Here is a 72,089-nt window from a genome sequence, read left to right as displayed (position 1 = left end):
AAGAGAACGCTACACTTTCTTTTCGACCATAGTAAAGCACAGAACAGAATAACATATGCACTGGTTTACAGAGGGAAAGTGGTGTCATAGGAATAGAGAGGGCTCGGATGAAAATGAGGCTGAGAATGAAATGGAATGAGAAGTAGGTTTGTTTGGGTTCCACAGAAGCAAAGCCTACCACAAGCATTCCCACAAACATACCTAAAGCCTGGAAGCCACTTCATACCTATTCTTGAGCCCAGATGAAATAAAGATGGAACTTCAGGGAACAAGACAAAGAGACTGAGCAGAAATGAAACTGCCAAGGGAAATAGAACTGATTTTGTGAAGGTCAGTGCTGTGCAGGTTGAGTTTCAACTAAACCATACAGCAGCGTAATTCGCAATGTATTTCAGTAGTTCAGAACAAGTCTTTCTAGCTACTTTTAATACTAGCTCTGAGCCATGACTATCTAAATAGACAGTGGGCATTAAAGTTCACAGGGCTTGATATTGCCTATAAAAATGGAACCCAGCAGAATTTGATTTTATTACCCGCCTTTTATTAGGCCGTAGCCAATGGCGATTAAAGTGTTGTGCCGTATCTACCAGCATGCATGGATGCCTAGGGATTATTTGTAACAGAATTTAAGTCCAGGATCCAAATTCCTCAGCCCTAAGTCTCGAATACTAATTCTCCTTTTCATCCCCTCTGCCATAACTATGACACTCTCTTGATCATGGAAGGAACTGGTACCAGAATTCAGACATTTTGTGTAGAACTGGGATTCATGAAGAGAAAATGATCACACCAGAAACAAAGTCTGGGGTTTGTTTGACATTTGTAGTTTTGTTCCTTTAATGGTATACAAACTCCTATAACATCTCATTCTCCCTTTGGAGAAAGGCTATATTAAATCTAATCTGCACGGGCAGAATTTCCAAAGTCTGATTTAAAATCCTGTTTCCATGCTCTGCTTGGAAGCATGCATGTGCATCCAGGGAGGGAGGACATGTTCAGGCTCATTACGGTCTTAGTACTTTGGATCTTGAGGAAGAAATATAAAGACTACTGAAACGGAAAACATTTACTTATTTTAATATGTAGAAAACATATAGAGTCACTAGGATCTGTTAATGGTGTTTTTGTTTTGTTTCTTTGTTTTGCAAAAACATCTGCATGGTTAACATATGTGTGTATGCATAGATGTGTGCACATTTGCATGTGTGTATGTACACGTTTGTACATGTATACATGATGGTATACATGAATGTCTGTGAGTGTGCGTGTGGATGCTCCGGGTTGATGCCATGAGTCTTCCTCTGTTGGTCTCTACCTTATTCATTGTTACAGAGTCTCTCAGCTGAAGTTAAAGGATATTGATCTGGCTGGTTAAAGAAGCCAGTTTGTACTGGGCATCCTGTCTCCACTTTCTGACTGCTGAAATGATAAATGGGCTATCGCTACCTGACGCTTCAGTATGTTCCGAGGATCTGAACTCCAGGCTTCACGCTGTACAGCAAGTATTGTATCCACTCAGCTATCTCCCCAGAACTGCCAATAGTTTCAAGCTACTAAAAGTTGACTGAAGTTGCTTCATTCCAGGTCTGTTTTATTATTCTCGTTCTTTAGGCTTGTTTTGGTTCGTTATCACATTATCTCTTGAGAGCTTATATTTTTCACCTGAATCCATATTCTGATACTTGTCTCTTTTTTTGATAGAATACTGTAGTACCTGGGCAAGTGAATTATTGAAACAGGCATGATAAACACATGCCAAAGTCACTGAAAACTGTTTTGAGCAAATTCACTCCTTTAGCCATCAATTCCAACTCTGGCTTTTCTACACATAATGGATATCTTCTTTGCTCTAACCCTTTTGCCTTCACTGATTTGAATTTTCTTTGTGTTGGACTGGGTTTAACAAAACATTACATAACAATGCCCCCCATTGTTGTCTTTGGTCTGTTGTCTTCGGGGGAGGTCCATACCCAGCTTCCAAATGAATCGCACACAGAGGTTTATTCTTTCTTATAAATGCCTGGCTTAAGCTTGACTTTTTTCTAGCCAGCTTTTCTTAATTTAAATTATCCCATCTACCTTTTGCCTTTTTCCTTTTAGTACTTCTGTGTATTTTATTTTCAGTCTTACTCCATGACCAGCTGGGTGGTTGAGTGGCTGGGTGACTAGCCCCTGATGACTTTCTCTCCTTCTCCTCTCTTGCTTTTATTTTCTTTCTATCCATTCTTTCTGCCTGCTGGTCCCAGTTATCCTTTTCCTGCCACACCATTGGTCATTCAGCTCTTTATTAGACCCCCAGGTGTTTTAGACAGGCAAAGAATCACAGCTTCACAGAGTTAAACAAATGCAGCATAAACAAAAGCAACACACCTTAAAATAATATTCTACAAGAACACACACATATACACATGGCTTGAACCCAAAATTCAAGCAAAATAGAAAATTAACAGTTGGCCACAATCTTTCCTTGAAGTCACAGTTTCCATCAAAACTTGTAGAGCTAGGAAGTAAGTCCAGTCAGTACAAGACTTGCCACACAGGCATTAGGCTGTGAGGCTAGATACCTAGAACCCCCCTCCCCCCAAATATTAGGCATAGTAGGGAATGCCAGGCATCTTAGCATTAGGAAGGAACCAAAAGAAGGACTCTTGATATGTGCTGGTTTGCTGGTCTAGACAAAAAAATATGCCTCTGGTTAACCAAATGTGTAGAGATATAAGAAAAAGAATCTCCCGATTTTGACCCTTGGTCTCAACACATGCTCCTGTAAACATATAAATGTGTGTGCCCCACTCCCACTCACACAGAGAACTCTAGAGTTTGATTCTTTTAGTGGTCATTTGTTCATAGATATCAGACATTGCGTTGACTTGAGGCTAAACAGTCCTTAGGTTGAGTTGATAGCACAATACCTCACTACACAATCATCCTGTGTCCTCTGTGGCATATGCAATTCACTTGTGTACAAGATTCCAATGTTCAACAGTTCAGAATCTGAGTTCTAGGAAGAGCAAATAGTGCATACATCTGTCAACGTATTTGGACTCCATTTCTACCTTTATTTAATTGGCAAAATGTTCCTAAAAACCAAGAGATGGTGTTCATTGTAAGTACACTTTGACATCTGAAATACACAGAGCTCTTTAATGATGATTGGGCACAAGTCCAACTTTAATTACATAATGTCTATGTGAGCCAATCCATTTTCTTTGTGTACCTTGAATATAAGTAATGTTTAATAGATGATTATTTTTAAATGAAAGGTAGTAGACATATACTTAGAGTCATACTACTCATCACATACCTAAGGACTTCCATATACTCAACTCTGTTTCATCTGGCCAAGTTCTACTGACATGGCAAGATTTAAATTGCTCATTATGCTGCACAGAAAGCAGCATAATGTAGTTTCATTTTTCCTATACTTGAGAATGAGCTTATACTTGAGAATGAGTTTTTGTGTTTCTATCTCAGAACAAACCTCTGTGCCTTGCACAGATCTTATTTATTCACAGTGTTTAACATCGCTTTCCCGTGAGTGCCTGTTTGGATGTAAATCCTATAACCACAATCCTTCTGCTAATAAAAATAAATTAAGCTTCAATTTCTTCACTTACAAACAAATAAGGTGAGAAAAACTTATTTGCCACATCATTGTTTGGACTAAATAAAAAAGCCCTCAAGTAGCAGTCAAAGTAACATATCTTGAACTCTATAGTTATTATTTTTACTTAGGTTTAATTTTTATAACTATGTGCCAACTTTTTTCAATTTCATAAAGGAAGACTAATTCTTGGACCATTTTATCTAGATGATAAAACATTGCAATTATAAGATAAATTCACTAACCATAAAAATTCAAGCATGAATGTAATTAGTACTTCAAGAGGTCTCAGAATGGATCACAAATACTTACATCTGTCTCTTACATAAGCCTATAAAACTCTCTCTAATGTGCTGGACTATGATATGCCCATTTCTTGCTTTAAAAGTAAAATGAAAGAAATAGAAACATAAAGAAGGGGTAAACCTATACAATTCAAATACTGTCTTAATTGTGAAAACAATCACTTATCTGTCTATTTAGTCTATAACAATGGTGTGTGTGTGTGTGCTAGTATTTACATATGCCATGGAATGTATATGGTGGTCAAAGAACAATTTGCTTAAGTAAGTTCTTCTGTCCTTCTACCATGTAGAGTTTGGGAATAAAACTCAGCTTGTCTGGCTTGGTAGCATGCATGTCAGCCTATTGAGCCAGTTCACCAACCTCTCTAGTTATATTTTAAAAGAAATTTTAAAATTACTCAACAAGATTCATGTGGATAATGTGCATAAAGTTCATGTTTTCTGTGAGTCATCTGTACTAAAATTTCACGGTCAGAGAAAAAAATGGTACTTAATCATGTCATAGATCTCTCTCCAAATATAACCAATGTATGTTAAAGTTATTTAGTAGATCTCTTTCATATTTAAAACATTTAAAAATATTTTTCTGTTACTTATAATAAAATAAAATGCACTGTGCCATATGGTTTAGATACGTGATCATTTTCCAGTATGGAATATTTATACCCTTTAATACAATTCCATGTTTAAAAGTTCATCCTAAGCCGGGCGGTGGTGGTGCATGCCTTTAATCCCAGCACTCAGGAGGCAGAGGCAGGCGGATCTCTGAGTTCGAGGCCAGCATGGTCTACAAGAGCTAGTTCCAGGACAGGCTCTAGAAACTACAGGGAAACCCTGTCTCGAAAAACCAAAAAAAAAAAGTTCATCCTAAAGGAGAAATTGGACATATCTACACAGACAGACACATACTTGGAAATCCAATTTCTGTTTCTTCTACAGAAATTTATAGACATTTTGGAAAATATTGTTTATGGTTAGGTCACACACATGCCTTTATTATTCATAGTTAAGTAATTAAGTCCACATTTTACAATAGGCAGGAAATACTATTTTGAGAAAAGACCTAGAACTGCAAAAGTAGAAACAAAAAATAAGGCAAACATTTTATATCATGCTAGCTCTATCATATACACCATTTCAGTTTTGTCTAAAACGACACTTTCCATCCAGAATACAGTGCAGTCCTTTAGCTGCTTGAACTGTAAGCAGTAGTAATTTATTTTATTTTATTTTATTTTTGCATTTTCTAGCCCCGGGTCTGTGCCTTTTTATTACAAATGAGAAGGGAGCATTTTCAAGAACAATGGTGGTTTGAGTTTGCAATGAACACATTAGAATTAACCTCCCCTTTGTCCACAAAAGAGTTTTTATAAAGTATAAAGTGCTAATACTGGAGAAATGATTCTTTATTACAGATAGGCGAAGGTCTTATTGAAGGAAGCTCAAAATCCTCTCTATATTGAAAATGACTTCATCCCAAAACAAATGAAGAAACAAACAAAAAACCCCTCAGGATTATTTTTCTCAACTGGTTTTAACAGTAACAACAAAAGTATGACTTTTCAGCATTCTATGTTCACATATAGGAAACCAAATATTTCATCTTAGCTGTCCTTACAATCCTCATCATTATTTATTCTTGCTTGGAGATTCTAAACTTCCCCGGCCCAGAGTTTGCTGGTTGTTTGTGAAAACGACGTGCTATTTTTATACCAACACTGAGGCAGCACCTATCCTGCAGACATCTTTAATTGCTCCTGAGCTATTTACAGCCCTTCTCTCATACAAGGTCCGGGTTTCATTTTCATCCGGGAGATTTTGTGCCGTCTCAGTCGGCCTCTTGCCGTGGCCATTACTTAGCCCTCTTGCTCATCTCTCTGTTTCTGATTTTAGTCCTTCTGGACTTGATTTCTTGCTGCTGCTGACACCTGCTCTCCAACCTGATAAACTGACACCTTCGGTTGTAAATCCTACCCCGAAGTTTCCTTTCCCCCAAATGGAAAACAGTGTGCTCCAATGGAGAATAGCACTTTACTGAACACCAGGAATTCTGTCCCTGCGACTTTGGAGCTATATTGTTGAGAAATGAACATTGTGCTCTCTCTGTCTGTGAGGCTTTGCCCTGGATGCCTCTTCACTTTTTCAGCTGTTGACATTTTTACTCTCCAACAAGCTCAATTGACCTCCCCAGGCATCTACCTTGACACGCTCCTAGTAGTATTCCTACAAGTGCACAAAAGCTGATGATGGGGTCTGCTCAGTTCTTCACAGTCCTCTGTCTCATCTCATGACAGTCCCATCTTGGTTGTAATTATTTGTCATTATTTGTCTGAGTCACAGTGTATATTGTATTAGCACCATCTTTTTTTTTTTTTAAAAAAAAATCTTTTTATATAAAGCAACTGGTCAGTGGATGCTGAGGAAATTGCCAATAATTAACTAGGTTTGATTCACAAAGAAAGAGGGAAACTGACCCAATGTGATTCAAGCTGGGGGGGAGGGCGAAATAGCATTCCATACAGCAAATTCTGATCCCGAGTGCTAAAAAAGCAGCCATGCAAATGGAATGTCTAAAAGAGTGTCAGCGTGTATGCAGATCTGAGTATACTTCCTGCACACAGCGAATCCTCCTTGGCAGAAGCACCTGCGTTGGACTCTGACATTGCCCATGAATATTCTGATTATAAAATCCCGACTTTTAGGGACCAGATGTCCTTAGCAGATTTTATTCAATTTAAGTTTTTGATTTACTTCTCCTTTGAAAGTTTCAGCACGGAATTATCACGGATATTTCTAGCTGGGTGTATTCAAGGTCTACAATATAGTCTGGAATGAAGGACACTCCTTGTAAAAGATTCTTGATTTGGATTCTTTTCTGAAGCATGACTGCTTCTCTGCCCCCTCTTTTCCCTTATTAGCAAGACAAATGTACACATGATTCTAGCAATTTTTTCCTGTTTCTTCTTTCCATAAAAATTAATCTCCCTCAGACAACTGACTGGTTTCTTTTTAATTATATGCATGCATTTAAATACATACATTAACTTATTTTAATGATAGGCAGCCCCAGCATTTTAATTGGAACTCTATTTGTTACGTTATATTGCAGAGGATATTTTCATTTTGCATATTTCACTTCAAAATTAGTATATATTCTTATTCTATTAAAATTAGCAAGCTTATGAAATATAACTAGCAATGTATAGAAAACCAGGAGTAAAGTATATACACATATCTATGTAATGCAAATTCAACTATCACTAATAACCTGAAGTTTTCTATCCATTTTCTCTCTTCTACAAAGTTGTTGGTTCTTGGGGACATGTTATATAACAAAGGGAGAATCTTTTCCTTCTGACTTCTTGGGTTAAAACTACACTTTGTTCTTTTGTTAACTAAACGACTTAGGAAGATTCTTAACTTCTTAGCTACCTTCGTCTCCCCTTCTTCACATGTATTTAAATAGAACATGACAAAAATTTATCAAATGATTCAAGTAGACAGTATAGTAAGAATTGTTTCTATGATGATAATATTTATAATTTTGAATTTTAAATGTTCTTAAGGTACTACACGCTGCTTCCTAGGAACTGAAAGAAAATAAAATGTTATGGAAAGATTGAGCCTTCCAGCCAAATATCATCTGGCTTTGTGACTTTATACTGCCACTTTGAATGACCTAGTCTAAATCAGCCCATGAATTTCAACAATTCTTACCACAATTTTCAATGAGACAACAAAAGATATTTTCTGGGTTCACCATATTTATCCAACTATGTCAGTCCCTAATCAGAAGAATTTCTAGCAATTATACTCTGAGTGGATTGCGCTAATGAAGATAAGAACATGAGGTTCCACATGTAGATCCATTGCTGGGACAAAAGGTATATAATTAAACAAAATAATTATAATAAAGCCTGTTTAATGATACGTTGTCATTAGTATTTAACACGTTATTTAGAAGTAAGTATTTGCTTTAAATCTTTGCCTACAAAGCTTTTTTTTCCATTTTATCATGCTGTGTTATTCGCATTTCAAAAGCATATTGTGGAAACGCTATGCTGTCTTTAAAAAAAATCTGTTGCATTTCAAAAGAAAGACTTGCTATATAGAGAAAGAAAAGAACAAGTTAGCAGGGGAAAAGATAAGTTCTCAGAGAAATTTAGAGGAAGGAAAACTGACACAAAATAAGATGAAAAGTAAATGAAACTGTCTGTGGACAACAGCACGACACTGTTGCCAAGGCTGTAGGAGAAAGCTGAACACGGTCAACATGGATGATGACATAAATGTTCAAACACCTCTCAGTCACACAGCAGATCAGAATCCATTGAAATGAAATAAATGAATGCTTGAAAAGCCAACTGATCAGAGAAGGAACAGTGCATTGTAGTGTCCTTCTCCATGAATGGACATATTGGAGTCTTCATAGAAAGTGCTGTAGCAACCAGGAGACATGCTCACAAGAAAAATAATTTATTTTGGTTATTTCAGAAGCAGGTTATTGGTAACCTGCTTCTACCTTATCTCAAGGCTTCCTCTCTTGATGACTTTTCATATTACTTATTACATTCCAGAAACTCTATATCTATCTGTTCTAGTCTTGGGCACAGGGATCTACAGAGACTTTGTAGGAACTTGGGTAAATAAGAATCTTCAGTGTTCAGTCCTCTGTGTAAATAATCCCAAAGCTAAGCATGGTCAATTTTATCATTTTGGTTTGCTTGTCTGTTATTTTGTATTTAGTATGCCTAAGCCATACAGTGTGCCCCTATGTGCATATCTGTGTGCAGTTACACATTTTGCTCATATTCTGAAGATGAAATACATTCCTATTTGATGCTTATCTGATATTCATGTATCCACATTAATTGATATGAATATAATTTAACTGAGTTTAATAGACTACTCCCAATATAAACAGTCAGGTAATTACTCGTTTGGAGGTTTGAAATATTTCTTCATACTTCTTATATGTGTTTTTTAGGAATTAGGAACTTTGTATTTCTGTTGAGAATCTAGTTAGTGATAATGTGCTTGCTTCTATGATGTGTTCAAGTTTACAAAGAAACAAGCATTTTGTTGCTCTTGCAGAGTTCGTGGGCTTGTTCCCATCTCCTACATGCAAGTTCACAACCATGTGTAGCTCTAGTTCCAGGGGATCTCACACCTTCTTCTTGCCTCCATGAACAATAGGGACCTACCTGGTGCACAAACATACATCCAGGCAAAACACTCATATAAATAAAATAAAAATACATTTTTAACAAAGAAAATGGGGATTGTTGGGGTGGATAGAGGACTCAAGATGGTTGAAAGGACATGCTTCTATTGCAGTAGACCTAGTGTGAAACCCAGCAGGTACAACCTGAGGCTCACGATTGATTCCAACTCTAGCTCCATGGAATGCAGTGCTACATTCTGGTCTGCACTCACTTTCACATACATACAGACACAACTTAAAAACTAAAAATTAAAATAATCAAAAACTGAAATATTTCATAAAATCTAGCATTCTAGTGTAATATGAAAATATTCCAGATTTTACACATTCTTTTATTGGTTTAATTTTTATGTTCTAAAGAAGATAAAATCAAAGGATTTTAGACTATAAATAGTATAATAAATCTTCAATTCTTTCCAAAATAATCCCCAGTAAATCATTAAAATTAATGAATCGGTTTTTATAAGATCACTAGAAAGCCAATCTTGTTAGCCAAAACTTCGTAGTTAGAGAATTGAGAACAATAAAGTATCGCATCAGTAATTGATAGAAAAGTAATGTAATAAATGCACAGTAGTAAGAAATTTATGGTGACTGGGAGCTTATGGTACATGATTAAAGAAAAGATATCATCTAAAAATTTTGTGAATAACGATTCTTAAAATAGACAAACTATTGGATATGCAATAAGTATAATTGGATTGTCTAAATGATAACATATACTCATAAATGCCTGGCTTTCAGTGGAATTTGACTTGATTTCTCTAAAATGATTATTATGTCTTATGGTATTCATTAAATTGTCTCTAAAGACTCTACCCACTACAAAGAACTTATGACTAAAGATAACTCTGTGGGGTATACTTAGAGTCATTAAATGACTTGGTTTTGTGAAGATTGTATGCAAAGTCAGTGCAGGTTGTTACCAGAGATGTTGCATTGGATCAAACAAGCAAATGAATGAACAGAAACCCAGGTGGAGAAACTTTTCACAGGAAATAATCAAGTTCAACTACAAATTTATTTGGGAGATGAGTTCTACAATTCTGTTTAGCTACAACGGGCATATTACCTCCACACTGCCATTTAATTACTTTTTAAAAGTACATAAATTATCCTGTTTAACCACTTCGTACTTAAACGGCAGCCCTAGCATCTTTGGTATGCTATTGTAATAAATAGAAGAAAGATAGTACCAAAAAAGAAACCACAAGTTTAAAATCATCACATAACAGGTACACGTGTAGTTAATTCACATGACATATACTGATTTGGTCTTGAATTTTGCAAATATTTTAGATTTGTGATTCATAGTTGACCCTTCTCACGCAAATACAATTTCAAGAAACAAATGCTTATCAAAAAATAAATAGCATATTGGCAATGAACTCTTGCTTCTTATAGTTATAAAAAACAGTATGTATCCTTTTTATTTCACTTTTTGTGACTCGGGGTCCTTTAATTATTATCAGTCACCCCTGTTCTATTGCTCTGGATTTACCTCCTAACATTGTTACTGAAGTCCTCAGGCAGGAATTTCAGTTTTACAGCCACACTTATGTAGGTACCATGGGAATGGGTCAATGATACTCTATGGATGATATCTCTTCTGCCACTGTGGAAAAGGTAAATGAGTCTTCTCCAAGTAACTGTCAGAGGGAACTGCAGAGCATGCTTTATTGTCTTGATTTTCTATTTTTCCAACATATTCTGAAAATAAATTTGAAAAAATCCAATTTTTTGTTCATTTAAATGTATCTCAAATGATTACTTATCCCATAAGAACATAAAGATTATGTTGAAAAAAGTTGGAAAAGACAAAAAACAAATTCAGAAAGTCATATGAATAATATAACTACATCTGTGTTTTATCAATAAAACTTGATGAGGCAGAAATTGTATTTTCTCCCAGAGGCACTGAAACTGGTGTACTCATAATGCTGTGATTGTATTCCTGGTGTCACGGATGAGGTTAAAAACGGCATCTACAGCGGCGCTCTCAGCTTTCTTGATACTAATGTACCAACAGGGGGTTATCTCTTCTGTGCCAGAAGAATTGCATTTGAGAAAATGAGAAGAATGATGGCGTAATTAATCTAGTTCAGACACCTGAAAACTTTTGAAAGCTAAATACCACCTAAGGAAAGTAAGTTTTCTTCTGCCTTGAATTGTCCCTGAAAGTTTCTGTTTGTAGGGTTGATCATGAAGGAAGGGTTTGAACTCCATGCCAGCAGCTTTCTGACTGTGATTCAAAGGTGGGCAATGTATTCTGACGAATGACTCTCTGGCCACATCACACTCGGAACTGCTGAAAAATGTTCGCTATTTTAAATGGCTTCCCTGGTAATCATCATCGACTAAGAAATATAAAATTTTCACCTATACCAGGGACTTTAAATTTATCATCTCAGGTGTTTACATAAGGGGTTTGATTAAGTAGGGGTGGCTAGTTTTTTTCTTTTACACTTTGTGCTATTTAAAGTGAAACCTAGGAATTCGTGTATTTAAGAAATTTAGCATTTAGCATCAAAGGCAGATACAAGCAGCCAAAAACAAAAAGCAAAAGACAAACTAGATATATTTCTTCTCAACTATTTTCAACTCATGTGTGTTTTAGTATTCTGCTGGTGATTTTGTTATAACAAGATTCTAGGACTATATTAGTGTTGACTAGTTGTTCTTGGGGGAAGTTTGGCAACTCCCTTCTCTAACAAGTTGTCTGACTCAGATTGAAGCTATTACTCTTGGGACCCAAAATGTAGGAATGCTGATTTAAATGATCATTATTCCTGTTAAACATTGCTCTATATAATTGCAATAGTTACATTGCTCCTGCTTTGTGTTGGAAGTTTCTACTTCACCAAATTCAGCAAACAACAGCAGCAACAACAAAAAGACTAAAAGGAAAAGGTTTAAAAAATTCTAGTAGCAGCATATTGTTATGAACAAATCATGTTAACAGACAATACTTTAAACCTTTGCTTGTTGTCTTGGAAATCTAGCCTCTTTCCCGTTCCTATATATACCAGTCACAAAATGTCATCCACATTTAGATTTTATTTTATCCAAAGGTTAGAAATGACACAATGCCTATCAACTTAATTTTTTTCATCACATATTAAGTTTTGAAATGTGGGAAAGTATATGGCAGGAAGCATGCTATAGGTTGAGAAATTTTATCTTAATATTTTTATAATTTGTATGTGTGTGTGTGTGTATGCGTCTGTTTGTGTGCACATGTGGGTAGCTGCTCACAATGATCAGGAGAAGTGGAGTCCATAGAAGTAGAGTTACAGGTAATTGTGAATCGTGTGGCATGGTTGCTGGATATTGAAGAAAGCAGCATAACCTGTTAACAGCACAGCCAACTCACCTTGGGAAAGATGTACACAGACACTTTTCGTTCTGCAGATTCTGCGATACTCTTGCACACCTGTTGAGCTGGTGTTGAGTTGCACACAAATGCCCTTGGAATTACTTGCTCATGCAATCTTCTGCGGTGAATACATTCATCCTCTCCTTACTGGATTTGCAGTGATGTCGTTTGTCATGTTTCCTTAGGTCTGCCATCCAAGTGGTAAGGAACCTGTGGCATGAAGAGTGAGAAGACAGAGGATGAAAACTTCTTTCGAGAATGTTCCCCGACAGATGCTTCTTACTGCATGTGGAGCTAACTAGACTGGATGGCAAACAAATCCCAGAAATGGTCCTGTGTCTCCTCCTCTGGCAGTGGAGCTACAGACGCTATCAGGCATGACTTTTTGAGTTGAGTGTTGGTGGTCAAACTCGTGATCTTTATGCTTATATGGGAAGCCTGTCTTGCTGACCAAGATACATCTCTCTTGACCTTTCATTATTATACCTTAGGAACAGAGATGGTTTAATAAGGAAAGTGAGTTATTCTGCCAACAACAAACCTTTCTTTGCGACTAAATCCCAGGCAGTAGTCTGAATGCGACAATTTTCCCAAGCTTGCGGGAGACTCAGTCAGTTTCCACAACACGTTGTCTGGTCTCTGAGGCTGCTTCACTCTTCAAACATTAGCGTTTGAAATTCCATGTCTTTCTCTGAGATTCTATCGGTTGTAAACTCTGCAGCTCCCTTGCTAATTTCAGTTAGTTTCATTGAGTGGCTCTTTCCCAGTACATTATAGATTACCTCACAAATGATATGGAGAAGGATAGGTAGTGGTGAAGAGGTTGTAGGCAAGGGTGAAGAGACTTTGTTTCCCTTCCTGTTCATACCAGCCCCGCAAAACTCCACAGATGCACATCCCTAGAAGTTTTTCATACCTTGTTTTATATTTGCTTAGTTGGTTTGGTTTTTATTTGTTGATCCTTTTTCTTTCATGAAGATTTTGTTCCATATGCATGGTTTCCAAAACACTGGGCCAAAAACTCTGAATTGCCTCGCTGTTTTGGATTTCTTTTTGGACATTATTTTGAGAATGGGGTAATAGCATTCCTAATCCCTAGACGATGTGTTTCTTTCTTTAAGAATTTATTTTTAATATGTTTACTTATGTGTGGGGTAAGTATGTGAATGTAAGTTCAGGTAATCAGGGAAGCAGTCTTTCAATCATCCCCTCTCCTGTTCCTCTACATTCAAGTTTTCAGCCTTATCCCCAGTGCTATAGCACACACCGCACACTTGGATACAAAGCAAGTCTCAACAGTTACAACGAAAATAGAAGTAACTCCTGGCATCCTTTTAGACCATCATGGATGAAAGCTGGATTCTCACAATAGAAACAACAGAAAGCCTACAAACTCATGGAAACTGATGGGAACAACCCTCTAATGATAAAAAATGATCAAGGAAAAATTAAATACTTTCTAGAATTTAATGAAAATGAATATATAGTATATCCAAACTTATTGGACCCAGTGAAGCCAATTATGAGAGGCAAATACATAGCACTAAGATCCTACATTAAAAAACAAACAGACTGGAGAACTGGAGATTCCTTATACTAGTAACTTAACAGTTCACCTTAAAACACTAAATAAATAAATAAATAAATAAATAAATAAATAAATAAATAAACAAACCAAAGAGGAATAGATAAACAATAAATAATCAAACACAGGGATAAAATCAATAAAAGAAATAAAACAATGAGAGCTATAAAAATTAGCCAAAAAAGAGAGAATTGATTCTTTGAGAAAAATCAACCAGATGGACAAACCCTTATTTAGAGTTACTAAAAGATAAGGAAAGAGTGTCCAAATTAACAAAACAAGAAAGAAAATGGAGAATATTACAACAAATACCAAGTAAATCCAAAAATTCAGAAGAATATACATTGAAAGCAGGTTCTCTAACAAATTGGAAAACCTAAAACAATGGATAGTTTTCTTGATAGGTACCACTAAGGACAGTTAAATCAAGATCATATAAGGAAATGAAACAGATCTGTAACCCCTAGTGAAATAGAAGCAACCATTAAAATCCCCAGACCAAGTGGATTTAGTGCAGACTTCCACCATATTTTCAAAGAAGAGTTAACATCAATTCTCCTCAAATTATTCAACAAAATAGAAACAGAAGGAACATCACCCAGTTCATTTTATGAGATCATAGTTACCCTGATACACAAACCACCATAAAGACACAACAATGAGAAAATAATTGTAGACCGATTTCCCTTATGGTCATAGATGTAAAAAATACTCAATAAAACACTTGCAAACACAGTCCAAGAATACATCAAAACCACCACGATCAAGTAGGCATTATTCCATAGATACAGGGATGATTTGATGTATGAAAGTCAATAAATGGAAGCCACTACACAAACAATCTGAAAGAAAAATACATGGTCATCTCAAGAGATGCACAAAATGTCTTTGACAAAACCCAATACTTCTTTGTGGCAAAATTTCTGCAGAGATTAGAAATACAAGGTACATACCAAAGCATAATAAAGGTAATTTACAGTAAGTCCATAACCAACATGAACATAAATGGAGAGAAACTCAAGGCAATTACAATAAAATCATGAATAAGACATAGTTGTCCACACTCTATCTGTTAAATATAGTACTAAATTATTAGCTAGAGCAATAAAATAATAGAAAGAAATTAAGGAGGTGCAAATTGAAAGGAGGAAGTAAAAATATTACTATTTGCAGGTAATATCATATATAAAAGAGGTTCTTTTTTTATTAATTTTAATTTTTCAAGATTTCCATCTCCTCCCCTCCACCTCCCTCTTCCCTCCCCTCCCTTCCACCCATACCCCCACTCCACCCCTCTCCAAAGACAAAGAGCCATCAGGGTTCCCTTCACTATGTTAAGTCCAAGGTCCTCCCAGCTCCCCCTAAGTCCAGGAAGGTGAGCAACCAAACTGACAAGGCTCACAGTGAGCCTGTCCATGCTGTAGAGTTCATGTTCATTGCCATTGTCCTTGGTTCATTGCCACATTCAGAGAGTCCGGTTTGGTCCCCTGTTCCATCAGTCCCATTCCGACTGGACTTGGTGGTCTCCCATTAGATCTGTCCCACTGTCTCAATGGGTAAAAGCACTCCTCGTGGTCCTGGCTTCCTTGCTCATGATCTCCCTCCTTTTGCTCCTCATCAGGACCTTGAGAGCTCAGTCTGGTGCTCCTATGTGGGGCTCTGTCATTTTCTCCATCCAGTGCCAGGTGAAGGTTCTATGGTGATATGCAAGATATTCATAAGTATGACAATAGGATCTGGACATTTCTGGCACCCTCTCCTCAGCTGCACAAGGAACTAGCTGGGGGCGTCTTCCTGGACACCTGGGAACCCCTCTAGAGTCAAGTCTCTGCCAACCCTAGAATGGCTCCCTTAACTAAGATATATAATTCCTTGTTCCCATATCCACCCTTCCTATATCCCAACCATCCTATTCCCCTAAGCTCTTCCATCCTCCACTTCACACTTTTCTCTCCCCATTCCCCCATCCCCCCATCCCACCCCACCCCCATGTTCCCATTTTTTGTCCGGCAATCTTGTCTACTTCCAATAACCAGGAGGATAACTATATGTTTTTCTTTGGGTTCACCTTCTTATATAACAGGGAAATGCAAATCAAAACAACACTTAGATACCATCTTACACCTGTCAGAATGGCTAAAATCAAAAACACCAATGATAGCCTTTGCTGGAGAGGATGTGGAGTAAGGGGTACACTCATCCATTGCTGGTGGGAATGCAAACTTGTGCAACCGCTTTGGAAAGCAGTGTGGAGGTTTCTCAGGAAATTTGGGATCAACCTACCCCAGGACCCAGCAATCCCACTATTGGGAATTTACCCAAGAGATGCCCAATCATATTACAAAAGCATTTGTTCAACTATGTTTATAGCAGCATTATTTGTAATAGCCAGAACCTGGAAACAACCTAGATGCCCTTCAGTGGAAGAATGGATGAAGAAAGTGTGGAATATATACATATTAGAGTACTACTCGGCGGTAAAAAACAATGACATCTTGAATTTTGCATGCAAATGGATGGAAATAGAAAACACCATCCTGAGCGAGGTAACCCAGGCCCAAAAAGATGAACATGGGATGTACTCACTCATAATTGGTTTCTAGCCATAAATAAAGGACATCGAGCCTATAATTCGTAAAAAATCCTAGAGAAGTTATAAAAGAGGTTCTAAAAATTCCACTGGACAACTCCTAAAACTGATAAACACTTTTGTCAAAGTATTTGTATATAAAATTAACTCAAAAAATACTAATATCCTTTCTATATACAAATGAAAAATGGACTGAGAAATCAGGGACACAAAACCATTTGTAATAGTCTCAATATTAATATCTTGGGGTAACTCTAACAAAGCAAGTTAAAACTTGTATTATAAACACTTCAAGTCTTTAAAGAAAGAAATTGAAGATAATAGAAGGTAGAAATATCTCCATGCCCACAGATTTGTAGGATTAACAAAGCAAAAATGGTCATCTTACCCAAAGTGATCTACAGATCAATGTAATCCCCCATCCAAATTCAAAAAAAGAAAAATCATCATAGAACTTGAAAGGACAGTTTTCAAGTTTTCAACCTAGTATGTAAAAACAAAGCAAACAAACGAATATAAAATTGGATACTTAATAAAATTCTGAACAAGCAAGAACTACTGGAATTATCAACATTCCCAATTTTGAGTTATACAACAAAGCTATAGTAATGAAAACTATAAGTTTTTAGCATAAAAACAGACAAGTTGATCAATGAAATTAAATTGAAGGCTGAAACATAAATCTAATCCACATACTTCAGGAGACCTGATTTGTTGATCAGAGAAAAATAAAGACCAGAAATACACATTGGAAAAAAATGAAAACATATTCAACGAAACTCCCTGATCATGCTGGATGTCAGAGTGTAGAAGATTTCATGTAGATCCCTCTCTATCACTCTTTACAAAAGTCAACTCCAAATGGATCAAAGACATAAACTTAAACCAGATACACCAAACCAGATAGAAGAGAAAGTGGAAATAGCCTTGAATATTTGGCACAGGAGAAGATTTTCTGAGAAGCTGACAGAAAGATGAAGAAATGGAGAACATAGACCCATTTTCTCTATAAAATATTGGATATATTTTGTGTTATAACAAAAATACTATTTATAAAAGATATATGTTGTCTTATTGTACTTGTGGTTTTATTTATAAGACATACAGTTGGTGGAGAGAAAGAAGGCAACAAGGAAAGCGAGAAAAAGAAAAAAGGAGAAATAAATATACTCTGATATAAAATGGTAGATAAGCACTGCATTCAGCAATAAATATTTCCTGGATCCCAGAAGTCATAGATATGTTTTTAAAATAATTTTCCTTAAAAATCCCTACCATTCTATATATAATTTTTCATCCTGGAATTCCAAAGGCAACTGCCCTATCTTATACTGTAGGATCAGTCAATAGATATGTGCTTCCTCAATCAATCTGAATGATTAAATTTGAATATTCTGTGTAAAATGGAGCTTTGGAATATTAAATGATGTATCAGAAACATTATGTCTTTGTATTTGTTAAAGAAACTCCACAGGACCTGAATATCTTTTTTTTCTTCTTCTTCTTCTGGATAACTCTGAGTCAAAGGCCACTGGATTCATTTCAATTTTATAGCATTTTATTAAATGTTCAAATATACATAAGTGGACAGAATAGTGTAATTAATCTCCAGTATTCATCACCTATATTTAATACTTATCAACACAGTATTAAAATGGTTTCATCCATACCTCTCTGTTTTTTTTTCCATTTCAGATTGCTGTTTACTCATTTTATTGATATAATTTAAGTACTATAAAATTAGCTTGTAAGTTTATAATTTATTGAAGCATTCGGTTTAGAAAATGTACAATTGTAAAAGAGCAATTTTAGATTTATTCTTACTGATCTTTAGTTTTTCTGTGTAATCACTTTTCAACCTCTGTCCCAGTCTCAGGCAACCTGCTTCTTGGATATTTCTTGTGAAATATATGTGGAATAGTTAACTTTTATGATTGGAGAATATACTTGATATATTTAGAGATGCATTCATATATCTATTGCTCATCATTGTTCCATTATGTGGCTATCCCACATATTGTCGATTGAGTCATAGCAGGTGGATGTATTCATTGTGTCTATTTATGGTTCCTATGAATCTAGGACAAAGGTATTTATGAGACATGACTTTCTCTGACCATATGCTTCTATTTCACTTTCTTATAGCATAAATTTGGGATTACATAGTTATGTGGAAAATTCTTGTTTACTTTGGAAGGATCTGCCAGGAGTTTTCCAAGTGGCTGTCTCAAATGAGGTCTTCAGTAACAAGAAGACTTGGGAAGAAAGCTGGAAAATGTCTTATGGACATGACATGGCTATAACTGTGGTCATCTACACAAAAGTCACACAAAATTCTAAGGTGTTCTCCACACTCTTTGTCCGTATTGAAGAGCTATTGATAGTGTACAGTTGCTGGCTAACAAAGAATTTTTCTTTATTAGGATGTGGCCACTTTTTGGATTTTCATGCTCCAGAGGATATCCACCCATGCATATATTGAAAGGATTAAGTGAAGGTAGTGGATTATCAAAACAAAACAGAACAAAATCCCCATAAAAGTTGGGAAGGAGAATAATGGAAATATATGGAGAAAGGGGGTAGATATAATTATACTTCACGATATGCATGTACGAAATTCTGAAACATAAAGGAATTTTTAGTGACCAATCCTTTATCCTTCCACAGAAATTAGTATCCCTTTATGAGAAGCCAAGTGTCCATGGTAAATGTCCAATTCCCATAAGGTGCTCACAGCCTAGAGCAGCTTCACTAAAGATGTTAAAAGGGACAATTCTACTCGAGTCAGTTTCTCCCCTGAGGAAGCACAGCTCAGTAGTGAGATAGTGTGTCCTTTCTGTGAGTTCTTTATTGGCGCAAGAGAGTGGAGTCATTGTTCAACATTCTTTGGCCTCAGAGCTATGACTGAGAAACTCATTTTTCTCTTGCTTCACTGGGAGTGCTGATGGAATTGGAAGCCTAGGGGACTATTGGAGAACTGCCTTATCTGCAATACCTGCAAGTACAGAACACTAGCTGTGTGCATTCAACACCACCGCACCTAAGTAAATAAAGCAAATATTAACAAATAGAATGGAGACGAGAGTAGAATAACAGCAGTAGATATTGTCAATATCCTACTTTCATTTATCAACAGTGATAGGAAAACCCAACAAAATATGAGCAAGCAGTGGAGGGGGGAGGGGGCTAGTGGGAGGTGGGGAGGAAGCAGAAATTTTTAATAAAAAAATATGAAGCCGGGCGGTGGTGGCACATGCCTTTAATCCCAGCACTCGGGAAGCAGAGGCAGGCGGATCTCTGTGAGTTCGAGGCCAGCCTAGTCTACAAGAGCTAGGTCCAGGACAGGCTCTAAAAAAGCTGCAGAGAAACCCTGTCTTGAAAAACCAAAAAAAAAAAAAAGAAAAAAAAAATATGAGCAAGCAAATGCCAAATAGTCAATATTATATGTTCCTAACAATTACGTACAGAACATTAAGATAATTTTGATCTTGCTTGTCAACTTAATTAGATTTCAGAACACCTACAAAATGGGTAAAGCACACTCCTCGGTGTGACTCTAAGGGTGTTTGCTTAACGGTTCAACTCAGTAAGGAATGTAAAATGTAACTTTCAATAAGCTTCGGACTAAATGGAATAAAAGAGGAAGAAGGAAGATAACCAGTTAAAGCTAAATGTGTATACTCTTAAGCCTCTGCCTCCTGCTCATGCCACAATAACCTGTCTCAGTGCATTCCCAAAGCTATTCATTCAGGCAGCCTCTAGACAACACCTCAAAAACCATGAACTGAAATTATTCAGCACTGATAATATTATAACTGGGCAGGTTTGCTCCTGGGTTAAGCATTTGTGCCTGAACCTAGCTAAGCTAAGACCAACTCTCATACTCCAATTATACACCAATGCAGATATTTTCAAGACTGAACTGTAAGTTCAATTAAACTAGTGCATGAATTGAATTGACGTGCTGGGGAATAGCCTACACAGATGGATGTATTCATTGAAAGGAAAGAATAACCATCCATATGAAGAATTACTTCCAGTGACATAACGTCTCATGTCTCAGTTCCAAAGGAAAAATGCAAAAATAAATAACCAAGAAAATATGGACCCACCAACATTAAATATTATGACAGTGATTTTTCTATGAGAAAAGGAATTTGGATGGCTCATAAGACAATCCTTTCAAAATAGCAATTATATATGACTATGCTAAAGGAACTTAATTATGGAATGATGAAGAATATAAAATCACTAACAGCTGAGTGAAATAATAAAAACCAGAAAGAAAATAAAATTTAATAAAGAAATATATTTGGGGAAGGAGAGACAGATAGACAAATATATTCAGGAAGTCAATCGTAAAATACAGAGAAAAGTCCGACCAGTAGCTTGGATTAAGTGAGAGAATATCAGATGTGGAGAAGAAGACAGAGAAATTGAATAATTTAGTAAAAAAAGTTACATAAAAAACATACACGCAAAACAAAATAGAAATGAATCATTCAAATACTCTGAGATCTGAGATGACACGATAAAAAACAAAATTTCTGATTTTTAAATATAAAAAAGAAAAGAAATGCAAACCAAAGACACAGACAAACTATTTCAGCAATATTAAAAAAATTTCCCAAATATTTTTAGATGCCTATCAAGGTATGATACGTGTAAAGAACACAGAAAACACAAGATCAGAAATGGCATTCCTACATCACATAATAATCAAAATACTAAATCTACAAAACAAAGAAAGCTGAAATAGAAAATGACCTATCCACATATAAAGGTAGGCCAAACAGAATAACACCTGACTTTTCAGTTAAGCTTTTGAAAGCCAGAAGCACCTAGACTGACCTAAAGGTTCTGAAGAAACACAGATACCAGTTCACACCGCTATACCCAGGAAAACTACAAGTTTCAATTGAAGGATATAGAAAACCTTTCCACGATAAAACAGATATGCCATGTATACTTATTACATTACAGAGAATACTGAAAGTAACCTTTTAGTCCGAAGATGAGATTAGACACATCCAAAAAGACATAATTAGTATATAAAATTTCAGAACAGCTAATCAAAGGTAATCTAAGGAAAAAGTCATCAAAATAAAGTGCTTGCAATTAGTACACATTTTCAGTAACAACTCTTAATACTAAGTGGTCCCTATTTCCAATAGAGAGTTATAGATTAAAATTAGAAAACAGGAGTATCATTTTTTTCTGCTTCCATGAAACATACCCAACCATCAATAGCAGATTAGGGTAAAAGAATGAAAAAGGTTTTCTCCCAGCAAATAGAACTAGTAAGTAAGCAGGTACAATGGTTTAACTCTCTGATAAAATAGATTTTAAACAAAATTAGCCAGCATAATTAGGAAAGAGTACTTCATATTCATTAAAGAAAAAAAATCCACCCAAGGGATTTTATAATTCTAAACATTTGTGCCTCAAACACAGAAAAACCCCATTTTATAAGTAACAATATTAGATCCAAAACACACATTTATCTTAGGCACAATATTTCACTATACCAATAGTTGGATCATCTTGACAAAAACTAAGCAGAAAGATTTTGGAGTAAAATGGCATAGTAAATAAAATAAATCTAACATGCATCCACACAAACTTCTATTTAATCCTGAGCACAGATTCTTCTCTGCTGCAAATTTACCCAAAATTGGACATATATTAGAACACAAAGCCAGTTTCAGCAAATATTGTAAAACTGAAATAGCATTCTAAATTGTATTTGATTATAAAGAAACAAGCTAGCTACCAGAAAAAAAAAAATAGAAACTACAGAAAGTAAACAAACGCATAGGACTTAAACAACCCTCTAATGAAGGACAATTGGGTCAAAGAAGAAATCATGATTGTCATTTTGCGAGCCATAATCTATTTGACACAATGAAGTTTGTACTAAGAAGAAATTGTATAGCACCAAATGCCTATATCAAATCTTGAGGGCTCTCATATTAATAACATAATATTATACCTGAAAGTCTTAGAAAAACAAAAAGGGACAATACCTAATGGTAGAATTTGGGAAAAAATAAATATTTTACATCGGCCAAGGACACATCTGGGCTAGAAAGATTCGGTGTAGAATCCTACCAGACCTTCAAAGAACAATTTTGAAATAATTCCCAAAATAAAAACTCTCTCTTCAATCTGTGAGTGTGTGTGTGTGTGTGTGTGTGTGTGTGTGTGTGTGTGTGTGTGGTGTATTAGTGTGTGAAGTTAGTGTTATCTTCATACCAAAATCATATATTGACTCACATATAATGGAAAATTATAGGGAAATATGTTGGACCTATATATAAGAATTCTCAAAAGATTTAAAAATTGAATTCAAGAAAACATCAAAAGGATCCACCATCATAATCAAGTCGGTTTTATCCAAGACATGCAAACACAAATCAATATGAGTGAAAAATAGATGTAATTCACACCATAAACACACTCATGGGCAGAAGCCACAGGGTCATCTCATGAGATGTAGGCAGATCCTTTTACAAAACCCAGCAATTTTTTCATTTAAAAGTCCTGGGGAAACTACAAACACAGAAGATATATTTCAGTATCCCCTAACCCCACACCCAACATCATTGTAAGGGAAGAAAAATGCATTTCCACTGAAAACAGGAATCATGGAAGGCCCTGAATATCTACAGTAATCTTGAGAAGGATAAACAAACGAAGAACTATTAATTTTCCTGTTTTCAAAAGTATATTTCAATGCTACATAAATAATGCAGGCTGACTGACACAAATACAGAGCCAAGGACTATCGGAACAGAATTGAGATAATAGAAATGAATCAGCTGACTAACATTAGCAAAGAATAGTTGAGGTACAGAATATCTTTTTAAGAAAAACTGTTAGAAAATCTGGAAAGCCAGAAGAATAAAATATAATCTTATCTTAGAGCCTCTGATGAAATGTTGGCCGGAAATAGGTTAAATACCTGAAACAATATAGATTTCACTATAAAAAACAAGGGGGACAGATTAAATGTTGATTTGGAAATAATATACTGGTTCATAAGCAAAAGGACAAAATAAATGAATGCGTTCATCAGTCAGAAAAGCATGCACTCAATAAAGCCGATTTCTGAGAGTGTTAAAAAATCACCTACAAAATGGAAAATACCGATTGAAAAGCATATATCCATGACAAAAACTTAATAAAGAATTAATGCCTCAAATATGTAAAACATCTATAAATCCAAAACACAAAGGTTTAACACAATTTAACATGCCCAATGTGATCACTTCTCTAAAGCAGACAAATGACAACCAAATATTACATGAAAATAATGCTTAATAGCATTGCTTGCCAGGGATAGTGAAGTCAAATCCACATGACCTATTCCATTATCTCGCAGGGACACACCATGTGGATTTCATTGTGTAATACTGAGATGAAGCAATGGCTAAGGTGTTCCTCATTTCTCTTTCCCATATGCTTTTCAGCACATTCTCAGTACTAGGATTGCAAGTGCCTACTGTTCGGTCTCAATTTGACCTTGGTATTGGGGATCTAAACTCAGGATGTCATGCTTGGTAGCTAACACTTTGCCCATAAAGCCATCTATCTATCCAACTCAAAGAGGAATGAGAATTAAAAGAAAATGGCAAAGTGCCACTGTGTATTTTTCTATTCTCAATCACATGTCTCAAATTTTCTTTCTTACCATGCTATAAAACCTAAAGCCATCTGAGCACAAAATCATTGATCTTGCACTAAAGAGCTAACTAAGTTGGCAAAGTTCTTTCTTGGCAAGCACGAAGACACGACTTCCTTGGACACGAGCAATAAGAAGGTTCTGTGTGTCATGGACAGTCTATAATCATAGCATGAAGTGGAGGTGAAGTCAAATGCATCTCTGGAGTTTGCTTATTGCCTAATTAGCAAGGATACAAAAAGCACAGAAAAGTTAGAGGACGCATAGTTGGAGGGGTGAATGTAGGAGTGGATACTGGAAGATTAGAGGAGAGAAAAGGGAGAATAAATGTCTAATTACTTTATATGGATTTTCAGATTAAAAAAAGGCTCAAGAACAAGTCTTTGGATGAGCTAGAGAGATGGTCCACAGTTAATACCCTTGTTACTCTTGCAGAGTAACTGGTTCAATTTCCACGACTCATATCTGGTAGCCTACATCTTCCTAAATAACCAATTCTGACACCCTTCCTTGCCTTACAGGATTCTATGTAGAAATGATACACATACAAACAAGCAAACAAATTATATACATACACATAATTTTTTAAAACTGTACCACTGATAAAAGCTGGAGATTATCAACAAGAAAAGAGTCTGCAGCTGTGTTGTGTGATATACTAAGAAACAGAGATAGGAAAGTTCTGGGGAAGGCCTTTGTAATCTCAGCACTCAGTAGTTAGAGGCAAAAGGGCCACGAATTTCAAATGAGGTTGAAATAGTCAGAATCTTAGGTAACAACTTGACCTGTGATATCCTGGACGGTTTAATGATGGGAGCTGGTTCTTCAGTTTTCAGGGAGAAACAATGGATAGATAGATGTTGATTGAAGACCTGGTAAGGTACTTACGCATGCCTATGCAATGATACTCTCAAAAAATATAAGAGATAAAATAAACTTTTCACAGTTTCCTGGTTGTTGAAAATGTGGAGTATCCTAGTGGACTATAGACTCAGAGAGGTCAGAGAAAGTCTACACTGTTTCTCTGAGACACATAGAGATGAATCTCTTCTGTCTGGCTGTCGCTAAATTTTAGCCACAATTACAGCCTTCTGGGTTGTTTTCAATAGAAGACTTATAAGTAAACACTTTTTTTTCCTGAATCTGTAAAATTGCACCAAATAGTTATCTCCTATATCACCAAGTTGTATAGATGTTGTGGACTGTCTGCAGAAGTAGCGACTGTAAATAGTGCTTACAGCCTTGGAGGCTGACTCTTCCTAGTGCATAAGATCTGATCCTACTTCTAGTAAGTGGTGACATAAATAAATTTAAATATAAGACTTGAGTGCTGTCAAAAACTGTTCAATGTACGGGGGAAAAGTCTACACATCTGGTAATAATCTTGTCCTCTGATATATTGAATGTGTAATGAGAAAAGATAATTTGCTTTCTACTACCACAGAGAGCAAATCCTAAAATTCAATGACTGATCTGTAGATCAGGGAGTTAATCTCTGTCTGTTCAGGACACAAAGGAAGCAATTTTAGAAAAAAAACTGGAGCCAAATAATAATAATGATACTCAGACTATTCTGAAACAGAAAAAAACATACATGAGAGAGATTATGTATCTGTTTGGCTTAAATTCATTTTATAATTGAGCAAGACAATGAAGTAGTCTAACAGAAGAAAATCAGTTATTTAATTATTAAAGAGAAGATAAAGTTTCAGGACCAAGTTTATAAGCTGAAGATCCGGCAAAACCTTGCAAACAACACTGGAGGTAAATAGATACTCTTTGACAGGTCTCAGTAGATACCTCCTCTTAGGACATATTATGGTCAAATATTACATGCAATTTCCCTGGCTTGGGTTTTCTTGTTTACATTAACTACTGGGAGTCTTTAGTGCTTAAATGCTACAAAGAGACCAGAGTCTTGCTGACTGCACTTACATAATGTATGCACAGCAACTTTTTTCAGAAGCATAATAGTTTTAACAAAGGTGCCTTGGGCATATTATCAAGATGCTATTAGAAGCCATGCTGCGTTCACGGCTACTGATTTTCGTATATATCTAGCCAGGGATGAGCACTCATATATATTTGTTTATTTGAATTATATTGTAAATGTCTTTGATTTGCACAAAGAACCAAAATAAGACATGTGAAACATAAGGTGATTTCCCCCAAATGCTCCTTGTATATATGGGAAGTGACTAAAAGCAAGATTAAATATTCAGTAAATACTTTAAAATGTATTATTCTCTATAGATTTTTCTCTAAAAAAAACATTGTAAACTCATTTCAATAATATTGTAGTATGAAGGAATTTTAGGAAAAATATTAAAAACTCTCAATATTCTATCATGATGACAAATAAATTAATCAATTTGAAATCATGCATTTATTTTAGTGTTTGCTGTTCTGGGAGATGCTGGTTTCCTCTTACGTGACATAACAGCTTGATTTAAGTATTATTTAATACTATGACCATATAAAGGAAAAGGACACTGGCATCAGTCAACTCTTTATGTCAAAGTTAGGCAGTGATAAAATATAGAGAGTAAAAAAAGATCAAGGGTTAGAATTTAGCATCTAGTTTTGCTTGTGAAAGCAACACAATGAGAAAGAATATGCATCTAGCTGATCCTCAGAGTTATTGATATCAATTATGAATAAGAAGAAAGTTTGCTGATGTAATTTTAAGGAGGCAAAACTGTATATACCCTTTTCTGCACAAACAGTGAAATTAAATATATTGGAAAAAGTTATGCTGCCCATCAGGTGTGCTGATGCGAACAACACAAAGCAAAACAAAGAATAGAATCATGAATTTGTTTATAAGAGCTTACCAGAACTCTCAGATAAAATAGTAATGTTAATTTCAAAAACATTACAGTGTTTTGAAAACAATGATATAAAATGTATAACTTATTTGTTCAGCCTAGGAAAGATACTGACTATAGACAAATAGGTACTTAGAAAGAATTTAGAAATTATAAGTTATTTAGCATATTTATAAGTGTAGAAACCAATTCTTTATGTAATTTTTAAAGCTTGTTTACTTGGGATTGTATATTATTTTCGAGGTCATAAGATCTCCTGTCATGACTTCTGTGTTGGTTTGGCATTTAGTGGCAATCAAAGCATAAATATAAGATAAAGACTGGAGGATCATAGTCTTGGGTACATATTCAATCAATGTCTTTGATGTGAGTTAGATGTTAAGAAGCATTACTATGGTAAAGAAAGTTCTGGATGGAAATGTGCACAGATATAAACAACAACCTCTCACTTGCTGAAACCTAGTTCAGTAGTCTGGGATCTGGACTTCATTTTCACAAATATACTTGTTTTCACCTCTTTTAAGATTTTCCCTTTTGTTGTTTCTGACTGACCAATTCAGATTACAGAGGTCTGAGCATTCAACACAAAGGTTTTCCAAATGAGTTGCTAAATTTATTAAAAATCTGTGTGAACATTTGTTGGGATCTGCTACAAGCTCCCTATTCATAGGGGAAGCAAATGGGAGCAGATATTGAGGGAAATGGAACAGATGGATTAAAAAAAAGGTAATTTGACATTCCTGGACAAGTACAGTGTTTATGTGAGCAAAAAGAAATGGTGCTTTTTAAAACCTACTCAAGAGAATATTACAATGATCAACCAACTTCTTTATGCTTCTCAACTATTTTCAGCCCAATATTGTCTTACAAAAAGGCAAATCAAGGTCATTTTTAGTAATAATCTTTTATATAAACAAAAATAAGATTAATGAGTTAAAAAATAAGTTGTTTAAATTATTTAAAATATAAGTCTTTTATTTTTTATAGAATTTATTTTATAGAATTTTTTATAGAATTTATAGTTTTACTAAGAAACTAATCTCTAGTTTTTTGTTCTACCTGAATACTTCCTGTAACTACATAATGAAAACCTCACACTGAGTCATAAAAACACAGTGTTGTGTGTGTGTGTGTGTGTGTGTGTGTGTTTATGTGCAATGTGTAATCAAATACTGCTAAGAAAAGTAATTTAAATTACGTGGGTCTCTTTAAAAGCATTATATTTCACAATGATATTTTTACAGTTTCTGTAATTTTATTGTTCTCAGAAATATCAACTTCATCCATCATGAACTTTAGTTACCTTTATAAAAATCTTTTTAAAAATGTATTGATTCATGCCTTAATACTGTTAGCATCACCATTCAAACATCAATTAGACGGGCTAATTGACATAACTCCTAGTCATAACTCCTTTGCCTTCCCTCAGGCTGAACAACTGATGTAGCGTACTTATGTGTGAATGGAAACAAGGAGAAAACAAAAGAACGGGATGAAGGGAGCCATACTCTACCTAGAATACTCCTCAGATCTAATAGGCAAGCCTTTTAAGCTATAGATAATTGTTTAATGAGCCTTGGTTATCTAAGACCTGAATTACTATTTGTGATATGAAGAGTGGAAACATAACAAACAACAAAAGGGTCAATGCCTGAAGGATGAAGTGTCATAGGAAAAAGAGACAGAATTTGACTTTTTTATTCTTAATAATTATACCTATTAGCCATAGTAACTGAAGTATATTGCATATATATGTACATATGTATGTGTATGAGTGTGTTACTACTTATAAGATGACGTTTATGAAGGACTTAATAGTGTAGGAAGGACAAGAAGTTTTTTGTTCCCCCATAGGAGAAAAATTTTAGGTAACTCTTCAAAATTTTCCTTACTAAAAACCTAAAGGTGAGGTATCTCCTCTGATTTATGGCTCTTAGCTCTAGAAAAGATAAATGATAGGACTGGAAATAAAAGATACCAAGGCTAGACTGATGCCTCAGAGGCTAACAGCATTGGCTGCTCTTCCAAAGGTCTTGAGGTCTTGAGTTCAATGCCCAGCAATCACTTGGTGGCTTGAACCATCTAAAATGAAATGTGGTGCCCTCTTCTGGCATGCAGACATCCTGCAGAAAGTGCACCGTGTACATAACAAATAGGTTAATTAATTAATTAATATTTTTTTAAAAAGAAAAAAAAATACGAGATACCAATCTCTGAAATTTGCATTCAAATATTCTTCCAATATATTCCTCAAATACTGATCCAACAAGGTATGTTGAATTCAAGGTATGTTGGGCAAATTTTACTTATTGCTTCATATGATGTTTACTTGACTGTCTCTCCTCATGCTATAAATTCAAACTTAAATAATGTTATTGAATAATACCAATTGTAATATGACATTGTCAATTTTCAGAACTCAGCAATTCATAAGAAATAATGTAGGTAAATCTTTACAAAACATGATTGTACTAATATGTTGCTTATTAGTATAAAATAAGAAAAAGGGTAAATAAAAAGTGCTATACAAATTCATACATCAGAGTTAATGACTAAGGTGTTTCAGTAAATGCTTTGTCCAAATTCTCAGTTCATTATCTTGCATGCTTTTGCATTTAAGTCCCATTTTGTGCAGTGTTTCTAAGTATAACATTTCATCCATGTGTGATTGCTTCACCGTGCTTAGTGTCCATCATCCTTCACCATGTCTGCCATCTTACAGAATAGACTTAAAACACACAACGGAAGCCAACAATTACAATGTAACTGGAGGTATTATAGGTAAATGTCTCTTTAGACTGAGCTCATTGTGGTGTGTGATGCCAATATCCCCAGGATATGAGAAGATAGTCATAATGTACAAAACAATACACAAAAACCAAAACGCCACTACTCTCAAAGCAAATTAGCTCTCTTTGTCTTACATCAAGCATTTGGTTGATTTTAACCACTGGCTTAAGTCAGAATATATACAGGAAAAACTACTGAAATTGTACAGGAAATTGTACAAACCACATAAAATATCTATATCTACTTCATTATCTCTCATGCTGGAAAATTTTATGCTATTAATTCTACTGTTAAACAGAAATATTGATAATGTAATTTTAATAATACAATCAGTAGAAATAAGATGGAGAAAATGTTGAAATAACACAGCTTTAGATATTGTTTTGAAAGCTTCAGCTGAGTTGCAGATACTAAGATTTGATGGTATTTCATAGACAAAAGGGAATGAGTTCTCCAGTCCCCTTTCCTTTTGACTGAATTTTTGAACGTTGAGCTATCTGTTCAAGTAATATAAATAGAGGCTATAGGAGCTCCTCCAGGAACACACACACACACACACACACACACACACACACACCCTCATTTCTGCCCCCAAATAGCTTCCAGTGGCAATGAGGCCTCTAATGTGACATGGCCAGGCTAGTTTAAATGGAGCACTGTTGCCCAGATGATATTCTTGGTGAACCAACATGTCATAACACCAATGCAGTATTCTAGTGCCTCCAAGTGGGAAATTCCTATACCAAAGGAAGTATTCGTCACCAAAGGGGATAAAGAAATATGCTAGCATGCCTGAACGAAACCTATGTACCCAAATGAGATTAAGAGCCACCTGTTTCACAACCCTGAATTAAGCTGACCACAACCTCTGAAGCTAGGAATCAGGTATCAAACACTCCTGCTACAAGGGAAAATAAAATTTCCAAATAACTTATATTTAATTTTTGCTATCATGATAGGTTAATGCAACCTGGTAATGAAAATAACCTTGGTTAAATTCATAGACAATAAAATTTACTACTGTGAGTTAGGACCCAAACCTATCAGGGAAGTCCTATTCTTCCTTCAGCTTTCTAACAAGTTTTTTTTAATTTCTCTAGATAACGTCTGTAACTAAAGTTATGAATAACTTCTATGAATTTCGTCTTTGTTTTATACGCAGACTGATTTCATTGTCACATGGATCAACATTGATATTGGTGATAATCACCAGGGTCTCTGATGTTCTCTCTCTCTGCTCCATCTTTCTCTACTTCACTCTTCCTCCCTCTCCCTGCCTCCCTCACTTCATCCATCATGTGATAAAGGGCATCACGTATGACTGTGAGAGGAAATCTTCCAGGAGGAGAATAATCAGGAAGAGAATCATTATACACCTGATACGAAAAAGGAAGATCCTTCTTCAAAATGCTTGTATCTTTGATATTCCACCTTTAAAAAGACTGATGGGGCCTCTATTAATTAAGCTCATAAAGCCTTAGACACCCCACTTGTGTCAATATTGATCCTTCTTGAATAGAACTGCAGTAGAGATTCTGTGGATGTGCACATTCTCATTACTGGAAAACAGTATGTGTCCAGTCATGTTTCCATCAGGTGCATATATGAATTCCAAATAAGAAAAGGAGGGATAAAGAGAAAGAGAAAGAAAAAAGAGAGTTACAGAGAAAAATATAGAATTACAAAGTATATTTCTTGATCCCCTTTGTAAATACAATAACCCAGATTTATCTAATCTCAGCTCTGTCTTCTATAATTTTTCAGGGATTCCATGTACTTTGTAATTTCAATTCTAGTTTTATGACTTAAAGCTTTTATATTTTATTTTCTTCTAATTTTTTAAAAATTATACTCATATTACATTCCCCTTTGCTTTCAATTTTTCATTCCCTCCCAAGCAATACCTTTGTTCCCTCTCAAATTTATAACTTCTTTTATATACTTTCTCTCTCTCTTAAATATATAAATACAGCCTGATCAGTCTGAATAATTACTACATGCACTTTATGTATCCTTACACCCTCAAAATAAAAGTTTATTTATCACTCTTCATCAAAGAAACTTCTCTTTGTAGAAGATGGAGTATATCACAGAAAACCAAAACAGATCAGCATTCATAGAGCAAGGGATCATGTGTTACTCAGTGCCAGAAATACATCTCCAACACAATTATTGCACCTAAGCCTCAAGGATAATTTTTAAAAGGTGGGCAGAAAGATTTAAGAGTCAGAGGAACAGGAAGTTTGCTGTGAGGTTGTGTATCCTAGATTTACAGCCTTTTAAAAACACATGCTACGTATAAGGAACAGTGGTGCACACCTGCACTCCTAACACGTATATGACTGAGACAAGAGAACCATAAATTTGAAACAAGCTAGAATTCATAATGATTCATAATCTATACAGATTAAAAATATTTTGAGGTAGTAATCAGACAATATACTCTGAAAACTGAAAACTGAAAACTGTACCTAAACCTTCTCTCTTATAATTGTAGTATATAACACATGATAAATATTAAATAATATTTTAAATCAACTTTTGAATTATGCAGTTTTATTTATCCCACTTGATAGGAGTGCAAAAATCCAAGTTATCATGTGTCAAAATATCATTTGAAGACCAAAATACACTGTGAGTAGATATGTACATGATGAGATATTTCTATAGTAGAAAAAAAGAAAAAAATTGTCTTCAGTGTACGTGGATAGATAATTTACACATGCCAAAAATGTTAGCTCATTATAGTAATTTTGTAGTGTTTGCAAATGATGAGGACTGTCGGGTTTTATTATTATTATTATTATTATTATTATTATTATTATTATTATTATTATTAATTGCATGTCCCTGGCAGGATGTTTAAGGTTAGAAACTAAAAAACTAATGCTACATGGTTTATTGAAGAATACATAAAGTTAATAGTTAAATGACCTTTCAAATGTGATAACCTCTATCCATCCATCTACATTTTGGCTTGGTTATAAACTTGGCCCATTTGCCCTTGGACTTGTTCTAGTTCTCTAAGGAACAAAATATAGATGCTGCAAGCAATATCACTGTGCTGTTCATACAGCACCGTTGTAAGCATACATAGCCACTAGGAGAAAGAGCAGCCAGAGACTTTTTTCAGACACATTTTTCAAATACCTCCATTTTAGTGTTGTTCTCTTTACATGTTTGTAAAAGATGTTCTCTTTTCTTGTTAAAAAAAAAAGGAAATTTAATGGCTGTAATTATGTTGGGAGGATCTCAGAGGTGTTGTGGGAGGAAAAAGGTACTATATAACATTATGTATAAGAAGATATATTTTCAGCCGGGCGGTGGTGGCGCACACCTTTAATCCCAGCACTCGGGAGGCAGAGACATATATTTTAATAATACGACGTATAATATATATTTTTAAATAAAAAAATTATATTACGCATCATCTATGTTGTGATTTAGAAAAATAGCAGAACATGACAGAAAAAAATCATGAGACCAAGTTATTATAGAGGGAATTTTTTTTTATTGGGTAGAGTGAATGTGAAAAGTAGGGAGGGGAGAGGGGAGACCAACCTCTGGTGACAAGAGTAGCAGAAGAGAAAAGAGAAAAGAGAGATACAGAGAGAGAGAGAGAGAGAGAGAGAGAGAGAGAGAGAGAGAGAGAGAGAGAGAGAGAGAGAAACAGAGAGAGAAACAGAGAGAGAAACAGAGACAGAGAGAGACAGAGACATGACAGAGACAGACTAACAGACACAAACAGATGGGCTGATGGAAACAAAAAGAGATCGGAGTTTTGCAGGGCCCTTTTAAAAGGGAACATAGTGAATGTGCATAGGAGGGGCTTTTAGTGGTTACAGCTGAGCATGTATACCTTAATGTCCGGTCAGTGTAGATGCCTGAATACTAATGACTACCATGGAATTAAACTAGAATTTAACACGGTAAGTTAGGAAATTGTGCATATACTTGAGCATTAAGTAATGATTTTGAAGGATAAGGGCAAGAAATGAAGTCAAAGGGTACATTAAAACTTCTAAAATAAATGAAAATTAACATGTAGTATGCCAAATTTTTGAAATGGAGTTGTATGAATGTTGAGAGAAAATTATTAGAGCAATAATCAAACATTCCCATCCAAAACAGAAAGAGGGGCTGGAGAGAATTGTCAGTGGATAGCTGAACTCAGTGCACTCCCAGGTCCAGTGCTAGCCAGCACTCATAAATCAGGGCTATTAACCGCCTAGAACTCCAGCTCCAGAGGACCTGACATCATCTTCTAGCTTTTGTGGTCACCAGGCACATGGTGGTGCTCAGGTAGACACTCAGGAGCACATATAAATTTTTAATTAAAAAATAGAAAAAAAACCCTCAAAAAATAAACTTGGGATTTTACGCAGTATAACAAGAAATAGAAAGTAAATTTAAACAAAACTTAAAATTAGATAGAGAATATCAGGTTGTAAGAAAAAGGAAAAGCAGAACATATGAATACTCAATGAAATAAGTTTCTTTTGAAAAAATAAACAACTCTGTAAATAATTAAGCTTGACCAACCAAAGGGGAAAAAAGGCAAAGAGGTATAAAACTCATAGATTGAAAGAGAACAATTAGAACACAGAAGACAGAACCATTAGGGACTATTATAAAAAATTATAGTCCACATTCAGAGAGTCCGGTTTGGTCCCCTGTTCCATCAGTCCCTTTCCAACTGGACTTGGTGACAGTGGAGGAGGACTGAGAAACCAAGGACAACGGCAATGAGCATGAACTCTACAGCATGTACGGGCTCACTGTGAGCCTTGTCAGTTTGGTTGCTCACCTTCCTGGACATAGGGAGAGCTGGGAGGACCTTGGACTTAACATAGTGAAGGGAACCCTGATGGCTCTTTGTCTTGGAGAGGGGTGGAGAGGGGGTATGGGTGGAAGGGAGGGGAGGGAAGGGGGAGGAGGAGGGAAGGAGATGGAAATCTTTAATTAAAAAAATGAGGAAAAAAAAGAAAAGAAATTTAAAAACCCATCTCATAAAAAAAAAATTATAGTCCAACAAGTGAACCCAAAGAAAAACATATAGTAATCCTCATGGATATTGGAAGTAGACACGATCGCCGGGCAAAAATTGGGAACTTGAAGGTGGGGAGAGACGGGGCCAAGGGAAGATGGGGAGAGAAAAGCGTGAAGGGGAGAATGGGGGGAGCTCGGAGGAATGGGATGCTTGGGATACAGGAAGGGTGGATATGGGAGCAGGGAAGCATATATCTTAATTAAGGGAGCCATCTGAGGGTTGTCAAGAGACTTGACCCTAGAGGGGTTCCCGGGTTTCCAGGGAGACGCCCCCAGCTAGTTCCTTGGGCAACTGAGGAGAGGGAGCCTGAAAAGGCCAGATGCTATAGCCATACTGATGAATTTCTTGCATATAGAACCTCCACCTGGCGATAGATGAAAAAAATGACTGAGCCCCACATTGGAGCACTGGACTGAGCTCCCAAGGTCTTGATGAGGAGCAGAAGGAGGGAGAACATGAGAAAGAAAGTCAGGACCGTGAGGGGTCCATGGTGGGACAGAACTAACGGGAGATCACCAACTCCAGTTGGATTGGGACTGATGGAACATGAGACCAAACCGAACTCTCTGAATGTGGCCGACGGTGGAGGCTGACTGAGAAGCCAAGGACAATGGCGCTGAGCTTTGATTCTTCTGCATGGACAGGCTCTGTGGGAGCCTTCACAGCTTGGTTGATCACCTTCCTGGACCTGGAGGGAGTTGGGAGGACCTTGGTCTTAACATAGAGTAGGGAACCCAGATGGCTCCTTGGCATGGAGAGGGAGGGAGGGGTATGGGTGGAGGGGAGGGGAGGGAAGGGGGAGGAGGAGGGGAGGAGATGGAAATTTTTAAATATAAAAAAAAACCATATAAAAAAAGAAAGAGAAAAACTGGATTCTTTAAAAATACCTTGTCTCATGACACATTACAGACCCGTATAAGCAAGACAGCTAAGTGTTGAGATAAAAACCAACACGTCACTCAATGAAGAGAGTAATCTCAGGAAAACAAATCCACAACTGTATAGCCATTGTATCTTTAGGAGGTCCCCAAGTACATTGGGGAAAAGGTGGGGATCTGTGAATGTTGTAGAGAAAATACAATACTCACATGGAAAATATTAACAGTTGATTTCCATACTTCAAAATATACCAATTAAGTCCTGAATCTAGGTGACTGCTAGAGGAAGGCATGTTAGTATTCCTTCAAAATTTAAATCTAGGGCTGGAGAGATGGCTCAGAGGTTAAGAGCACTGCCTGCTCTTCCAAAGGTCCTGAGTTCAATTCCCAGCAACCACATGGTGGCTCACAACCATCTGTAATGAGGTCTGGTGCCCTCTTCTGTCCTGCAGACATACATACAGACAGAATATTGTATACATAATAAATAAATATTTAAAAAATTTAAATCTAGGCAATTATTATTTTTTAGGTAGAAACAAGGAAGTATGGGTAATAAATATGAAAATAGTGATATTATATTCTAATCAATGAAGAATCTTCTTTATTGAAGGAAACAATGGAATGAAGGAACAGCCTTCAGACCTGGATCATATATTTAGAAACAGTTAATCTGACAAAATGATAGTAATAAGTAAGGAAGAGATCTCAAGCAGCTCAACAGCAAAGAAACCCAAAATTCTGGTTATACCACTGGCAAAAGATCTGAGCAGGCGTTTTTCAAAATGCATTATGAAAAATCTCAATATTATTAGGCCATACAAAAACACAATAAAAATCACAATGAGATAACACTGTAACACAGAGTGGCTCCTACTAAAGAGAATGTGTGCAAATTACAAGCATTGGAAAGGATATTGCAGAAGGGGAACGCTTATACTTTGAGGGCAGAACTGAAAATAATACAGCAAATATGAAAATCTGTTTGGAGACTGCTTAAAGAATGAAAGTATAACCATTTTTCTAGTTGGCCAGTTCTACTACTCAGTATATATCAGAAGGAAATGAAATGAGCAGAGCAATGTTGAGTACACTATCCCCCCCTCCCCCAGTTCTTGATTACAGGAATTCCATGCACAGTATTCCAGGAAAGATACACGCAAAAATAAAAATGAAGATCTTAATTGTCAGGTCCCAAACAAACCAAAGACAAGTCTCACTTTGTACCTGTGACCCCTCCCAGCACCACTAATCCCACTCCTTATCATAAAGACCCACCTCCCAGGGGTGGGGCTTCTGATTCCCTTCCCTAGGCAACTCTTTTGTATATAACTCAGTTATTTTGGCTATGATATCTCATGGTCCATGTGCTCCCTTAGCCTCTTGGTCCAAAGCTCCTCTCTTGTCCCCATATTCTTTTGTTTCTTTTTCATTCTTCCACATGGTCTGGCCCACTCAGAACCCTTCCATAAGTTTCTGGCTTCTCTCCCTCACATCTACAACAAAACCTTCTCTTCTGCCATACCTAGGAGTGGTCATGTCCTCATTTTCATTAATCTGATGCCAAAACTTAGGATTGGCACATATGAGCAACCTTCCAAGTAATAGACCTCTCCAAACCAAGGTACTGATTTGACTCTCCTGAGGTATGCCTGGATTATTTGTTTCTGCTGTCTTTTGCCTCTCACCAATTTGACTCAAAAATTCTAAAAATCACCTGTTCAGCCACTTGCTTCCTCTGTTCTAACCATCAATCTCTTCTAAGTCCCAGAACTTTCTTATGCCCTCTATTGTCATTAGCTTTCCATATATTCTCCTGGGCCTGTGACCTTTTCTTTGCCTCCTCCCTCCCAGGGATAGTTGCTCTATCTCTCCTTATGCCCCCCTGTTCTCCTAGGCTTGGACATGTGACCATTGTCTCTCAAAGCTCCTAAACTTCCTTCTATGAGCTGCTGGCTTGTCACCTCTCTATACCTCTATGAGATGATATAAAAAGCTTCCTAGGGTAGGATTCGTATTTGCTATCCATATCCCTCATGACTACACCATTCTTTGTCTCTTAGCTCCTGCTTGGAGCTTATTGGAACCCTCCTTTGGGGTGGAGTTTATTTTGCAATCGTTTCTGCTCTCTTCCTTGGCCTAGGAAATTTTACTAGAGCCTCATTGTCTTACTACAAATGGCTTTACTTTAGTATAGCTCAGCTGCTAAAGATGGCATACTAGATTTCCAACCTTTTACATATTACAATTTCTGTTACCCATGGCAAATGATCCCAAAGTCTCTTATCTCTAAAGTGTTTCAACTGTCTACTCTTGAAAATCTTATATCTCTACAGTTACTCTGAGCTCTGCTCTCAAGAAATCCTATAGTACAGCCATAGAGAGGGAGGAGTGATATTATGAGCAAAGGGGCCAAGACCATCATGGGGATACCCACAGAAACAACTGATCCGAGCTAGTGGGAACTCACTGAGCCCAGTCTGACAGCTGGAGAACCAACATAAGACTGAATTAGGCCCTTTGAATATGGATGACAGTTGTGTGGCATGGGGAGCTTGTGGACCCACTAGAAGTGAAACAAGTATTTAACTTAAGTGTGTTAACTGGCTCTTAAAAACCCATTCCCTGTACCGGCGGGTACCGGCGTGTACCGGCGGTCGGAGGGGTTTGGAAATAACCAAAATAGTCCTTTTATAATAAATTAGTTTTAATAAAAGGGGAAATAAGGGAACTTACAGAACCAAGGGTCCAGCGGAGCAGAAGGTAACGCAGGGAATAGCAAACAGGGCTCCTTCCGGCGCCCCGATCCTTTTTAAGGGTATCCTACTCCCCTTGGGCAGCCACGCCCCTGAACGCAGGGATTGGGCCAGTTGCCCCAACAATTCCCTATGAAGGTATACCTTGCTCAATCTACATACAGCAGAGAGAGCCTTGTTCCTGCCTCAAGTGATGTGATAGACTTTGTTGACTCCCCATGGAAGGGCTCACCCTCTCTGAGGAGTGGATAGGGAGTGGGGTGGGGAGAAGGTGTGGGGAGTGGTAGGGTGGAGAGGGAGGGAACTGGGATTGGCATGTAAAATAAGATTGCTAAAAGAAACATTTATGACTATTATATCAGGATTTGGAAATTCTTGGGTGTGGTAAAAAATTGTAAAATCTGTAACAAAAAGTTAATTAGCTTAAAACTTTCAACAAAAGGTTGAATAGTTTAAAAAAATCTATGCATAGGTAATATTAATTTTCTACATCATAATGTCTCTCTCTGTGTGTATGTATGCATGTGTGTGTGTAGGTGTAACTCGGCTTCAACTCGTCTTGAAAAAAATAGATCTACCTGGCAGTGGTGGCACATGTCTTTAATCCAAGCACTTAGGAGACAGAGGGAGGAAGATCTCAATGAGTTCAAGGCCAGCCTGGTCTACAAGAACTAGTTCCAGAACAGGATCAAAGTTACAGTAAAACCACTCTCCCCACTTTCTGGCCAAATCCACATAAAATCTTTGGCACCGGAACCCTCTCCCCCAGACAAAGCAGGACTCTGACAGGAAGAGGATGTGGGGGGCAACTAAGAGGAGTGGAGATAGGGGAAATTATAACCAGGATATATTGTATTAGAAACGAATCTATTTTCAATATAAATATATATTACAGAGAGATAGATGATCAACAATTAGATACAGTTTCAGAAACACTTTAAATCTTTAATAATTGTTAAAAGGATTACCTGATATTTTCCAAAAGTGGTTGTGAATAAATCAGATAAACACATAAGAAATATTACATATATATACATTATATACATATATTCGCTTTTAAAATAATTGAAACTAATTAGTGTCTGCCTATTGTTCTTCATATTATAATTATCAATGTATATATCACAAGGGATGGCCCAAAGTTAACAGTAGTCCTTATGTGTTACTGCTTTATACTTAGTTTCCATGTGCATCCAATGTTTTTTCCTGTTTTATGACAGTCTCATGCAGAACAGGTTGATCCTGAACTCTGATAGCTAAGAATGATCTGGAACATATGATCCTCTTTAAGCCCCCAGAGTTGGGGTTACAGGTATAACCATTCTAATCTTTCATTCACACATATCAAAACATGTTATTCAGTGTTTCGCTCTTGAGAGCTATGACTTCTTGTCTTTTAATAATCTCCATATCTCAAATTAATATTAATGAAAGTATGTGTAACATTTTTCCTGGGTCTGTCTTGCCTCTCTGTTTCTACTCATATCCTCACAGAAAGTCCATTCACATAGAGTCTCTCCCGTGTCCTTGGGCATTCTCTCTACAAGTATGGAATTTTAAAAAGACACAGGATAAGAAGGAGCACCAGTCTCCTCTATAATGCTTTGACATTTATGTGGTACTCATATAATCATAAAAAATAACACAGCCATTATTGAATCATTATTGGTTTATTCAGTTTACGTTTATTGGTTTAAATTTGTGCCATGTGCATGTTAAGTGCTCAGTTAGAGACTTTGGTGTACGACATTTTATTCCCCGAAATAAAACCGAAGCACCTAGAGAAGCCATGGTAATCACTGAGTATGTTAAAAAAGCATGCTTGCCGGCACTTGTTTCCCCAGTTCTCATGCTGCATAAATTAACCTTGTTTCTTCTTCTGTAAAACTTTCCATGTGGCTAAGGATTGTTTCTGTGGTGAAAATTAGACATAGCATACAGAGGTGATTCCAAGCACTGCAGAGGGTATGTTTACCCTTATTTATTATTAATAATAATGATAAAAATAAGAGGATCTATTGACCAACAGACCTATAGCTACCATTATTTATGGTAAGAGGTTTCTATGGCACATTCTTATTCTGGTATGTTTTTCCCCCTATAGACTCAAAGACTATACCCAAGGTCATAAAACTGGTTTGGGGTTGAACTGACATTAAAAAGCTAAGTCTACTGACTTCCAATGCATTAAAATAAAAAAAAAATACATTAGAATTTTAATGAATGTTTAATTTCTTTCTTGGTCATTTATTATTACCCTCAATTTTCTTTCCTCTGGTCCTTTTTCTTCCTCTTGTCTAAGACTTTTGAATGTCAATGGGATCAAAGGAAGTGTTCATAGTGTGAACAGATAAAGTTCTGTAAACTGGGCTTTTTGTGTTCTGTCAAGAGGGGCTCATATGACTGGAGGAGAAATGAAAATCAGAGCATGGAAATGAGTCCTCTCAGGAAGCAGTGCCGGGATGAAAGCTGCAGAGCAAGCTTTCTCTGTCATTTTTCCTGCTCTTGTCTCACTTTCCTTTCTTTCCCTGGGCAATCCATAAAATTCGAATTTCCCTTTCTCAGGGTTGATCATTGGAACCAGAACTGCTTTTATTCCCAAAGTAAGGGAATAAAATTATCGCCGTTCACTATTTTCTACTTTCCTATGCAAAAATTGACCAGAAGGAATTTCTTTGATTTACATTATTATGTAGGTAAAAAGGTAGCCATGCAAAAGGAGTCCTGCGCCGTCTAAGAGGAAGGAACTATATAGAAATAAACAAAACTTGTGAGTCTCTGACCCATTATTTTGCAAGCATCCATGCACATAGCCCTCAATAGTAAGAATCCTCAACCCTACTCAATCCTTAACTACTGCATTGCCTGAAGTAGTATCTTACTCAAGCAATTCCCTGCATAGCCGCCTTTGTTAGAGCTCCTTGACCCCACACAACTGCCTTCTCCTGTACTTTACCCAAGCATCCATACAAGCCACTGGTAATATTAAGACACACCCCAATAGGCAAAGTACTGGAATCGCTCCAACCATCACATCTATCAAGATGAACTGACTGAGAAACTGAGCTTTGAGCCTTTTTTACCTGATCTAGATCCAGTAAAGTTAGAGCAATAGCAAAACCAGAACCAAACTCACTCTGAGGGCTTGAATGGGAATGAACCCCAGAGGCTCATATATTTGCATGTTCAGTTTACAGTTCACGAACTGTTTAGAAGTATCAGGAGGTGTGGTCTTATTGGAGTGGGTATGTCCTTGGAGGAGGTGGGTCACTAGGGGTGGGCCTTGAGGTTTCAAAATTGTATGTGTGGGACTCCGTGTGTCTGCTGTTTTCAATGGATTGTGACATCAATTTTTTGGCTATTGCTTCAGTATCATTCCTGTTGGGGCCCTGCCATGATGACCGTAGCTAAAACTGCAAGCAAACTGTCAATTAAATACTTCCTTTTCTAAAAGCTGCTTTAGTCATGGTGTACCTTCACAGCAACAGAATGGAGTCTAGAACACACACTCAACTGCTGGAAACTCATATGAAAAGAAACACTGACAAATAAGCCAGCTCCAGATGTCCAGATTATATCTAATAAACAAAAGCAATATGGAAAACTAAGACTGTATATTCCCCACCAAAGACCATTAGTCCTATAATAAAATCACCTAAGGAGAAAAACTTAGATGAATCTGAGAACCCAGAATTGGAATGAACAGTTAAAACTATGTTGAAAGAGTTCAAAAGTTCAAAGAAGACACCCTAACAAACCAAAAAAAAAAAAAAAAAGATAGGATGAATTCCTTATTGAAGTTCATAAAAAACCCACAAACATCTGAATGAAATAATAAAGACAATTCAGAATATGAAAAATTAATTCAGAAGAGAAATAAAAATATAGAATTAAATTCAAAGTGCAATAAGCTGGCAATGAAAAGTTCAATGAGTCAATTAAAAGGAAACAGTGGAAAGAATCACTGAATCAATCAAATATCAAATATAATATAAGGACTAGAATACAATGTAGAGAAATTCTGGTAGATTGTTCAAGCGAGGTAAGTGAAAAATTAAAAGAGAATCCTAGAACAGAATATTCGTGACTTTTGCAATACTGTGAAAAGACCATATTGATTAATTATAGACTTAGAAGAAGGGAAATTTTAGGCAAAAGTTGTTACACATCTTCAGTAAACACACAATAGAAAATTTCCCCAAAGGAAGGAAAGCCCCATATAGCTATAAAAAGCCCACAATATAATTTTTGTGGACAGAACCAGACAAGGAAATCTCCATGCCATACCAGAATTTAAAAACTAAATATATAGACCAAAGAAAAGGCGTTGAAAGCTCCACGAGAGAAGTCACATGTCACTTATGTACGTAAGCACATAAGAGTAGCAGATGTCAGTGGCAGGTCTTAAAGTCAAAGGTACTTGGAGTGGTATACTTCAAGTCCTGAAAGACACTGTCTTGATAACACCATTTGTAAGGAAAACAAGAAGATGAGAGGTAAAATGACATAAGTGTAGATGTCAACAAATCTGGCTCAAAATCTCAAAATATCTGTTCAATTTTTTTTCCTTGGATAATATCAAAAGGTCTTAGTTGCCTATATTAATGGCAGTTCAGTTCCTCTTTCTCACTGTTTTTGTGCCCCTTACTCTTAGAATAGCTCTGAGGTAAGGCCCATATATACCACATTTTAGAAGAGAATAAACAGGCCAATTGTAAGAACCTATCAATACAAATCAGTTTATACCTCAAAGGGGTGAGAGATTGTTCATGCTAGAGTCAAAGCGGAGAAACCATGACTCAGAAACACAGATTAAGCTTATTGCAAATTCCACTTGCCAAACAGGGTGATGCTTTAATCAAGGTTTTCTAGGGCACAAAAAGAACATCAGAACTCAAAATACCTTTAAAGTCCATTACTGGGTCTATAAGGTAGGCAGATTATTATTTTTTTTTCTCATGGTTTATTTTTTTTTATATTTAAAAATTTCCATCTCCTTCCCTCCTCCTTCCCCCCTCCCTCCCCTCTTTTCCCCCCTCTCTCCCCTCCTTCTCCCCCTTCCCTCCCCTCCCCTCCACCCATACCTCCCCTCCCTCCCTCTCAAGGCCAAGGTCCCGATGAGGAGCAGAAGGAGCGAGAACATGAGGGAGAAAGTCAGGAACGAGAGGGGTGCGTTCACTCATGGAGACGGTGGGACAGAACTAATGGGAGATCACCAACTCCAGTTGGAATGGGACTGATGGATCATGCGACCAAACCCGTCTCTCTGAGTGTGGCCAACAGCGGGGGCTGACTGAGAAGCAAAGGACAATGGCTCTGGGCTCTGATTGTTCTTCATGGACGGGCTCTGTGGGAGCCTTCTCAGCTTGGTCGATCACCTTCCTGGACCTGGGGGGAGTTGGGAGGACCTTGGTCTTAGCATAGAGTGGGGAACCCTGATGGCTCCTTGGCAGATTATTATTTTAAAAAACTGTTATGGGATTCAAATGCTATCCAATGACATTCTTAGCTTTTGGGTTGACGGAAAGTACCAATTCCAAATGATTGATATGAAAATAACAAAGCTGTTAAGCCACTTACAGACACGGAGAGTAAGTGACCACTTAATGAGGATCAAGGTAGCCCAAGATGATTGTAATTAGTGTAGATCTGCAACATTCTAACCTCTCAAAATCATTGATGCTCTAATCAAACTATCAGCCTTGTATATTGGTCTAGAAACTTTTGTTCACAAAGTCTATTGAAGTAGGTGTTGAAGGAGGCTTTTCACCAATTTAATTTGGATATTCTAACCAGAATATTACGATAATACAAAGTAAATAAACAGAAATGTCCTAGGATTAGCACGGACCTCAGCATTCCCATGATTTAAAATTATTCGGCCTATTTTGGACACTGATTATTTCCCATCCATCATATAATATATCTAAGGAGAGTATTCTGTTTTCAGGCACTGTTGTATATGAAGTGCTTAATAAAAGTTGTCTTCCAAATGCTTTATATTTTCCAAGAGCTCATTTCAAGAAAATAATTTGAGGGGGAAATGTTGCTGGATAATTCTTACTCTGTTCGACCTGCTGAGACACAAATGATCACTTTTCATTTACCTAATTGTGCAGTTGCAAAGCCTTTTGTCTTTATGGACACCATGGGCAGGAAACTTCCCTGACAAAACTAAGCTCCTTGCTGTCTCCTCTGCTTACCCACGTTTTTATCACTAGCCATTTCAAAAGAAAGCTGCTGCACAGTGGCTAAGAAAATGCCTGTTGGAAAGCCAGAGGCAAAAATCGCCTCTCCTTAAATGAGAAAATACGTGACAAGTGTGCCACTTACAATTATAAATTAAAATGCCTTCGGCAAGTCTGCAAGAAGTAAAGTAGTGGAGCTGAATTTCTGACACCAAAGTATATAATGTCTACTGCAAGATACAGGAAGGAAACAGGAGCAAAGGGAGGACAGTAGGAATCAGTTAAGAGAAAACACCATTGGGTCGGATGAGGAAAGCAGCTAACCTTTACTGATGTTTGCCAGGTCCTGTTTAATATTTAATGGTATTTCTTACAGTTTTCTTTTTCTTAGAGCATCCTCATGATTAAGGTTTATATATATATATATGATCTGTCGAAAGAGGGTTTCAATCAATTTTGAATTGTGATCAACCAAATCACCACAGAGCAAAATAGATTATACATGTGCCTAGTCTCCAATTTCTGTCCCTTCTCTCCATAATTTAAAAGAGCCAGAAAAGATAAAGCTCCCCTTTGTCTTTTTGGTGTAGCTATTTTGATCACAATCACCACCCTATCTTTCTAGCATTAATTTGTTTGGTTTCTGGGGCAAGTAGTTGTAAACCTAAGTTTTGGATACCCATAGGGTTAGGTATTTGTCTCAGAATTTAGGTGCCATTACTTACTTAAGTCTACAAGGAGGCAAATGTCTGATAGAACTGACTTTCTTAAATAACAAGAGCTAATACATACAGTGAATCAGGGGGTAATGCTCTCTCTCTCTCTCTCTCTCCCTCTCCCTCTCTCTCTCTCTCTCTCTCTCTCCCATTTCTTTCTTTTTTTTTTGGATTTTTTCGAGACAGGGTTTCCCTGCAGTTTCTAGAGCCTGTCCTGGATCTAGCTCTTGTAGACCAGGCTGGCCTCGAACTCAGAGATCCGCCTGCCTCTGCCTCCCGAGTACTGGGATTAAAGGCGTGCGCCACCACTGCCCGGCTTCTCCCATTTCTTTCTGTTCCCAACTTGTGGAAAGTATGAAGTATGTACGCTCTCAACTACCGATCCAATACCATGACTGCCTGCCTGCTCCCACGTTTCCTATTATGATGATCATGGACTCTAAATTACTACTATTAAAACTACTGTTTTGAGATAACCATTTCCAGTTGAAATCTATGCTATAAAATCCTATTCCTAGTCACTCATGGAGAGTCAGTAAGTAGTTTATTCACACTAGCTAGATGTTTAATTCCTCATAGTTTCCAATTACCTTAACAATTTCACCACCTTTGCTAAAGAACTTTCTACTGCATTTACATTCTCTTCCCAAGAAATCTCTTCTGAGATTAGTGCTTTGTCTCCAAATGATAAGTTGCAAATGAGGCATTTTCCTATTAAACATTCAACTTGAAGAAATAATTTATCCAGGCAGGGGACCCTTCTCACTGACCGCAACATGTAGGGACAGAGAGCACAGAATGCTGAGCTATAGTTTATTGACTTTCAAATAAATGCCAAAAATATTAGCAGAACAAAATTTCTACTTGCAAGGCGGAGTAAGGGAAGCATTTTTCAAAAGCTTCAGTGTTTTCCTAGAGTGAGTAATCATAGGCAACGCAATTCCTTTGCCATTTATATTCCTGGGAACAGCAAAGCAAACATTGAATTTCTGCTTTTTGTTCTCTTAATTTTAATAAAAGTGTTTGACAAGGGGGTATCCAGCATTGGCGATGAAGTTGAAAGGACTCTTTCCACCTGACTAATTGAATATCACATTTCAAATTGTCTATGACCTCTACAGCCATTTGTGGAATGGTTAATTGTATGTACATCATCCCTGATATCCAGAAGAGAAATTTGACTTTCTAGAAGTCTTTATGTAACATTCAGGTTGTATTATCAAATTCTAGGTAATTGTCATTTTCTTTGAAATAACTACAATTCTGTTAGAAATTCTTAAACTGTGGAACTTCTAGCTGATGAAATGGAGACAGAGTAGAAAGACAAGAAATATTATGGGACCAATGGAATACAATGTAGCCTCTCATTTTACAGTGTGAATGAAGGGTTTCTCTAGCAGCCAATCAAGAACTCCAACATGATAATCATCGCTTAAGGTCTATCTCTCTTCCCAGCTGAAAATCTCCCCTTGTATAGTACTCTCATTGGAAATCCCATTTAAGGTGAAAGAACAAAACCCCAGGTGTTTTGATTTTATTTTAACCTATTGAAGTCTAATCCACGGGATCTCTGGAGGCAACATACAATCCCAACCATCAATAAAAAGCTGAGAAGTACCTCTGATGTTTTGCCTGGAGGTGCTTTGCACACTGATAGCAGAGGAAAGGAGTCAAGGTCTAGCCTAGCTCTGAACCCTATGAACGACAGTAGCAAGACACTAGGCAAACTTTGTCTCCTGTTAGGATAGTGGTACAGCTATTCTGAGAGTCACCCATCATTCTCTCATGGACCTTGAGGTTCTGTCCTCAAGCCTGGTACTGTAAACTCTGTCAGAAACCCATAGTTGGGAAGATCATAGATACTAAATAGGAGCTTATTAGTACCGTTTAGCTATATTGACATGGATTAAACTTTTTTATGAAGATCTTTGTCAATACCCACAGACAAATGTAACTCCCAGAATTAGCTTCACTTTACAGTGAGCTGTCGTGAATGCAGAAGCTTTTAGCTGTTCAGTTCTGAGAAGTAAGCTCATCTACTTTATTATAGCAACTGAAAAGCCTTTGACATGCAGATATAGGTGTCAGAACCTTGTTAGAGATCCCTAAGGGTACAGCTGAGGATTTTGAAATCCCATCACATCCCAATCCAATCCAGCTGAAAGCAGGTCTTTGATTTCTTAGTTAAATACAAAAGCATCCAGGAATTATAATACAAAATGCATTTGAATTTAAAGTTATCTAATAGTTACTTGTACAGGTTCTGAATTTGCATCATTTATTAAGTTTTATATACTCCTAAAAATTGTGAAAATGATAGCTGAATATAAACCAATCCTTAGAAGAAAGTGATGAGAAAAATATATTAAAAATTCAAGATAATATAATGATGAAGAATTCTGATTAATAAACATTTTGCTTAAATGAAAACTATTGTTATAAAATCAAAAGCTGATATATCAGATTATAATATATTAGATAATTATAATATATTAGATTGGGAGATTCTTCATCTATGTAAGTTTCTTGAACAGAGATGAAATTAAAAGTAAACTATGATTGTTCAGCATTTCTTTAAGTTTTCATACATATGCATATATATGCATAAGATATAAACATGTACGCATTGAGAACATTCATATACTGGGTCTTGTACTTTTTGTGAAGCTTCTTGGGGAAGTTTAATATTATTTTATTACATTTGATAACTTAGGATGCTAGGATAAGGAAGAATGGACATAAGCCCTTGTGTTCCTAATTTGATATTTTATAAACACATGCTGAGTGCAGAGAGCCAAAGGTCAGAGTCCGCTTTTGCCAGAAACAAAAGCAATGAAAGAGCTGATATCTATATGGGAGTCAGAAATGTGTTCACAGAGTCCTCTCATAGTATCTCTGAGCACCACATAAACGCTGCCGACTGCATTGCCCAGTACTGTTGATTTTTTACCTTAAAAATATATTTGAATTCATTTACCACAGGGCAAAGAGGAAAGGAGAATAAGTCAGGAGGATTTCAAAGTGGAGATGCTTAGACACAAGAGACAGAAGACAAGCAGGAGGTAAAATGTAATTTTGAGGGGAAAAATCATAAGATAAGATTGGATTTTTTGGTATAAATTTTTTTCTGAAAATGCAATTTGTAACAAGTTATATTGTCTGTAAAGGGATCCCTACTGTACTTCTAATGTGTTTTTTTAGCATCTGAAACATGAAAGCACATCAGAATACTTCATGTGCAAACCATGGCATTAAACAGATTAGAAAAACTAAATGTCACATAGTAACATGATCGGTTCTTGTGCGGTTAATTTAGTAGAAAGCCAGAGAATCGCTGCAGGAGACACTTTCTCTAGCTATGCACCCTGCAGCTAAAATACCTTGTATACCTTTTTTTGAAGGAACAATAACTTTGCTGAAGTGATAAATTTAAAGCTTGTGTGGTTTTTGGATTGTACCTCAGCAGAATTGCTCCAAACTGAGTTGTGTATTCCGAGAAATAGATGTAAGAGTGAATAAGATTCCAAGTTCCTCGGCCTCCCATAGTGGTCCTACCCCAAACCTTCTTTGTTGAACTAAGTGGCTATTTATTACAGTGTCTTTGGTTCTTTGGTTAAAAAATATCTCCCTTCTATTGTCCTCCCACTTTTCTTAGCATATATTTTATAAATGATTTTAATATCTACTTTAGTTATTTTCCCATCAATTCCATATAATTATAACAAACACAAGAGTTAGAGTTTCACTCACTCTTCTCTTCCCTATATAATAAGCTTTTGATTACTTACAAACTATTTAGATAAAAAAACAGTATATTTATACATATACATATATATATATATACATATGTGTGTGTGAAATAATGTAATAATGTGATGATTTTCTAAATCTTTACACAATGCAGTGATTGCTACATCCAAACTAACGAACACATAAATCAGCACACATTTTTACCCTGTGGGTTTACACATGGTCAAAGCATTTAAATTCTGCTTTCTGATCAAATGTCAAGTAAACAACAAAATATTATCTATTGTCAACTTTTCGGCCGAGCTGTGCAGATCTTGTCTGCTGAACCTGGGGTCTGAGGACCTAAAAGGAATGGGGCAGACTACAGTGTAAAACTGTAGACAGCATTACTTCAGGTTCAGTACACTTTGATACAGGAATGAAGCAAAGAAAGCAATGATCTAAGGAAGGTTGTTTGAGTTCAGCAAAAAAGAAAAGATCAGAGAAACATGCAAATAAACGTCAGTAAGCACATACTAAATATTAACAGAGCAGCCCTTTCCCAGAACTTTCTCAGAAGAAACCAATGTAAACATAATTGTCTAGCATAGACTACAGATTGTATCTGAGAATGCATGAAAGCAAGGAAGAAGGCCATATCCAGATTCAGGGCACACAAACCAGATTGGGTTCTAGAGCTGTGGTTTGATAGACAACAAGAATAAACATATCTTATAAATTAAATGTAAATGTTCATGACAGAGGCACTAAATCACATCCAAGAACAATCTGAGGAACAAATAAATGTATTGGAGATAAAGGTCTTGTGCCTTTTTTCCTGGAGCCTCTCTTGCAGTTCCCCAAGGAACTGCTCACCATGCATCATTGTTTTGACCGTGTTCCTATAATCTGTGGTTAGTCTATTATATATTCGATCTCAAGAACTTCTTCAGTCTATAAATAAAACTTGACCACAGTATCCCCATAGTTTTTATGTCCACCCTTGACAACTACTAGACCGCTTCTACTTCTGTGCCTAGGATGTCTTTTTAAGGAACTATGTTTGCCCACCCGCACCATGAAAATAACATTTTTCTGCCTTCACTTAAAAATAATGTATTGAGAGTTGACGTGATCTGGTCACCAGGTCAGGAAAGTTAAATTGGGCATCATGTATTCTCCGGTGGTCCCAAAACAAAGTCCATCACTCCTCTTAATTAGAGCTTTTCCTGTGGATTCCGACTGAAATCACCTTTGATTCCTCTTTAGCTCTCACCTGGTTCTAATTAGTCCCCTTGGAACATTAACCCAGCTCCCTCCTTCCAGACCCAATCCCACCTCATGATTCATCTCATTAGAAAAACTGATAAGGAGGCTCCTAATATCTGCTAGGTAAGATGTACAATTGTAAGCTCCACCACTAAGCAGTTTGCTAATGATAAAGAATGGCCTTCCTTGTGGCAAGCATTACAGAGTATCGTTGCCTAATGCCCTTTAACTTGGGTAATTAAACACACCAACAGTAGAGATAATATTTTCACAGTGGGGGTGAAGAAGAAACTGGAAGAAAAAAACATATCCTTTCCCTAGCAGAACGGACATCTCTATAAAACATTTTAGCAGACTTAATGAAGGTGCTTTCCATATTGGCGAGTAAGCACTAAATATCCTCTTGGCTCCCCCACATCAGAAAAACAACAACAAACCAAGTTGGAAACTTTAAACTTCAGTAGTGATGTATAGATACTAGAAAAATGACTGTTTATCAATAAATCCTACACCGTAACCTCTGAAACATATGACTGTATTACCTACATGGGGGATGTAATGAAGATTTTCAGACTTGGAGATGGGAACATTATCTTGAATTTTCTAATGGAACCAAAAGTAATCACAAGATTCCTTAAGGACTGTGGGCAGACAGAGAGAGACATTACAAAAATGCTGCCCCTCACTGAAGATTCTCGAGTGATAATTTGTGTTTTCTTGACAGTGCACAACAATATTTTAGAGACTATATATGCACTATTTTAGAAAGTATATTTTGGGGACTGATTAAGAACAGAGCTGGGACTATAGCTAACGGTAAACTGCGTGCTGCATAAGCACGAATGACTAGACATTTTAGAAACTCAGCACCTACCTAAAAAGCCTCATGTGTGTGCATTCCTGCAAGCACCAATAGACACACAGGAATAGGAATGTGTGTAAACATATAAACAGAGAGAAGTACACTAGATACATGAATGGCAGAAAAATAATTGGAGTTCCCTGATAATTCTGGGAACAAATAAGTTTTTCTCTTTGTTCATTTTTTTTCTACTTTCTCTTGCAATTGTGAAAATTGAATCCACGTAGGAAAGCAGCCCAGTCAAGTGGTCTACCCCTGAGCTACAACCTCAGGAGTCTCACTTTAGTCTGAGGAACTGAAAATCATTTCTGAAGCTGACTTTGAACTTGCCCTGTAGCCTAAGCAGGCCGGCAGATGTGGACCTCCTTCCTGATTCTCCCTCTTAGCTTCAGGCGCAGACCAGCTCATAATACCAGGCTTCAAGTTCCTTTGGCACATGAATTTTGGTTTTACACCTAAACATATTACTTTCCATTTAACTAACCAAATGTTTCATTGTTTTTTTTTTCTTCTTTTGGTCCTTTGTTTATCTTTGTTTCAAAGTCACACTAATGATTTTCCTTTCTACTTAAACACTAACTTCTGAAAAACGATCTGTACAAATAGATATTTTTTTTACTAAATAGCTAAATGGTATAAAATATACATTAAAAATGAGGACTTTTTTTAGCTTGAATTCAGTGGTATATCCTGTAAAAAGATGGATATTCTACTCTTCTACAAAGGAATTTAGAAATACTGCTATTTGCTGCGAACCAGCTGCCTATCAGTGTGACGTTGGACACACTTAGATAAAATGAGATAGCGTTGCATATGCATATGTTTAAGCAAAATTTGACCTATAATATGATAATGTATTTGAATACCAATATCATTTTGTAAATGCTGGCATGTAGTCCTGTAATTTTTCTCTGTCCTTCCATCCAACAGTCACATATAAAACTGAAAAATAAAGCCTTCTTTCTTTCCAAGTGTAAGTGCTCATGTTCAGATGGGTCCTAGGTTAAGAAAATCTAGATCTGCATGATAATTAATTTTAAATATGAATTAACCCACACTGTCTCTGTCTTTGTCTCTCTGTATGTGTGTGTGTGTTTAACACCTCTCAATTTACTTATATAACTAAGCAATATGTAAATGCAATTCTTTACCTCTGGATTGTAATAGCATTTGTTAAAGAGAACTCACAACAAGAGGCCTGCTTCAATGAGTTAAGGAATTATTTTCTCCCTGCAATGTCAGCCATTCTCTTCCTTATAATGATGATGTAGAGAAATCATTGATTTTACATATGAAAATTACATTTTATTGATTTATTCATTCTTTGTGTGTGTGTGTGTGTGTGTGTGTATACGTACATGTGCATGTGCGTGTGCGTGTGTGCATCCCAAGAGGCAATTATAGTTGTGGAGGTCAGAGGAACAATTGCACGGCTGTTTTCTCCTTCCGCTATTTGGTTTCCAGGATGAACACAGGCAATCATCTCTACCTACCAACCCATCTTTTCAAACAGGAAAGAACATTCTTGACTGCATATATCAAATAAAGAATTTGGTAAATTTACCTAATATGTGACTGAGTCGTGTGTGTGTGTGTGTGTGTGTGTGTGTGTGTGTGTGCTGGCAGAGAGGAATTTATGATTTATAAAAAAGAAATGTATTGATAAGAAGGCAAAATATATAATAGAGTCTTTAAAATATATTTTAATTAAAATAAAATTATATCACATCTTTCTTTCCTTTCTGCCCTCCAACCCTCCAAGTTGTACTTGTTTTAATTGCTTCCATAATATCAAACTGAATGCATCTTTGTTTTTTATTATTACTATTTTACACACATCACAAACTTCCACATACACACGAATATATGAATACAACTTGTTGTGTTTGTTTCTGTTCTTTGTGTACATATGATGTCAAGGATGTTTACTTTATGTTGGATATTCAATAAAGATGCTCATTTCTGGGAGAGGCTAGAGTTTAAAAATGCCTCTATGGAAGCTATTACCTATTACAATAAGCACAGGAAGTACTCAGCCATCACAGTCAAGGGTTAAGATGTATTAAAATTGGAGTGAAGTATTGAATATATTTTTGACAGTCTCTTTTATTATTGAAGAATTTACAGTGGCACCAATACAGTATTATTGACTGTGCACATTTTACTCCACTAACAAAAACAAGAAATGAAATATTAAGTAGCTCTTCATAGATTATCACAGTGGGAACTACACTTATACAAAACCTGTACAAAGACTGAACAATTTGACAATCCAGTTTTGGGAACAATTGCCTTCAAAATTTCAAACACAATGAGAAAGGTTAAGTGTTTTACCTGCTAGAAGTCTCAGGGCTGAGGAAGCCCCTCCATTTCTTTCTGCCCTTTTTGTGTTCATGTATCTGTATTATTTAATCATTCATAAAGCAAATGTGTTTTTATAGTCCTCTTAGCATGTGAGCAGAGAGCTGAACAAAAGAGGATTCTTCTGTGGGTAACTGAGGCATATACAACTGAATTTGAGTTAAATTAAACTTATTTTATAAAATAATCATAGGCAACATGCATTGACATTATGTGTAAGGGATCTGAGATTGGGACAGAAAACTGTAGAGAGGTGCCACAAGAGATGCAGAAGAAAGAAAAACAATACTTACTAGAGTGAGCTGAGCCCTGGTGTTTGTAACAACACTAGGCAACTTACTATTAAGCTGTTACATAAGTCTTCTAGCAAAAAATGAGAAAGCGATTTTGAGTGAGTGTCATCTTCTATTCTTTTTATATGAATCATGGTAAAAATCCAATTCAGAAATAAAAACAGTAGCCAGTGGGAACATTGCATATATACTGCACTTCTTTCTCATGCCAGCTAGTAGCTAGGCCAGAATTCAACTGTCCCTGGGTTGTCCATTGTCAAAAGATGGAGAGCCTCTTGAAGGAAATACATATCTGTGGCAGGATTGGTATGGGAGGTCCTTCTGTCTGCTTTTATTGGTTAATGAATAAAGAAACTGCTTTGGACCTATAGGAGGGCAGAACTTATTTAGGCAGGAAAAAACTAAGCTGAATGCTGGGAGGAAGAAGGGCAGAATTAGGGAGGAGCCATGGAGCCTCCAGAACTTTAGCCGGTAAGCCACAGCCAGGTGGCGATATATAGACTAATAGAGATGGGTTAAATTAAGATGTAAGCGTTAACCAATAAAGCTAGAGCTAATGGGCCAAGAAGTCATTGAATAATACAGTTTCTGTGTGATTATTTCAGAGCTGAGCAGCTGGGAATGACCAAGCGGCCTCTCTCCTTGCAATGAAGAGGACAGGGAGAAAATTATATGTCCTAGCATGGAACAGGCAAGGCCAAGTGGTAAGAATCTATTGTTCATAGGAGCCTTGGGAGCAGTGGGGAAGCTAAGTTATTTGTTTGTTTGTTTCTTTTTCTTTCCTTCCTTACTTCTTTCTTGTTTCGTTTCTTTATTTTCTGTTCTATGAAGTTCAAATATTATGCTACAGGGAATACCCCTTGCTCTCTGGGCCTAGCTATCACCCTCCATTCAATACTGCCTGTGGGCCTTGAATATTCTAATATAGAGTGACAGAATCTTCAAGAATGTAGGTCTTTCCTGGAAAGATGCAAAATTATCTCAATTTCTAGAGATCAAGATCTGCTGGTGAGTATATTATTTCAGGCAGAAATTGGTCAGCCATTTTTTTTCCTTTTTCTCCTTGTCTTGATTTTGAATTTCCTTGATTTTTGGACCCAATGGATCTGCTGAGGATTTGTTTTGGTTTCTTGTGGGATTGGTCTATCTCTTACTGGGCCAGGGCAAGTCCTACTAAAAGTCACTCCCAGAAATTAAAGGTCCCAGTGGAAGGTCTCTGAGGTTCTCATAAGAAGCCCAGTTCTGTACAGGTCCAAAGAAATTTCCTTGGTTGACCTCCTATGACCACAGAAAGTCATTATTCTCAAAGCCACATAATGGAAACAGAGTCAGAGCACCATCCAATGTATATTTTAGCCAATTATCTTTGCTTGCTAATTGTAGTTTATGTCTTTCCCCTTCTGCTTAAAATTATAGAATTAATGATTTTTAAAGCTTTTCTTGTTTTTTGGGAACACTCCCACAGAGGTTGCTTGCTTGTTGCTGCTGCCACTGAGGTCGCTGCCTTTGGGCCTCCTCTGGAAGAGGTCACTGGCTCAGGCCTCTTTTGGTGGAGGTTGTTGGCCTAGGTCTGCTCCAGTGGCTCAGGATTGTTCCCTCTGAGGAGGCTCCCTGTGGCGGTCACTGCTGTTGATATTCTATATGGAAGACGCACTAAGAATTCTGTTTTATGATACAGACTGAAACATATCAGGTAGGAGTAAAACTTTATCTAAGCCTATGCTGGGCGATTACAGGCATAAGAAATACATAGTTTTTACTTGTATAAATGAAATTTATCATTCTCTTACAAATACAGATTTGTGTTTTACTGGTACCTGGAGTCCATGGAAGAATGTAGAAACACCACTGTCTTACTTTAGTAAAATTGAGAAGGGACTCTCTTAAAGGAGGATAGGATGTACCCTTTCAATTTTCTCAAATTGTGGGGAAGGCTAGTACCATCTTTCCAGTCTCTTTAAATCCAATTGCCCAACCCATCTGAAATAATCCCTTCCAGAAATCTGGTCAAGATTCACTCGTGTTCTTATTGTTCATTCCTGAGGAGTCTAAATTCTACAATTAAATTCAGCATCTGCCTTGAATTTTCTCCCATTTTATATTGAATCCTCATTTCAATGACATAAATCACCATCTCTTATTGTCTGGGTATCTATGATCTACTTTCATCTAGATTTCCAGCACGCCATATACAGGGTAACACTGCCATAATCAGATGCGTATTTCTTGTTAAAAAGTAAGAATAAGAAAGTCTCCTGATGAATGAAGAAAGCTGGTCTCCAATTTAGCATGAATACATGTGTAGATGACATAGAGAAATGCCTAGACACACCTGCTATCTGTGATTTTTCAAGAAATGCTAACTAAGCTTTTGGACCTTCTGTCAATATGATGAAAATCATAGTAGCTTATAATTTCATGCTATTATACAAATTTAATTAGTTAATTCACATAACCGTTTTATTTCTGAGCCATAGAAAATTCTGTTTGCTTTGCTAATTTCTGCTCGTATTAAACAACATGAGGATTTTGTGGTATGACTCCTGAGAGTCTGAGAAGTCTATGTTCTCCTCTCGTAAGGCTTACCTGGAATCTCTCTTACAACTGCAGTTGAACAGTAGCTCTGGGAGGGCCAATCAAAAAGCTAACCTGGTGTTTATATCTAAGATTCTCCTTCGCGTAGGAGCTGGCTCATTCTTAGTGACATTCAACAACGCAGAGGTCAGCTCTTGCTATCAGCCATTGTTGACCCTAGGGGTTTTGATGGGGCTTGGCCTTCTTATTGTATGTCAGCTTTCCAGGATATCTTGTTTTATCCTACTGGTTAGGGAAACTATTAAACCAAGTTCGCATTCTAAGGGAAGATAATTCAACTATATATCATGACACAAGGAGTCAGTGTCAACAGAACAAAGATGATATTGTTTACTGCCATGCCTTGCTCTAATACAGCCTAATGCTTGCAACAATAAAATTTGCTAGTATTAACAAGCATGCTGCTAAAGGGTATTACCATCTTAACAACATCAGTTTCTCCATAACTAAAAGAAAGAGTTTTAAATGACACCTTATGCAAAAGTCTTTGGAACACTAGTTAAAATACAGAATGATGAAAACTAATCTAAAGGTTCATTAAAAGAGTGTGTTGTTTTCCAGTGGAGAAAAGAAAAAGGCACCAGAGACCCTGAGCTGGACCTACAGGTAACTATGAGCCTGATGTAGTTTAAGCAATGAAACTCAGGTCCTTTGTAAAAACAGCAAATATATTAAACTGCCAGGCCATCTCTCCAATTCCAGCTTTGGCTAGTTTAAAGATTATTATTATTTTATTTTTATTTTATTTTTATTTTTATTATTTTAAAGATTATTATTATTTTATTATAACTGTAGTCATTGTTTCCAATCATATATAACTAAGAATGGACAATATTATTAATATGTTGGCTTTTTCATTCCATCCAACTTTATTATTATTACTATTATTAATTGTTGGACGTTCTCACAGTTGAATCTAGGGTTTCAAGCTTATAAGGTAAACCCATTATCTGTGAGTTGTAAATACTGACACTGAGTTTTGTATTTCTATGTTGAATTTTATCAATGGACCTAAGTATAAATTGGCTTGACACATCAGTCTGGGGTAATAAATGTGACAAATAACAGTTCAGGTATTGCAATATGATGAGATACATTTATTCATAAAATGCTGTCCAAAATCTTGAAGATAATATTTGATAACATTTAAAAAGAAACAACCTCTTATATGAAAAATCTATATTCAATAAAAGAAAATAAAAATACCTTATTGGCAATATAGGGCCAGGGTAAACCATATGCTAGTAAGGAATGAAAAAAATAAATATGAAATGAGGAATATATGCATACCTAAGATATTTCTCCGTAATGACAATTAGTCATTACCTAGTAATTTTTAAGAATCAATATGTTTCGTTCATTAAATTTTAGAAAACTTTTTTTTCTTTTTTTATTTTTTATTCTCTTTATTTTTTCCCATTCCCCCATCCCCCCATCCCACCCCACCCCCATGTTCCCATTTTTTGTCTGGCAATCTTGTCTACTTCCAGTATCCAGGAGGATAACTATATGTTTTTCTTTGAGTTCACCTTCGTATATGAAACTTTTAAAAAGATCCACGCTTGTACCAGCTTTAATGGTTTTAAATCTCAGAGAAGTTAAAGCTGTTGTTTATTAGAGCTTACACAGCCTTTTGCTGTTTTGATAGAAACAATGTTTACCGTTGACTGTCCTCGTATAGATTCCTGCGGTTCAACACACTGATGCAATGCTGCTGTGCAAAGCTACCCACGCCAGGCAGGGAAGAGAAAGGGTTGACTGAGCTGAAATTATCCTAGATTGTCTTTGAGGAACTGAGCAGAGGGCATCGATAAATAGCAGGGAAAGGCAGCCCTATTACTTCTGGCTATTCTGTGCGGAGTCAACCTTTAGCCAGCAGAGCAGGCTTTTAGTTTGATTAATACTTTAATTTTGTAGTAAAGAAATTACAAATTGGAAATATCTATTAGGTCATCTGGCTGGGCACTTCCATATTACAATATGCATTAGGACATGTAATTATCATCCTGGAAAGGAAAGGTAGAAAAGCTGACCTCTGCCATCTAGCAAACACAGCCCAATCTTCCTAGGTTGATAAATCCATCGAGGAAGAAGTTCTTTATGAGGCCAGGAATGATGCTATATGTTTGCAATTTTCGCACTAGGAAAGTGTAAACAGAGGAAAATCTAGAGTTCAAAGACAGCTAGAGCTATTAAAAACTCCGCCTCAAAAAAATTGAAAAAGATTTTAGTTTTCAAAATGTTCTCTTTCTTATGTTCTATATCAATTCCATATGATTACTGAGAAATATATGTACTAGTAACTGTTAATCCGGCATTAACACATTTCAGTAATTCAGTTCTAATCATTTATTGTCCATCACAACAGTGATCCCCTTTCTCATTTCAATTCTCCCAATCTAAATTTCTTTTTATGGTGTTTACTTCTCTTAACCCAGACATCTAGTCACTGTCTAGGGTTATACCCTAAAGTGTAACTAATTTAAGAGTTCCTGCATTATATCCCTGATCATTTATATTGGTCTCATTTTATCTACCCTTCATAGTTATATCAGATATAAGTGAGTGAAATACATAAACAATTTTTGATGCTCCAATTCATTACATAAATAAAATGCATTTTCATATAATCTGCATATATTCTTTCATATATACTTCCTTCTAACAATTTCCGATTGCTTATACATGCATATAGTGGAAATGCTATGCAAGAGTGGATTTATATTGCACTGTTTAGAAAAGAATGATACATAGACTGCATATATTCAATATATTTGCAGCCCTATGTTTTTTGTATATTTCACCCTTTGTGGGAATGTGTGTACAGGTGCACATGCACTTGTGCCTCGCATGTCTGTGAATTTCAAAGGTCTATGTTGGATGGTTTCTTTCATTTCTCTCCACCTTCATTTATAAGACAGGGTTTCTCATTGAACATGGAGTTCACCAACGTGTTAGGCCAGCTGGCCCGAGGGTGTTAGGATCTGCCTGTCCGTCTTCTATCTTCCACCTGAGCACTCAGCTTACAGATGTGTGCAGGCTGCTGAGCCGGGCTTTGCAAATTTGAAACTGGGAATATGAACTCAGAACATCATGCTTGCATGAGAAAACCTTAATGACTGGGTTAGCTGCCCAGTACTACATGCAAGATTTCAAAATGGCATGTTTCTACAATTGCTTCCGTCTGTAGTTGCAGAATCTATGGCAAAGAGCTTCTGAGAAACATTCCAGGTCAGAGTGATTCTAAACTCCATTTCCCCTGTCACTCTTCACTCCTCATCACCCTTTTAATAAATGTTAATAATATATTTCTTATCTATCGTCAGGTGGAGGTTCTTCTTATTATCTTCTCAAGGATCCCAAACTTATAGGCTCGATGTCCTTTAATCATGGCTAGAGCTCCCAAGGTCCTGATGAGGAGCAGAAGGAGAGAGAACATGAGAAAGAAAGTCAGGACTGTGAGGGAACCTCCAGCTGGCGACAGATGGGGAAGGTGACTGAGCCCCACATTGGAGCACTGGACTGAGCTCCCAAGGTCCCGATGAGGAGCAGAAGGAGCGAGAACATGAGGGAGAAAGTCAGGAACGAGAGGGGTGCGTTCACTCATGGAGACGGTGGGACAGAACTAATGGGAGATCACCAACTCCAGTTGGAATGGGACTGATGGATCATGCGACCAAACCCGTCTCTCTGAGTGTGGCCAACAGCGGGGGCTGACTGAGAAGCAAAGGACAATGGCTCTGGGCTCTGATTGTTCTTCATGGACGGGCTCTGTGGGAGCCTTCTCAGCTTGGTCGATCACCTTCCTGGACCTGGGGGGAGTTGGGAGGACCTTGGTCTTAGCATAGAGTGGGGAACCCTGATGGCTCCTTGGCCTTGAGAGGGAGGGAGGGGAGGTATGGGTGGAGGGGAGGGGAGGGAAGGGGGAGAAGGAGGGGAGAGAAGGGGGAGAAGGAGGGGAGGGAGGGGGGAGGAGGAGGGAAGGAGATGGAAATTTTTAAATATAAAAAAAATAAACCATGAGAAAAAAAAAATAATATATTTCTTAGTGCTCACAAGTGTCAATTATTTATCATTTGTGCTCCCTAAATTTTTAATATGCAACCTCTGTAATGAATCATTCCTAGTCAATCTCTTAAGTCTAAACCATTTTTAAAATGAATTGTGCAGCCTTCCCTGTTACAGGGAAGAAGACACTAATTTCCTACATCAGATAGACGTCACCAAATTATCTTCTCTGATATACTTGAACAGAGAGCACCATCTCTCCTTCATATCTTATAAGTACTGGGAAAACTACAAATCAGATATTGTGGTGGTTTGCATAAGAATGGCCCCAGGATGCTCATAAACTTGAATACTTGGTTATTGGTCATTGTCGCTGCTTGGGAGGATTAGTAGGGGAGACTTTGTCGTAAGTGAGTTGTCACTGGGGATGGGCTTTGAGGGTACATCATATCATTCCCAGCTATCTCCTCTTCCTCTCTCTCTCCCTCCTCCCACTGTCTGCCTCCTACTTGTGGAGAGTACTATGTTCTCAGCTACTTGTCTAATACCATGCCTACCAGGCAGCTTCCCCCCCACTCCCCAAAGTGTTGGTCACGGATTTTAAGCCTCAATTCTGTCTACCCCAAATTGCTCTGATGGCAGCGTCTTTTCACGGCAAGAGAAAAGTAATTACGGCATGTATCTTTTCTTGCTTATCTTAATACTACAAGGTTGAAGGCATAGTTTTCTTATACTAGATAGTTCATCGACATCGTGGTTGGCAGGTAGCTGAGTGCTGGTTTTCGTACTCCCCTCACAACTTATTACTTGACATTTTTTGGCAACCACTGGCTCTCACTTAGGAACTTTCGAATGAAGATAGCTTAGAGTTCTTCAACTGGGATAATCATGTAGATTTTATTTTAGCTAATTTATCCTGGATAACAAGACAGCACTGCCTACATGGGAGCTGACCCCTATGTTTTAACAGGTAGCATGGCCATCAAATGAAGTCTGTGAACAGCTGGTCAGCAACCAATGATTCAAGTTTCAGCACCCAGGAGTGGCGACAGCATCCTTTGTGAAGGCAGACATAAAGCTTCCTTGATAGTCATCTCTGCTGAACCAGGAAGATACCAGAGATATACCACTGATGTGGCATTTCATAGCAGAACTGTCCATGGAAAATACAAGACAGAAATGACTGTGGCTTGACTGAGTAAATGATATTTTAAGGCCATTTTAAATGATGCAGGTTATTGAGGTTTCCTTGGTCATCGACTCCTTGGGTTGTGTCGTCTTTCTTCTGAGAATCTCAAAGTTCTCTTCATCATATTATTTTAAATGACAAATCATTACTGTATATATTTAGAATACAATGTGATATTACACACTTAAGATATACAATGTAGCATGATTAAACTGAGCTAATTAGCATAATCATCCTCTCATTTACCTATCATTTTTATGATGAGACATTTGGAATTTAGTTATTTTAAAATATATATTATTTTTGGTGTAATCATACTGTTCTGCAATAGATTTCAGGAAACTTCTTAAGTCTCAAGCTTTGTATCATTTGATTGATATCTCCACATTCTTTCCTGTATCAGCCTGCAGTTCTACCAACTATCATTATATACTCAATTTCTATAAGTTGTGTCCACAGATTCTGGAAAGATCCAAGTTCGTTGTTTGTCTTTCTGTGCAAGACTTAAGTCACTTAGCATAATCTTTGTCAAGTTCGTATGCTTGTATTATGCATATATGCACTCACCACATGCATTTATAGCATTAACTTATAATAATGAACTTATTCTGTGAAGATGGGGTGGTAACTTATCTTTTAGCTATAACCTACAACACTATTGAACACTGTCATCACTTAATACACATTATTGTGCAAAGTAAAAGCATTCTTTTCCCTTAATAATTTTTACTCCCTTAAACAACTGAAAGAACTATCATGCATGGATACACAAATATGCACATGTACTCACACACACATACATAAAGAGAGAATGAAACAAATTAAGAACTGCTTAGATTTGCATTTCTCAAAATGCCTTAAACAAATTGTTAGTAGGGACTCACTTTCTGAAAGCTGATTTGATTGTCACAGATTATAAACTGTAAAACTAAGCATGCAATGCTAATATAATTTATTCAGGTAACAACTTCTGACTTCTCATATACTGTGTGTATTTTCATTACAATATTTGATAAATAAATCAATAGCCAAATCTGTTGATTTTTTTGTGAATGACTATTCTTATTACTGATAGAACACAAAAGTAGGCCAGGCGGTGGTGGCACATGTTATTAATCTCAGTTCTCAGGAGGCAGAGGCAGGCGGATCTCTGTGAGTTCTAGGCCAGCCTTGTCTACAAAGCTAGTTCTAGGACAGGCTCGAAAACTACAGAGAAACCCTGTCTCGAAAAACCAAAGACAAAAAAGTAATTTTTAGAGTTAATAAGTTTCATATTTGAATTCTCATCTAAACCTGAAGTAACAGTTATTATTCAATAATAATTATAGTTACAAAGATCTCATATTAAGAATTCTCTTGACAGATATAGAGAAAAAAGATCAAAAACTACAGCAAAAAGCAAACAACCAAGGGAAAGCCATGTGTGTACAAGTTATAGATGAAAAATAATATCCAGAAACCTAGGGATGGTAATAACTATGAGGATCACTTAATAAAATGCCATAGAATTCTCATTCACTGTAACATGAAACTATTACATATGCACTCAGTGAAAAGTGTGTGTTTACCATAGCAATCCCTCTAAGACAATGCTCCATATTGCCCTTTGGAGATATGAAGAGAAAATTGGAGATGAGGTCTCATCTCTTAAAACAAACAGCAATTTATTTTTATGAAGATTTTTCCCACATGAAAGACTATGATTTGACAACTCTCAGGGGCACCTCCCCAACAACTCTGACATCGTGTTGAAAGGGAAAAATTATTCCCTCATGTGTCTTTGCAAAAGCAAGCAGTGTTCTGATTTTACAAGGCATTTTATTCCATTCTGTTCTTTTTGTGTTTCATAAGAGGATATCCAGAATATATCCTGAAACAAGAAACATTTGTTTTGTTTGCTTTTATTTCAATATGCATTCTGTTTCATGCCATTTCTAAGACTTAAGGATATTGCACCTTTCTTCTCAGGCCATATATGCTTTTAGGTTGGATTCTTCTCTTGTCTGGCAAGGAACATCTCTCACTAACCCTCTTTTATTCACAGTGTGGCGAATATTTGCATCTCATCTTTTGACTCTGTTGTCTTTAATAGTAGTGTTCTTTTTATAAGAATACCTAGAGCAGGATCATTTTGTACTTGTGCCATGGTCTACTACACTATTGAATACTTTCTGGTCTCTTTTTGCCTATGGCTTGGGTAAATGAAAATGATTCACTTTTTTTTCCATTCTTTTTTTTTTCCAGTTTATTTATTTTTTATTAAAAATTGCCATCTCCTCCCCTCCTCCTCCCCTTTCCCTCCCCTCCCCTCCACCCACACCCCCACTCCCTCCCTCTTGAGGCCAAACAGCCATCAGGGTTCTCTACACTATGTTGAGTCCAAGGTCCTCCCAACTCCCCCCAGGTCCAGGAAGGTGAGCAACCAAACTGACAAGGCTCACACAGAGCCCGTCCATGTCGTAGAGACCATGATTCACTTTTATTGTGGAATTCTCAAGTACAAACCACCAAGATCCATTTTTCCCTCTGGGGTTGGCTTTCTTAGTTCTCCAAGTCCCTCCCTATACCTGTGTGCCAACGTTTTATTTCCATTGACATGTGAACTTCATCAGAATTGTTACTTTGCCAAAGTTATCCTATTGTCCTGGAAATCTAGATGCTTCTCTATCATTCTTACTATTATTCATCTATCGTGTGTTATTTCAGAACTATCTCCCCTCTCTTCACTTTACTTTTAAATTTCTTGATTTTAATCCATCAAGCCATTTTGCTTACTGATCAAACTTTTCCCTCAAAATTTCATTCACTTAAAACACGTTGAAAGCTTCTAATAGCTCAATTCTTCTTTTCAAAATCATTGTAATACATCTCATGTTTCTCTTCTGCAAATTTTCTATGATTTTAAAACTCTGGTTATTTTGCATGTGTGACTTTCTTTTTAGCAAAGTATCTCTGTGTGGCACTAGCCGTCCTTAAACTTTCTCAGTAGACCAGTCTGGCCTCAAACCAGGAGATGTGCTGTCTCTGCTGCTTGAGGGCTTGGATTAAAGGCTGGTGTCACTATACCTTGTTCCTAAAATTTTGACATCATGGACAGTTTATGTAAATATAGGTCAAGTTCATAAATGATAGCTCAGTGACATTAAGCAATCTTGAGAAATATATAACCTCAAAACTTTATCTGGCTCTATAAGAACAAAATAAAATCTTTTGTAGGTTATTATATTAGGTTTTTCATAGTTTTTATAACTGAGTCTTAATACCACAGATAGGTTTAAGTCTGAGTAGACATATTCTCAAGTCCCACACTTACGTACTTAAATGAGTACATTGACAGCACGTTTTCCTTTTTGATGTGCAGAGCATTAAAAATAATAGTTATTTTTTTTCTTACTAAACTAGAAATACTAATGAGCTACTGATAGTTCACATATGACTAATTAGGTCCTTATCTCACTCTTTCAAGTATTTTTAGCTTCTTTTCCTCATCCATGTTTCCATTTTAGAGTATTTATGTTTACCATATCACTGAACTAAAATACAGTATCACTCATTGTCATGACACAGGATGATCCCAGCTAAGTCCCTAAGCAATAGAAAAGGGTGCTTGTACTGGCCTTGTCCTGTGGTCAGATTGATGAAAATCTTAAATGTTACAATAGAAACTTCATCCAGCAGCCGAAGGGAACAGAAACAAAGAACTACAGAGGAGCACTGGGATGAGCTCTCAAAGTCCTGTTGAAGAGTCGGGGGAGTGAGAATATAGCAGAGAGAAGTCACACCACCATGGGAACACCTGCTGAATCAGTTTATCTGAGCTAATGGGAACTCATCAACTCCAGTCTGACTGGGAAGGAACCAAGATAGAACAAAACTAGACCTTCTGACTGTGGGTGACAGTTGTATGGCTCGGGCAGGCAGTGGGGTCACTGCTGATGAATTATTTTAATAATTTATTTTTGTGAAAATTTATGTAAATATTTGTCATGTAGGGTGCTCATCTATTTTTCTGGACAATTTTTGCTTTTTAATTTTGTTCTGTTATTTGTGTTATCATTATTTACAAAATAATTACCTCATTAATTATGGATTTTGATAACCATAATTATAAGTACAAAAATAATAAAATCTTCCAAACCTTTCATGTTGAAAATAGTGTCCCTCATGCCTTTTGCTATTGTGTTAACATTTTTTTTACCACTTGCCCAGTACAATCAGCTTCTAAACAGAAAAGTTTCATTTTAGTTGCTCTGTGAATGTTTCAAAGTCTATGACCTGTACATATGACCTGTCACCTTGAACCTATAGCAATATGGTTAAATTGGTTAAGAATATACTGTAGCAAAGTTCTGATTCATTTCTCTATGAATTAGAATATGAAGAAAATGAATGGGATGACTTTCCCATGATCCCCTTTGATTGTAGACCTCCAGTTGCTGAAGGCTCTCACACAAGTTCTTTGAAAATTCCACCATTTGCTAACACAAGGTCTAAAGCAAACATGTAAATGTGGTCCTTGAGGAAAATGATGATCTTGAAAGTCTATCAACCAGCGGTCTTTCTCCCAATTCAAAGTCATGAAAGTGTTAATTTGTTTGTTGTCAATACATTTGTACCCTTGTAAAAGAGTCAATATGTCAAATTATGCCCAGTAGATTTTAGTGTTTGCATTAGAAACAATCATCAATGTGATTGTACACTGGTTTAATTTGTTTCTTAATAAGGTGTTGGTTGACCATTGACTTATCTATTGACATATGATAGATCTTACAAAGATATATTTTAATCTTTACAAAGATTATTCTGAATGATATGTGTCCCACTAAATTATTATTATTTCTATTCATTATCAAAATAAATATGAATAAAGGGACAGAATGAATTATAATGTGAGATATGAGACTTGCACACTCATTCTGCCTTGTTAGGTTTCTTGTTGTAGAATGCAGTGTTTCCCTTAATATCTTCTTTCTTATTTCATATTCAGCAGCTAACTATCTTGACTGTTTAACTACGAAATTAACTTGTGCTGTTTCCACATTAACTTCTTGACATAAGTCCATTAGCTACAACCCTTGTTGTCTTTATAATATATTTATTTGCTCATTGTATCAATAAATTTTCTCCTGAACTAAAATATTGATTATTTAGAATATATAAAAGTATCGACATTTACTGCAGGGTAATGAATTCTTTGTTTGTATAATTACATTGTATAGAAATTAAGTATATAAAATAATATTTATATAGCTTACATGAGGTAGAATATTCCCCATGAATTACAAGAGAGAAAGGAGAAAAGAGTTGGTAAGTGAGGCTCAGAAACAGAAGAGTACAATCACACAGAATTTATACTGCTCTGAATACAAATGAAAGAGGTATAAAAAACAAAAAAAGGAAAGAGACATTTCACAAAAGCTGGGGAGCAAGGATAGAACCCTGAGAACAAGATGCACATTGAATAACAGTGTGCAAAGAGATCTAGGAGAAATATGAGGGATGTTAAATGTTCATGTTTCATGCTAGAACATCTGAATTGTAAATTGTTAATGCCATACTTCCCCCCTTCTAGTAATCTGTGCTAGTGTAATTCTTCAATGAATTATGTAGCCTTTAGACAGAAGACAAGCACAAAACACTACCGTATACCATGTATGTGATTAGATAATTTATACATTAAACTATTAGTAATACCTATTCTGGAGAAAGATGTTAACAAATACACACAGAGAGCTCCTTATTCATTCAAGAAGTACTTACTGGATGCCCATTGTATACAAACAATTTCTAAGGTACTAGGTTGACTTTAGATATGTAACATCAGTAGATTAATTTATTCTACACTGTTATAGATTGTATTCTGTTATATTTCTAATCAGATTGCTAAAATATTAAAGAGGAAAACTAATCTTTATTTATTAATAAATAAGATTTAAAAATAATTTGCATATATTAAACTTTAAAAATTTAATTAGAATTATTTTGCTATTTATTGAAAAGAAAGTTATTTTTCCTATTTTTGTTTAAATAACATACTACATGACTTTCTGAACTCAGTTTAACTTTATCACTTCAAAATTGATTTGTAACAAATCTAATCTCTAGTACTTCAAACTATGAACATTTTGGAATTAGCATGTTTATCGAGAAAACTAAGTTCACATGGCAGCCACATGGAGATCACTAATCTAACATTATTGGTATTTTCATAAGAAGAAAGACTTTGGGGGCAGACACATCCAGACAGAAGGGTATTCTCCAGTAGACAATAAAGGCATGAGACAATGTTTTCTCCACATTATCCTAGCTGGCATCCAATTCTGTTAACAAATCAATTTTATATTTATACTTTGAAGAAAATTAATTTTCTCAAAAAATATTGCTTAGTCTGTAATTTGGTATGATAGTTGTTATAAAATAATAATAGAGTAATAGATATGCATTGCTCATGTATAAAGTTCTCAAAACAGAAATTTAAATATACTGAATATTAATAAAAACTCTCATGTGTTTTTAAAATGTTTTACACTGTGGGTTTTTTATAATCTATATGAGTTTTGAAACATCACCTGAGAAATTGAGTGTCTACACACTAATTTAGCAAGGGCACAGTTCACTTCCTCATGTGCTGTTTCTGTTTTTGACTTTGCATTCTTTCCACTCTGTACATTGAAATGATATCAGGGTCTTAGCAATTTTATGAGGGATTAAAATACCAAGGTCTAAAATGAATTTCAAACTGGCACAGAGAAGCCCTCTCCAAGGTCCCTTCTTACATCTTCTGGGGTTGCTAGCGTCCAAAAATCACTGTGCTTTACTTGGTATAGAGCTTCTGCCCACGTCCTTCAGTGCTAGTGACTGCCAGCTTGGTCTTCTGCCTGGAAACTCCCAAGTGAGATACTGAGAAACTGGTTCCTGGGATCCAATTTGGGAATTGATGTGAGGCAGTCACTGTGGACCACAAAGAAAATAGACACTAAAGGGTGAAAATGAGGAGTAGCAAAAGATAGATGGCAGGTGGTGGCTCAGGAGGCACTGAGAGAAAACACTATAGAAAATAGGTATGGGGTGAATGAAAAAAGGGATCTTGAAAAGTAGCATTTGAATGCCAATAAGTGGAGCAAACAGGCAAGCTATCTTCTCCCTTTTTAAATGGTGATTCTTTCCCCACAACATTTCCTTCACATTCTGACCTCTCTCGCCTATTTCTCTCACAGTTTATAAATACCCTTGATTTCACCTCTTTCTCACCAGACATGCACATCTTAAAGTCACTGTCTCTGACACTGCTACTTTGTCTTATCTTTTAATAAAAGAACTGGGTGCTTGAGGAATAATCATCATTTTTTATATTCTCAAATAATGATATAAATGCTTAAATTTTTGATTGCTTAACACTCAGTTAGGGTTTGCAGAATTTTGCAAAGTTGTATTTCATTAAGAATGTAAGTGCTTGAAGTTGGCTTAACCTTGCATGATGTTATATGAAGAAGCAGCATCTAAGTGGTTGTTGTATGTCCTTTATTAAAAATTTTCACAACATAACGCTGTTTTGTTGTTGCCATTTCCATTCAGTGATATTGACTCTGCATCAGCACACCTAAGTTTTATCAATAACAGAATTTCATTCTCTTGGGGAAACACATGGTAACTGTTTTATATGGAACAAGACTTTTTGATATTGCCACCTGGACGGCAAATCAACACAGTCTCTTAAAATGAGCACGGTTGACAGTCAGGAAAGCTACGAGAAATGTATTATCCATGCATTTAATTATATAACATCTCCCCACCAAAGTACACTAAAAAGTTAGTTGCATGTAAATTTTGTTGACAGTATATTATTCTCACACTGGAACTACACATGAGAGAGGACACTTCCAATTACTTGTAGAAACAAAAACAACAATATTTTTAATGTATTTATTTAAGTGTTGGTAAGAGAGCTAGTTCTAGAGAATATAGTAGATGTCAGTAGTCCCTGTTTTATACTTATAAGCATGCCTTGTCTGTCATCACCATTTTAATCAATAATTATTTCTGAAAAAATGTTTTGCCACATTCACCTTGCCAATTACTTTTTTTCTCTTTTTTTGGAATTTTTTTTGGATTTTTTTTTATTTAAAAAGTTTCCATCTTTTTTTTCTCTAATTTTTTTTATTAAAGATTTCCATCTCCTCCTCCTTCCCTTCCCTCCCTTCAACCCATACCCTCACTCTGCCCCTCTCCAAGATAAAGAGCCATCAGGGTTCCCTTCACTATGTTAAGTCTAAGGTCCTCCCAGCTCCCCCTAAGTCCAGGAAGGAGAGCAACCAAACTGACAAGGTTCACAGTGAGCCCGTCCATGCTGTAGAGTTCATGTTCATTGCCGTTGTCCTTGGTTTCTCAGTCCTCCTCCACCATCAAATCATCTTAAGTTTCTTTTCATTTACTCAGTAGACAAGTGAGTGGTATTCCGTTCATCATTTGTGAATCTGAAGAGGGAGGTAAGATGAAATCTGTGAGGGCCTGGGCCCATCTGGGCATAATTCCTGAAATAACAAGGTACTCAAATTGCTTTCCAAGGAAAACCTCCTATAATTCAAAGAGTTCCTTTTAAAAAAAATATTGTATTTTGAATTACCTCTATGTATGTTGAGAGCACAGATATTTAAAACTGCATTTCAAGAATGGAAAGTCAGTGAGATTTCTCAGCCCTTTCTCTCAGGCCTAATGACTTAAATTCCATCCACATTCTGCCCAGAATGTGGCAGGAGAGAGTCAATCCCACAGGCAAGTTACATGTCTTGGCACACATGCACACGCACCTGCACTCACATACAAACATCCACTCCCACCCAGAAATAAGTACATGTATTTTTCTTTTGAAAGATTGAAATGAATAGAAATAAGCCTCCCTGGTCAGGGGTGCACAAATCCTCTCTGTGTTCATCCCAACTTCTTCCTAAAAGAAACTCACAGCATTTCAGGAAGTGTAGTGATATTCTATGTCTGTGCAGAAACAACGTAAAATGCCCACTGTCACTGTACAAATTGTAAGCAACTTCTCTTTCCTACCTGGAAGCCTGACACTGCTCCCTCACAGCCAAAGAGACAGACTAGAACATTACTGTCCTATCTCCTTGCCAGTTGACATAAGAATGATATTTCTTTGTAGAATACAATTTTGTGCAGTAATCCTGCAATGCTAGAGAGTTCAAAATCATGAAAATCTATTAAACTCACATTCAAAATCAGGTCTGCATGCAACAAATCCAGACTTTTTAGTACTTCCTAGAACCACATGACGATCTCCCTCATCTCTTTCTCTCTCCAGCCCTCACTTCTTCCTCTCTTTATTGTTCCTTCTCTTCCTCTCCATCACTTCTATTCTTAAAATAGTATTGTATTATACATAGCTCACATCATGTGAAATTCACCGGCATGTCATATATATGTATGTATGTATATATGCAGTGGGCTTTTCCGTGTTCACTCCTTTGAAAGATCTAGTATCTAATTCCAGAATGTTTTATGCAGCCCTAAATAAAACCGGGTATCAACCATCAGAACCCAAACCTGCCCTCATATCTTGACAGTCAGCTTCTTTCCTCCTCTATGGCTTGGCCTATCAAAGATCTTCCATGTGACTAGGTTATATATGTTTCTGATTTTCCTCCTGCGGTTTTTGCAAGTTCTGCTCATATTGCACGGTAGATCAGTGTTTCGATTCTCTTCATGGCTAAAGCACACTCTGTGTTGGAGAAATTCTTCAGATTTGCTTACCGAGGAAGAATTCATAAACACCAGGTCCGCTTTGCTTAACTGAGTTTTAATCGTGGACTGTAGTTCAGATGGTGGAAGTAAGGACATTTTGTCTTACTCCTTGACAACTACACCTTCAACAGTTCCATAGAGGCCGACTTTAGAAACAAACAAAGAGCAGAAATGGAGGGCTCTTTTTTTTGTAAGCCATAATACAGCAATCAACATGAGTGTCACGTGTTGAATTGTTTTACCTGTCATGTAAGTCCTAAATAAACAACAGATAGGCCCTGGAATGCACATGAAATTACACTGGCAAGCCCCAAGCTTCTAAAGGAAAATCTCTTGCAATGAACCACAGAAAAACCTTTGTACTCGGTGTTGTGGAAAGAGACAGTCTCTTATAAATGACAGTAAACAAACCTCCTCCTCTCTCTGAAGAAACTGTCTTTTTTATGTCAAACC

The sequence above is a fragment of the Arvicola amphibius genome, chromosome 15 (assembly GCF_903992535.2).
Source record: "Arvicola amphibius chromosome 15, mArvAmp1.2, whole genome shotgun sequence".
Taxonomy (NCBI): Eukaryota; Metazoa; Chordata; class Mammalia; order Rodentia; family Cricetidae; genus Arvicola; species Arvicola amphibius.
This window is presented reverse-complemented; position numbering follows the sequence as displayed.